This window comes from Lolium rigidum, chromosome 5 (assembly GCF_022539505.1).
Source record: "Lolium rigidum isolate FL_2022 chromosome 5, APGP_CSIRO_Lrig_0.1, whole genome shotgun sequence".
Classification (NCBI taxonomy): domain Eukaryota; kingdom Viridiplantae; phylum Streptophyta; class Magnoliopsida; order Poales; family Poaceae; genus Lolium; species Lolium rigidum.
Window position 1 is genome coordinate 261,265,492 of NC_061512.1, and position 66,440 is coordinate 261,331,931.

General features: G+C 47.1%; 2 protein-coding genes and 1 pseudogene across 3 annotated transcripts; all 3 read right to left on the bottom strand.

Moving 5' to 3' along the window:
* Positions 1-9,530: 9,530 nt before the first annotated feature.
* LOC124654906 (receptor-like serine/threonine-protein kinase SD1-8) lies at positions 9,531-13,118 on the bottom strand. Its single transcript, XM_047193881.1, has 7 exons — positions 11,807-13,118; positions 11,615-11,716; positions 10,751-10,941; positions 10,436-10,643; positions 10,111-10,348; positions 9,870-10,020; positions 9,531-9,746 (listed from the first exon to the last, which is right to left on the bottom strand). Exons 1-7 carry the CDS (start codon positions 13,116-13,118, stop codon positions 9,531-9,533), a joined length of 2,418 nt encoding a protein of 805 aa, XP_047049837.1.
* A 14,086-nt stretch (positions 13,119-27,204) lies between these two features.
* Positions 27,205-32,638, bottom strand: LOC124654905 (G-type lectin S-receptor-like serine/threonine-protein kinase At1g11330). 2 transcript variants are annotated; one of them, XM_047193880.1, is made up of 7 exons: positions 31,327-32,638; positions 31,101-31,202; positions 28,482-28,675; positions 28,172-28,379; positions 27,862-28,099; positions 27,622-27,772; positions 27,205-27,507 (listed from the first exon to the last, which is right to left on the bottom strand). In XM_047193880.1, the coding sequence occupies exons 1-7, from the start codon at positions 32,636-32,638 to the stop codon at positions 27,205-27,207; spliced, it is 2,508 nt and encodes an 835-aa protein (XP_047049836.1). The 2 variants fall into 2 exon arrangements, with proteins under 2 accessions (XP_047049836.1, XP_047049835.1); XM_047193879.1 differs by having other exon boundaries at positions 31,309-32,638.
* Positions 32,639-36,133: 3,495 nt separating this feature from the next.
* Positions 36,134-50,291, bottom strand: LOC124657548 (annotated as a pseudogene).
* Positions 50,292-66,440: the final 16,149 nt, after the last annotated feature.

The following is a 66,440-nucleotide window of genomic DNA, read 5'->3' on the forward strand; positions in this document are numbered from 1 at the left end:
TTCATGGCGAAGTTTCTCCTTCGTTAAATTGTTATATGGTTGGAATTGGAAAATGATACATGTAGTAATTGCTATAAATGTCTTGGTTAATGTGATACTTGGCAATTGTTGTGCTCATGTTTAAGCTCTTGCATCATATGCTTTGCACCCATTAATGAAGAAATACATAGAGCATGTTAAAATTTGGTTTGCATAATTGGTTTCTCTAAGGTCTAGATAATTTCTAGTATTGAGTTTGAATAACAAGGAAGACGGTGTAGAGTCTTATAATGCTTTCAATATGTCTTTTATGTGAGTTTTGCTGTACCGTTCATCCTTGTGTTTGTTTCAAATAAGCCTTGCTAGCCTAAACCTTGTATCGAGAGGGAATACTTCTCATGCATCCAAAATACTTGAGCCAACCACTATGCCATTTGTGTCCACCATACCTACCTATACTACATGGTATTTTCCCGCCATTCCAAAGTAAATTGCTTGAGTGCTACCTTTAAAATTCCATCATTCACCTTTGCAATATATAGCTCATGGGACAAATAGCTTAAAAACTATTGTGGTATTGAATATGTAATTATGCACTTTATCTCTTATTAAGTTGCTTGTTGTGCGATAACCATGTTTACTGGGGAACGCCATCAACTCATTGTTGAATTTCATGTGAGTTGCTATGCATGTTCGTCTTGTCTGAAGTAAGGGCGATCTACACTGAGTTGAATGGTTTGAGCATGCATATTGTGAGAGAAGAACATTGGGCCGCTAACTAAAGCCATGTTCCATGGTGGAAGTTTCAGTTTTGGACAAACATCCTCAAATCTCTAATGAGAAAAGAATTAATTGTTGTTGAATGCTTAAAGCATTAAAAGAGGAGTCCATTATCTGTTGTCTATGTTGTCCCGGTATGGATGTCTAAGTTGAGAATAATCAAAAGCGAGAAATCCAAATGCGAGCTTTCTCCTTAGACCTTTGTACAGAGCGGCATAGAGGTACCCTTTGTGAAACTTGGTTAAAGCATATGTATTGCGGTGATAATCCAGGTAGTCCAAGCTAATTAGGACAAGGTGCGAGCACTATTAGTACACTATGCATGAGGCTTGCAACTTATAAGATATAATTTACATGATGCATATGCTTTATTACTACCGTTGACAAAATTGTTTCATGTTTTCAAAATCAAAGCTCTAGCACAAATATAGCAATCGATGCTTTTCCTCTATGAGGACCATTCTTTTACTTTCAATGTTGAGTCAGTTCACCTATTTCTCTCCACCTCAAGAAGCAAACACTTGTGTGAACTGTGCATTGATTCCTACATATTCGCTTATTGCACTTATTATATTACTCTATGTTGACAATATCCATGAGATATACATGTTACAAGTTGAAAGCAACCGCTGAAACTTAATCTTCTTTTGTGTTGCTTCAATACCTTTACTTTGAATTATTGCTTTATGAGTTAACTCTTATGCAAGACTTATTGATGCTTGTCTTGAAGTGCTATTCATGAAAAGTCTTTGCTTTATGATTCACTTGTTTACTCATGTCATCACCATTGTTTTGATCGCTGCATTCTCTACATATGCTTTACAAATAGTATGATCAAGTTTATGATGGCATGTCACTCCAGAAATTACCTTGGCCGCGCGGCCCTGTGGTGTGGGCCCCCCGTGCCGCCTCTCGACTTGCCCTTCCGCCTACAAATAGCCTCCGTGACGAAACCCCCAGTACCGAGAGCCACGATACGGAAAACCTTACTGAGACGCCGTCGCCGCCGATCCCATCTCGGGGGATCCTGGAGATCGCCTCCGGCACCCTGCCGGAGAGGGGATTCATCTCCCGGAGGACTCTACGCCGCCATGGTCGCCTCCGGTGTGATGTGTGAGTAGTCTACCCCTGGACTATGGGTCCATAGCAGTAGCTAGATGGTTGTCTTCTCCCCATTGTGCTATCATTGTCGGATCTTGTGAGCTGCCTATCATGATCAAGATCATCTATCTGTAATTCTATATGTTGCGTTTGTTGGGATCCGATGAATAGAGAATACTTGTTATGTTGATTATCAAAGTTATGCTTATGTGTTGTTTATGATCTTGCATGCTCTCCGTTACTAGTAGATGTTCTGGCCAAGTAGATGCTTGTAACTCCAAGAGGGAGTACTTATGCTCGATAGTGGGTTCATGCCTGCATTGACACCTGGACGAGTGACGAAAGTTCTAAGGTTGTGTTGTGCTGTTGCCACTAGGGATAAAACATTGATGCTATGTCTAAGGATGTAGTTGTTGATTACATTACGCACCATACTTAATGCAATTGTCCGTTGCTTTGCAACTTAATACCGGAGGGGGTTCGGATGATAACCTCGAAGGTGGACTTTTTAGGCATAGATGCGGTTGGATGGCGGTCTATGTACTTTGTCGTAATGCCCAATTAAATCTCACTATACTCATCATGATATGTATGTGCATGGTCATGCTCTCTTTATTTGTCAATTGCCCAACTGTAATTTGTTCACCCAACATGCTCGTTCGTCTTATGGGAGAGACACCTCTAGTGAACTGTGGACCCCGGTCCAATTCTCTTTACCGAAATACAATCTACCGCAATACTTGTTCTACTCGTTTTCTGCAAACAATCATCTTCCACACAATACGGTTAATCCTTTGTTACAGACAAGCCGGTGAGATTGACAACCTCACTGTTTCGTTGGGGCAAAGTAGTTTGGTTGTGTTGTGCAGGTTCCACGTTGGCGCCGGAATCCCGGGTGTTGCGCCGCACTACATCCCGCCGCCATCAACCTTCAACGTGCTTCTTGGCTCCTCCTGGTTCGATAAACCTTGGTTTCTTTTCGAGGGAAAACTTGCTGCTGTGCGCATCATACCTTCCTCTTGGGGTTGCCCAACGAACGTGTGAAATACACGCCATCGGGCGCCACACAATAGGGGCGCGCCTCCTTGGGCCGCGCCGCCCTATCATCTCGGTGGCCCCGTGGCCCCCTCCGGTGGCTCTCGGGTGTTCGGAAGCTTCGTGGAATTCTAAGATGCTGGGCGTTGATTTCGTCCGATTCCGAGAATATTTCCTTACTAGGATTTCTGAAACCAAAAACAGCATAAAACAGCAACTGGCCCTTCGGCATCTCATCAATAGGTTAGTTCCGTAAAACGCATAAATATGACATATAATGTGTATAAAACATGTGAGTATCATCATAAAAGTAGCATGGAACATAAGAAATTATAGATACGTTTGAGACGTATCACGCACCCATGCGTTTATTCCGACCGTTTGGTTCTGGAGGGAGCGGCGCGAAGCTATTTTTCTGTGTTGACATCAAGTGACTATGGATCCATGATGAAAGTCGGAAGAAGATAATTTCATGAAGGCCGGAGGGGAGGACTAGCTAAGGGAGGTTCAAGTCTCTGCGCTGTTGGGGGGCTTGCTTGGTGTTCCGGGCTTCACAGCAGCGGTATGAAAGTGGGGGGAGGGGCAATACAGGTGAAGTGCAGAGTCCTACCTTTCAGGGTGAAAACCCAAGGTCTGGCCTTAACTGGTTGTGCCTGGCAATGACCTTGGTGGAGGCATTGTTTTGAGAGCGGGGACTATCTTCATGGTGAAAACCTAAGATCCTTGATCGGGCGACGACGGTGTTTGAGCACTGTTCCCTTCTTGGAGGCGTCGTTTTTTTGGAGAGTCTGTAATTCAGGTGTTGTCATGGCGGTGGATGTATTGCTGTCGTTAGGCCCGAGATACTGTAGCGGGACTTTTGTTTTCTAGTTTTATTTTCCTTTTTTTGGCTGTGTGCATCCGTAGTGCCATTAGGGTGGTGCGTTGTTGCATAGGCTGGGTGTAATTGGTATCTCTTGATATTAATATATATATTCCCTTTATCGAAAATCAGCTGTTTGGAATTCCTTGTCGCATAAGCGCTTTTCTATTGTGGCTTTTATTGCATTAACCGCAGTCTTAGACTGCAAGATAAATCAGTTGTGGGTTTTGCAACTCTTTCGTTCCCCTTCCCTTCTCTACAGTAGAGAGGCGAATCCGTTGGCGACTTCTCTTCCCCCTGCTTACCGCCGGCGAGATCTTGGGTCCCTCTCTCCTCCGTCAGCTGCTTCGGCGACGGGAGGGTAGGGGAACCCAGGATCTTCGTCTCCGGCATGTAAATAGGTGTGGGATAGGTGTGCGTGCCGCCGGTGTGTCGGTGGCGGCGAATAAGGTTTCCATCGCTGGGATCCGAGATCCTGGCGTGCGGGCGGTTTTCCCTGGTGGTGGCGCCGAAGCAGCTATGGCGCCGCCGCAGTGGGATTTTGTTCTCCCCGATCTGCTGCTCCCGCGGCGGTTTGTCTCCGGTACCGCTCGGGAATCGGGGGAGAAGTGTATTGGAGATGGTCGGTGGCGTGCGCCGGCTTCATCCAGACGACTGCTTCACAGGAGCAGGAAGCGCGGTGAGATGGCTGCGGCGCCGGTGTTCTTCCTCGACGGTGTCGACGGGAGGCAGCGGGGCCTTGCTCTGTGGAGTGACGGCGGGGAATCCCCCGGCCGACGAGCCCCAAAGGTAACGGGTGCTACTGTTTGTAGCAGCCTTCTATTGAGGTCCACAAAGGAGCAGATCTCCGATGGTATCTCCTCAGAGCTTGGGTCGTGGTTTCTCCATCTTCCTTCTCTCCGGCAGCGACGGCGGAGGTTGAGGATGGACGTCGTGTGGCTGTGCTCAGGGAACCCGATGGCTCTTGTTATAATTTTCTTTTTGCTGGGGTTCTTTGTGCAAATTCCTGGGTTTGTTGTTGTCTGGAGTATTCCAGAGACGGACCACGTTTGCTGTAATCTCCAATTACTATGCTAATAATGGTAATGTGTGGTTCCTCAAAAAAAAAAAAAATTAAACAGTAGTAACCAAACAAATAACTGAAACAAGTGATCCATAGGTGGGGAGATGAAGCTTTCACCGTTTCCATGAGGAAAAATGGTTTTAACGAGCCTGGTTATCTCCTCGGGATGTCTCTCAGTGAACATAACACATCTCGAAGTGGGTTTATTGTTACCTACCTGTACTTGGAATCATCAGCAAATATTCTTCAGAGTAGAGGAAAGGCATCGCTGAGGACTTTGTAGGTCCGTGTTCTGACCAGGGTCTTGTTGCTTACTAATTGAACTTTTTCTGAAGAACAAGGTTGTTCCCAGGCTGCAATCGACAACGTCCTCATACTCCGCATCCATCAATAAGGTCAGATCCAGTGCTTGTGATGACTCTCGAACGGCGGCCGACACTTACTTTTGCTTGGGCAAAGGCAACGCCGATGAGCCCGGCGGTGTTTCCTGCGTGTCCCTTCCGTTAGCTTCATAGTAGCATCCAAGAACGGTTCCCACAGTACGGCCGCTCCACCATCGACATCGCTCGACCTCGTTCTTCCCAGGTGGTGGATAGGGGCCAGTGAAACGGTTGCACGCGGCGGCGTGCTCCTCGACGAACTTGTCGTCCCACCACGGGCTTTTGAGCATGTACCGGTTCCCGCCGCTCCTCTGGCGACATCGTCGACCAACGTCGGTACACCTAGATGTCGTGGTTGCAGCCGGTGGCGGGAATCGGCGGCACGGGCACGACTCCAAGGCTCGGCACTCAGCCAGTCCGTAGTTCGGCGGCGCGACGATCCTGAGGTCAGCGAGCGAGCGCGCCTCCCTAGTGCGGAGATTGTAGCGGGCGCCAACTCCTACGTCATGGCTAGATCCAACCTCGTGGTCCTTCCTCCGGCACTGCATGAAGGCAGTGGCATGAAGCAGTGGAAAGGGGGAGAGAAGCGATCTACCGAGGATAGAAGCGTTGTCACGGTATAAAATAAATGGAGGGGGCAAGGTACCTAGATGTAGGCATCTTTCTCGTTCGACGATACTAAACATCGTTGCTAACCGTCAGAACCAAAACAACGAAAATAACGAGAGCTCGTCAACGTTCTATATCAACCAGTGACAATCAAGCAAAGCAAATATGGTTCTAGGTTCTGACAAGCCACATTGTCACTGCTTTACCGTAGTGCACTGTCAGCGCTTTTTTCAGGCCCCCGGATCGGGTCCGGAAGGAAGAACCAGTGAAGGTTTTTTTTTGCCAGTCACCGATACATGTTGTTGAGACCAGTTCACGAGCTACCGCTGGCGATCTTTTTCCTGCGCGTCAGTGGTTCGGCCTATGACCGACGGACTTTCATTTTCCCGGTGTGCCATCAATCACAACTTTAATCCTTTTCACAGTAGTGAGTACGAGTTCCTACTTAACAAGATTTCCAAGACATATAAGCTTCATCAACCAGTCATCTGCGCTAGGTGAGATATGCAGGGGATTTAGTGGATGCAACGAATGTTAAAGGTAAAGGAACTCACACGGTTGACAAATTTTAATCGCTTATTATTAAATATGCGCTAACTTATTATGTAAGTTATTAGTAATGAAATATCAGGTGTAAGTTCTCTATGGTTGACTCATAAAAACCCAAGTCATCCATAACCGTGGACACGTCTCTTCGAAAAAAAATTACTCTGCAGGGACGCCCAAATGTGTCCACACGCATGCTCAACTCCAAAAGTAATGGCAAAAGGTGAACTAGCACGACTCACACTCTCCTTCATGACAACAATATCTAGGAAGCCGCTTAACTAAGTTTAACCCGTGTCGAAGTCCAGCAGAATCTCCGAGGCGGACCTAGCTGTTGCGCCAGCGTACTAGGTGATTTAGCACACACTAGGGCGATAAACCACTTCGCAGCTACTTCACATCATATATACGTGCATACCAGAAAACAGGGATACAAGGTACACTTGGGCTTCCCAAAGTAAATAAATAACAGGCTGACATTCATGCAATAACAAAAAGGAAAATATTGCGGGGCAGTGGTCGAGGGGAGTGACGGCTCCATCCAAATGGTGTGGTCGAGGTCACCGGAGAAGAACCAGGGCGGCTAGAAACGAAGAAGACGCCGCTGGTGGTCGGAGACGAAATCGACGAAGATGATGACGATTGGGAGAGATTTGAGTCGATTCCTTGCACGTGGATGTAGAGCTAGATGAGGCGGTTCTCCTAGTATTCTAAGGTTGCCGCGGGTGGCCGAAGTCGACGACACGGTCAAGAAAAAGGCATGACGGCCATGGAGCTCGGTGGCTTTCTCTGTTGCTTCTCTTTCATGGAGTGGAAGAAAAGAAGATGGGGGTGGGGGGGGGGGGTGGGGAATGTGGACCAGGTGGGATCCTCATGGAGGAGAGGCTTCCGCGTCTAGGGATAAAGCATAGAAAGGGCTCACTAGTGCGGCGTGGGTCTTACGGCATGCTTTCTTTCCGCCCGCTCGGTCGACGACCGGTATGACAAACAATAATGGAAAAGAAAAGCAAGACGTGGGCTGCCGAAGCGGTACAGCCCAAGCAGGTAGGGAAGATGGGCTGGAACGGAAAAGAGGCCAGAAGGGAAAATGGCTTGGGCTGCTGCAAGCTGTTGTTCTCTCACACACATACAAAACCTTTTTATTTATTTTGAATTTAAGGTAGAAGGAGAAAAGGGTTTTGCAATAATAATTTTGGTGTTTTATAAATGATTGTGCCCAATAGAAAAAGAACAATCAAATACTAACATGGGTATTTTTGTAGGCCGTTACAATAGACACCACTAATAAGGAATGGCGACCCGAGCTCAGGGGGAAGAGGGGTAACTATCGAATCTTCATGCGTCATGTTGATGTTCTTGACACCACTAACAAAAAGGTATCGCTCCATGCTTATCTGGTCGATACTACTAATAAGGATTGTTGCTCACATCGATGATGAGATGCTTCCGGCGGAATTCTTCAAAAATCGGTCATACGAGATTAACGGAAAAGATCAGCCAACCCTACATGGGCGTACGCCCACCTAGAATTTCTGGAAAAAATCAATACCCCTTACTTTTTGGGCCAGAAGAGTCAAGAGCCCAATTTGGCTGTTCGTTCGGTGCGTCAGACCCTCCCGAGTTCGTCCCGACGACACCGCCATGCCGCCGCCCCATGCCTGTATCTAGCAGTCTACGAGAGACTCGGCCCTCGCCAGCCGCAGCCCCTCTCCTCCTCTGCTCCAGCTCGGCCCTCGCCTCGCCATCCGCTCTGGCGCTGCCCGGCCGCCGTTGTCCCCTCTCCCTCTGCTAAGTACGTGTGCTCCCGCTCGGCGCTCAAGCAGAACTGCAGAAGCAGCCATTGCTCGTCTACTCGGGCTCGGCCGCCACGGCGCCGCCCGCGCCGGTGTCCGCCTTCGCCCGCTACTCCCGCCAGCCGCCGCTGCCTCCTCTGGACTCTGGTCCTCTACAGGTCTGCTCCTGGTCCGCTCAATTTCTCAGAAATCTGGCTGGATGTGAAGCCCTATTCTGTGTGTAACTGTGTTACTGTTAAAACTGCTCATGTGTTACTGCTAAAATTGCTCATGTTCTACCGTCAAAATGACATTTTCATTGATTCAATTGGTAGTTTGGCACTTGTAGAAAAGAATAGAAATATATGTCACTGTTTGAATGCTTATATGTTGTAGAAATGAAGAGATAGATAGCCAAACTGTGGCACCTTTTTTTTAAGTCAAGCTTCAATGTTGACAATGGATTAGCAATATATATTTTCCGTTTGGCAAATTTTTATCATAATTGAGAGAGCGCTAATTTTTTTTTTTGAGATGTGCCCACCCTCCAATTTAATTAAGTTAGAACAAAACCACAACATACAAATCTATCCGAGATTGCAACCGCTCGGAGCGACGAGACCAGAAAAAAAAAAGTCGATCCAGATATTGCAGCACAGAGCTAGCTATGACGTGCGGAAACTCTAGCCGGACTCTCGTACATTATAGACCAACAACAACATACTACCGGAGGGTCAAAGCTACAACAAACTACGGAGTAGTACATTTCAGATGCAAGAATAATAAATCTACCTAAATACGGACTCCTAAAACACTAGAACAATACTAATTGTATTCCTTAACTAGCTAGAACAACGTCCCTTAGGGTCTCTTTGTTTGGGCTTTTAGGTGCTTTCCATAGAAAAAAGTAGGGCAAACGAAACAAACGGTCCGGCTTCGCGTTAGGCTTCGGCCGAAGCATGTGCTATTTTAGAGAATTCATCAGTTTACAGCCAAATAGCCAGCCACATAGCCAAAGAGTAAAACTTAAAACAGTAGCTTTTTTTGCGCAGCAGCTTTTCCTGCACAGCTACACAGCCAGCCACAGCTAGCCACAGCCAGCCCAAACAAAGAGGCCCTTAGTCAACTCGTGGGGATTGTTGATGGTAAACTCTCGGTTAAATATACAGTAATAAATTGTACTTTTCTTATGCTGGCAACCTCAAAAAAAATAGATTAAAAATCAAAAAAATAACAACCTGCAACCAACCCATGCATGACGATATTTCTGTAACAAGCAGTGTTTTACTGCAGATAAGAATACATGATAACTATATTACCGCCCTTGTATCTTTGTGAGAGTAATATTGTTCACAGAATTTTCAGTATCAACTTTGGTTTGCTCTACTTCTGTATTCCGTCGCTCAAACTGGGACGGACGGATGGGGGGCTGGAAGTGTGGTGCTTCCGTTCTCCAAGACGAACACAACAGCTGACATGTGTGGCCTGTCATGTGGGTTATCTTGAACACAAAGGAGTCCTACCTGGATGCAAAGAAAAATTTCGTCTGGTGAAGATGAATCCATGATACACGAGTCTGCTAGTTCCTCTGGCTTCCCTTCCTTCCACATATTCCATGACTGAAATAACAAACAAAAATTATATTGTTTTCTCATTCTAGATGTTTTGAACGCAACTTTTTTTTTCTCGAAAATATGCATCCTCTTTCAAATTTAATAAACAACAAAACAGATTGTACTCACATAGCGTATTAGTCTAGAAAAACCCATGCTTTCAATACTGGAGCTTCTCTTTATACCTGTTACAACCTCTAATAGTAACACCCCGAAGCTGTAGACATCAGACTTAGTTGAGAAGACGCCTTCCATTGCGTACTCAGGGGCCATGTAACCACTGCTTAGACATTTTACTCAAATAAGTTACAATATGGTAGTTGAATTTGCTCACAATTTAGCATGACCACGTAGTATAAAAGGTACTAACTATGTTCCGACGACTCGCTGGGTATTTGCATTTTGTTGGTTATCGCCAACGATCCTAGCCATACCAAAATCTGCTATCTTGGGTTTCATATCTGCATCTAGCAAAACATTTCCGGCTTTCAAGTCCCTGTGAATTATGGTCAGCCTTGAGTCTTCATGGAGATAAAGAAGTCCTCTAGCAACCCCTTTGATTATACTAAACCGTTTCTCCCAATCCAACAACAATTTTCTTGAATCATCTACAAAAATAACCAATGTAAGCAACACATGTTTTTGAGTTTTTTTTTTGTTTTTTGGAAATGATTTAGTCTCATTAGAATATGTACCAAAAAAGGTAGCATCCAAGCTCTTGTTTGGCAGATACTCGTAGATAAGAATTTTTTCACTTCCCTCGTCACAATATCCAAGAAGTCGAACCAAGTTTCTATGTTGCAGTTTTGCAATTAGAATTACTTCATTTTTAAATTCTATAGTTCCTTGATGAGAATCTCTACTTAGCCTCTTGAGCGCCACTTCTTGACCACCTAACATTCCCTAAAAAAAATTATGATGAATCTTAGATTTGTATTCTATATGAACAACTGAATCTTGGTCATTTCATTGGAAACTATGACAAATTACTAATTAATTTTACCAGCTACCTTGTAAACTTTGCCAAATCCTCCTTGTCCAATCATGCATGTTTCGGAGAAGTTATGTGTTGCTTGGGCAATTTCCTCCAACCGTACAAATGGAAGTTCATAATCACGATTTGGATTTTCTTCCCCAAGTACATAAGATGCTCCAGTAACATTTGGTGTTATATTCCGTTGTTTCCAATTTATCTTATTGCCTGCACAAACAATGTTATGGTCATTGTTATGGTTATTCTTCGAGCTGTGCACTGGATACGGTTATGGGCTTTCCTGCTACCGGAGGATCAGCGGAAGGATATGGATACTGGATGCAACAGACTGCTGGTGCTTACTCAGGATTTCTACTACCGGGCTACTGGGTGGCGACACATTAATAGGATAGAGTATGGCTAGCCTATTTAGATGTTTCGTTGCTCCGATGGTTGATGTATGTGGCAACCAAGTCGGACACATATTTGTTTTTTACCTTATGCCTTTTGTACTTTTACTTGATATTTGATACTTTATAAGTTCAATAAAAGGCCGTGTGCATCGATTGATGCAGAGGCTGGGGCTGCTGCTCCTTTATCGAAAAAATTAGTTTTCCAATGAGTACACTACAGATTTATGAAGCAGAAAAGGGAGCATTTTAACCCTTTGACCATATATGCCCATCTACTTTTCAATCCTTGAACCCGCAAAACTACTGCATATACCACGGATAAACTTAGTGACAACTCGGATAGAGAGAGGTGTGGTTAATATATGTGGACTCCACATCTTATTTGTTATTGTAGATATGTTCATCGTGGAATGAATTAGAAGATTCTGCCTCCCGAATGTACTTATAGTAGTCATGCATCAAATTGTATAATTAGTAATTAAACATACCTTTTAACTTGAACCATACAAGGGAGATGCATATGAGTGCCACAGCGCTGCTTCCTAAAATTGGCAGTACCATCTTAAGTCTATTGCTCTTGGTCCCTTTACCTGTGCAATACATGCATATACCATCAAATATACTAGATGAAATAATATGTTTTAACGAAAAACTTGAGGGAGAAATTGAGGTTTTGGTACCAGATGGTGCATCCAAGCCTGCAAGCCGGAGATAGAGGGTGTCACTGCCGACAAGATTCTTGCCCGTGTCAACCAACTCCCCTGACCATACCAAGCACCTCGTCACGTTATCCCCGGAACTGCCGTTAACCAGGTTAGCGTAAGAATACGCTACACAAGAGCAGTTGCTTACGCATTCCGCCACGCACTCCTCCGGTGTCCTGTTCGCTAGAAACACGAACTTGTCCGGCGACTTCATCCCGGACAAGGCCAAGAAGCCATCACCACACCCTTGTAGTGCTTCCTTCCGCCGGCACCCCTCCGAAAACCTACCCTTGTCCCACTCTTCCATGTTAGTCGGCTCGAAACCATCGAGGCACTTGCATGTTTGGAGAGGCGTTGATGTCTCGTCGCAATACCCAAAGGGGCCGCAGTAGCCGTAGCGGCTGCATTCGAGGGACGGCCACTTGGAGAGGACAACCCATGCAGATATCTTGCTGCTCCATATCTGGAGTTGGTACTCGCCGAGGCAGGTCACCACGTACCTTGTGTGGGCTGCCCCGCAAGAGACGGTGTAGGTGGTGTAGATCTCCTCGGGACCGGCGACGACAGCTAGGTAGATGATGACGGACGACTCCTGCTGGTATTGCTGCTCGGCCTTCACCAGGTACCCTGTCCACGGGCCTGTGCGTGCCACCGGGCGTGCCCCGTCCCAAAGGAATACCTGGAGGATCGTCTCCGGGTCGCCGCCGTAGGAGAAGCGCCCTACTGAGGGGTCATCGGGGCCCTTCCATGACACAAGGCGATCTGCGCCCGTGTGCATGCCATACCTGACCCGTAACTTCATCTCCGGGAGGAACGTGTCAGTCAGGTGATCGAAGCTCTGCCACAGCGTCGTACCGTTCGCTGACCGGATGACGAGGTTGCCGGTGTTCAGAAGGACCGCCGTGGTTTGCGAAGAGCTCGTTGCAGTGGCCACGCCTGTCGTCCAAAGGACGGGATCACCATCACTGTCGGACAGAACAAGATTGGAGGAGTTGGTGAGGGAGAGCACCGGTGTGGTGCTGTTCGTGGCCGCCGGATTTTCCCTGTTGGCGACCCACACCACGGTGAGCTCCGGTATGTTGCTGTACCAAATGCCAAGGTACAATCTGGCCGGAATACTGGCGTTGGTGGGGTCAAAGAAGCCCAACGTGAAGGAACCGCCATCGGAGACGATGGTTGCACCGGGGGAGAGCAGCTTGCCGGGGACAAGCCGGTCGTTGCACGCGCTCAACTGCACGAGCACAAGGACCAGGGCCGCAGTGCAGCATGCGAGAGACAACCAGTCCATGGGTCCTTCATTCCACTGGTGGAAAAAGGGGCTTTGGTCGCGGTTGGCAACTGCCATTAGTCGCGGTGGCCCAACCGCGACCAAAGTAGCGCGACTAAAGGCCCCCTCTAGTCGCGGTTCCTCACGAACCGCGACTAAAGGCCCATCCACGTGGGCCGCAGGCGAGCGCTGGGCGGAGGACCTTTCGTCGCGGTTCTTCCGGCCAACCGCGACTAAAGGCCTCCGCAGGGTTTAGGGTTTAGCCCCCCTCCCCCTAAATCTGGTTTCTTTTTAATTTGTATTATTTTATTTCTTTTGGGTTTTAATTTTGAAGGAGTTTCACATATTCTACGGTACTGTATACATACATGCATATGAATGTACAATTTCAAACAAATTTGAAATTAGAACCAAAAAGAATTCAAGAGTAATATACAATATATATTCAATATCGGATGACCATATACAATATATATTCAATATCGGATGACCATATACAATTTTGAACAAGTTAGTTACAAATTCCGGTGCGTATAAAGATCTACGTCATCGTAATAGTGTTCTCCTCTAGGATCGATGACTTCCCTCGCCAACCATCCAGCTAGTTCCTCTTGAAGTGGTCGGAAGCGAGCTTCCGGACTAAGCGTCTTCCGGAGGTTATTCCTCGTGATGTTGTTCTCACACGTCCGGTCCCGCTCATTGCAGTATCTCCGGATCCTCTCACAAACATAGTATCCACATAGATTGGTCCCCGGTGGCTGAGTATCCCTGCATCGCCGGCACCGCCATTTTAAAATGTAGCTCTTTTTTGAATTCACCGACCTTGGTATCTACGAACCGTCTCCAAACCCTACGAGGCAAAGAAAATTAAATAAACAAGAGAGTTATTAATTAGTTACTTGATATAAGGAAATGATGAACGAAATAGGCCGATCGATATAGAGCGCAAATGAATGAAAATAATTACTTTTGCATCATTTTTCTCATGTCGCCCCAAAGCGCCGGATCCATATTCAGAGAGTCGTGGACGAGAACCGAGGAGGTCTGAACTTTAATTACCATAAGAATCCAAGTGGAACCTGCGGACACGATACATGCACAATCATGCATAACTCATCGATTAGCCACATACCATGCATGGAGTAAACAAAAGAGAATGTGCTCAAGACAGAAACACTCACCCAAAATGGTAAGGAAATAGAATATCACTTTTCTCTTGCTGTTTTCTAATAAACCGCCACAGGTCTTCCTCCACGTCGGCGGGGTGGTATTCTAACACATATGAATTAACGATGTGTGGGTCAATGAACCCAACATCATGGATGTTCCTTATTCGCATTTCCCGCTTCTTCATTCTCGCATAATATATAGCGTACACAACAAGATAGTTAGGACAATATATATATATATATATAGTGCAGGCAATGAACGAGATGGGGTAGAAATTAATAAATCACTTACGTAACGTAGCAACCGATGATAGATTTGTCGAGCTCGCGCAGATTGAACAACTGGAACAATTCACTCGGAGGAATTTGTACCCAGTGAACGTTTGAAGTGATGCACATATTTAACTTCCGCATAGATATAGTCTTTGGCGTTTTCATGTTTTATGTAAGCCTTGTACCAATTTAGCAGACCTTTCATTTGTCGAGGTAGATCCTCTTCCTGCGCAGGCTCGATGAGAGGGCCATTCTTCACATATGAAAATACTACGTCCTTCATTGGCGCCTCATCAAGGCCTAACACCGCACGAAGAGTGATACCTAAGTCGGCCGCTTGTTTTCCGGCACTTTCTACAGTCAATCCATAGCTGCCGCAGCTGCTATGATATCGGGGGCATCCGGACCGGCGGCTTGCACTATGAGCGGGGCGATCGATTGTTTACTTTGTTCCCCGAGCTGGGCAACTTCTTTCCCCTTTCTAATTTTGACTCGGCCTCGTCCTTCAAGGCTTTCTTCTCCGCCAACTCTTTCCTGTTCTTGAACGCGAGTGCTTGCCTACGAAGTTCACGTAAATAGTCGTCGTGCGATTCTTCGCGGCTTGGGACGGTGTGTTCAAAAATGACTTAGCCCACCGCTTTTCCTTGTCGAATATACCGGCTTGGGCTCGCCCTCTATTTTCTTCCCGGACGCTTGCCTTCCATTTCTCTAAATCAGCAGCCGCGCCCGCCTCGACTTCCTCGGCACTACTTTCCCAAGACCTCCCGGGGAGAGGCTTCGGTGATACCTCCGGTACCTTTGTTTTCTTAGGTACGTAAGGGTCCGGTTAATAACCCAGGACTGCTTCGCTTCTTCGCCGGAGGTGGATTGGGGGCGGTACCGGTGTCCGATCACCCGCCGGACGAGGATCGGGGGGCGGCGTCTCGCCGACGTGAATGAGGTGTATTAGGTGAAGCACCACCGCCACCGTCACCGCCACCGCCACCGTCACCGCCACCGCCACCGCCACCGTCACCGCCACCGCCACCACCACCACCGTACGGGGTGGACTTGTTGGCGCCTCGCCCGGAAACTTGATAAATTTCTTCTGCCATAGAATGAACTCGGCGCTTGACATCTCCAAGTCTTTTCACCCCTTCAGGTGTAGCAATGTCAATGTCCAGGTCCTCAAACCCTTGGACTATCTCCTCCACCGTCACACGAGCATAGCCATCTTGAATGGGGTTGTTGTGGTGGAGTGCTCCGTGTGGTAAAGCACTCGCCGATGGCTACCTTCATGGACATGTTCCCGATAGGATAATACAGATGACATGCTTTCATCTCCTTTATATCGTCCACGGGGTAGCGAGGAGGCTCCGGTGCAGAACTTCGACCACCAGCCGAGGCTCCGGTGCAGGTAATTTCGATCGTCGGTGCACCAGCCCGTGAGAGGCCTCCGTGGAAGCCACGCCGCTTCTTCTCCGCTGCCGGCTTCCGAGATCCATTGGATGATCTTCATGCTGCGCCCGAGCTGCATCTCTTTCGGCGACTAGTACACTCACGGTTTTCTTCATCACATCCATTTCCGTTACCAACTTCGCCACAACATCTCGCATCCCGATCCATCTTTCTCTTACGGCTTCAGTAACCGTACGGGTCATCTTTCCGGGGGAACCCTAGTTTCCACGAAATGTCCCCGGCATGCCTCGTACACGTCCTCCGTGTTCAGGATTCCCGAGGGCTTTTGTCGTGGCGTCGTTCTCTCCGTTGAACCCGATCCTCCCTCTTGAGCATCCCTCATTGCCTCAATAAGGTTTTGGGTGGGTGTAATTATTTTGCCCCGGTAAACACACTCCCCCGTCTCCGGGTTCAGCGATCCCCCATGCCCGTACCACCAGCTTTTGGCCCTTGGGTCCCATCCCTCCGTACCTGGACGGATTCCTCGCGCCTCGCCTCGTTCTCCATCTTCTCCCACTTAGGCTGCCAAAAGCGATACCCTCCTGGCCCCATTTTATGATTGTACTCCTTCTTGGCCGCATTTTCCTTATTTTTTTCGATAGTTCAAGGAACTGCTCCGATTTCTTTTGCTTCACAAATTCTGGCCAATCATGTTGCAGCTTCTCATATTGTCCTTTGAAATCCGGAGTCTTGCCCTGGTTGACAAAGTCATGGGCTAGATTTTGCTTGTATTTCCGGAATGCGTTGGCCATCCTAGAAAGAGCGAACTCGTTTGACTAGCTTGCGCCTCTTCTTGTTTTCCGCAATCTTGTTACCCTCCTCATCGTATTTGCGGTATTCCGGAGGTAGAACGAAATGTTCCATAAGCTTGTTGAAGCAATCTTTTTTCTCTCTCGTTCGACAAAAGTGAAACCAACACGTGCCTTCTTTGGCTCATTCCACTCCTGGCGGGTGATCGAGACGTTGTCTCTAACAACGGCTCCGCATTGGCCGACAAACTTGGTGGCGTTCTTGCTCGGGCTCCGCCGGCCTGCCGGTTTCTTCGTCGACAACATCGATGGTGCATGTTTCTCCCGGTTTCATCGTCTTGGTTGCGCCACGCTTTGACGACGACGTACTCGATTTTTTCGACGATCCGGCCGAGGGCTAAAATAAGAAAGAGAGTCGCGCGCGTTAGTACACACACATTTATTCAAATCAGCTTAGTTGTATCACCGGACGCTCAATATGTATATATATATATATACCTCGGCGCCGGAGGTGGTTGCTACTTCCAATTGAAGATCGTCGTTTATCGACGTTTCTTCGGCATCATCTCGCTTGTCGACGGCGCCCTTCATCTTCACACTCAAGGTTCGGATAAGAAGCGATATCATCTTCTTCTTCTCCGGTCGGCACAAAAGGAATATCGCCTTTTATGATGCCGAACATATGGTCTTCGGCGTCCGGATCATAGTTGTCCGGAATCGGGTCAGCTCTATCGCCCGCCATATGTCAGTCCCGAAAACATGTAGTCAAAACAAATTAATTGTGTATATGCCAAGCATTATCACATCTCTTCTACATATAAAGAGAGAGGGCGACGAGGGAGGCGAGAGGGGGGTCGACGCAGTGATCGCGTGACCGAGAGAACGGTGGTGGTGGCGAAAGGGGGGACGCAGTGACCGCGTGACCGAGAGACCGGTGGCGGTGGCGAAAGGGGGACGCAGTGACCGCGTGACCGAGAGACCGGTGTGGCGGTGACCGAGAGGGCTGTGGCGGTGCCGAGGACACATAACCCTCGCCGCAGTGACCGCGTGACCGAGATCATTAAGTTTTCTTAAGTTACGTGAATTTTGATCATTAAGTTATCTTAAGTTAAAATTTTGATCATTAAGTTATCTTAAGTTAAAGTTTTGTTAAATTTTGTTACATATTACATATTTGTTAAATTTTGTTAAGTCAAACTTTTGTTAGTGTACAAAATTTTTAGTTAAGTTAAAAAAACAAATTTTAGTAAAAATTTTAGTGATCAAAATTCCGTAACTAGCTTAAGAAAACTTAATTAGTCAAATTTTAGTTAGTTTACAATTTTAATTAACAACACGTTAATTAATTCGTTTAAGTCAAATTATTGTAGTTCTTTTTAAGTCAAATTTTAGTTTTTTAATTTTACACAAACTTTTAACTCAAATTTTAGTTATTTTTTGTTTTAAAATTCACAAGAACAAAAACTAAAAAAAAAAGAAAAAAATGCCGGGCGCTAGCTCTCCTCTCCCTCTCTCTCGTCTCTCTCACACCGCGCGCGCGGCGGGCGGCGCCGCGCCGGCCGGCCTCTCTCTCTCTCTCTCATCTCGGCGGCGGCGAGCAGCGGCGCGCGCGGCCACGGCGCCGCGCTCTCTCTCCCTCTCCTCGATCTCTCTCAGTACTGCGCGCGAGCGGCGGCGGCGACGTACGAGCGGCGGCGGAGACACGGACACGACGGCGCGCGCGCGCGCGACAGGTGTGGGCGGGGCGGCGACGTACGAGACGGCGTCGGCGACGGCGAGTGCGGCGACGGCGAGGCGAGGCGACGGAGACGGACGGCGAGTGAGCGACGACGAGCGCGGCAGGACGGCGGATCGAGCGACGAGCGCGAGGGAGGAAGAGAGAACCGATGCGCCCGCGGGGCGGCGCGATATTTATAGGGAGGCGGCTTTAGTCGCGGTTGCGGGTCCCCAACCGCGACTAAAGGTAACTTCACTTTAGTCGCGGTTGGGGACCCCAACCGCGACTAAAGGCTATTCTTCAGCGAGATTTGAGCTGGTATACCATCGCGGAAAGACACTTTAGTCGCGAGTTGAGGTCCCTAACCGCGATCTAAAGGTCTTTTTTCAAATTTCTTTTCAATTTTCTTTTCAATTCAAAATGTTGAAAATACAAATAATATACCAAAAAAATCAGAAAAATAAAACTAATTCAATTCAAAATGTTAATAATACAAATAATATATCAAAAAATTCAGAAAAATAAAACTAATTCATTTCAAAATGTTAAAAATACAAATAATATACCAAAAAATTCATAAAAATAAAACTAATTCAATTCAAAATGTTAATAATACAAATAATATATCAAAAAATTCAGAAAAATAAAACTAATTCATTTCAAAATGTTAATAATACAAATAATATACCAAAAAATTCATAAAAATAAAACTAATTCCCGCCTCTTTCCGCCGACCCCCTCTTCCCTCCTCGTCTTCCCGCCATTTCTTCCCGCCATTTCTTCCCGCCAATTGTTTCCCGCCAATTTCTTCCGGCCTCTTTCTTCCCGCCAAATTTTTTCCCGCCAATTTCTTCCCGCCACTTTCTCCCCGCCTCTTTCTTCCCGCCTCCCGTCTTCCCGCTCCCATTTTTCCCGCCATTTGTCACTACATATAGGTAGCCCGGCTTGGCCAGCATCACATCTCTACAATCTCTCATCACTCTCTCATGGCTTCCACCGCACCCACTCTAACCTACCGCCAGTGGAGGAGCTTTGCGCCTCGAACTACCCTTGCCCTCCGGGCTACCGCGTCCCCGCCGGCCGGAGCCTAAGCGCCGGCGGCGTGCCGGTCCCTCCCGTCCCTCGGGTACCGCGCGCCGGGCGGCCATCACGAATCACTACTACCTCGACCTCACGCCGGAGCAGCCGGATGAATCCCCGCCGGCATCCCGATAACCAGCATACTTGGGACGCCTTCTTCATCAATCGGCGTGAGAGGGCGCTCGCCGTGTATGAGGAGGACGGTCTCGCCTCCCGGAAACTTCCACGAGGCCGGCCGTCGGCTATGGTGGTACGGCCGGACTCGCGCAGCGTCATGGACTACATCACGGCCGGCGATATCCCCCGCCCGCGCTACCCTCGGTTCGAGCCACGAGCGCCGCCCGACGACAGCGACGACAAGAACGACGACGACGCCGGCAACTTAGAAGGCGACGACTACCAAGTACAACGGCGGCGGCTATGAAGACTACGAGTATGCATATTATACGCCTAGGCAGGAGTATGACTAAATCACTCCAAATTTCATGTATGCAGGAGTATGACTTAGTCACTCCAAATTTCCTATATGCAGGAGTATGACTTAGTCACTCCAAATTTCCTATATGCAGGAGTATGACTTAGTCACTCCAAATTTCATGTATGCAGGAGTATGACTTAGTCACTCCAAATTTCATGTATCATCCGTGCTATCTCGAGTCAATTGAATCATTCGAAAATGGACACCAAACACATCACGGGTAATATAATTCACATGATTCATTCAACAAAGTTTGGTACAATAATAAATTATTACACATCATTTCTTCCCTTGTGTCCCCGCTTGCTTACGATTGTGCCGTATCCATGGAGCATCCTCATCATTTAACTTAATGCTTGGGTCGGTGTTCACTTTGAAGGGCGGAATTTCAAGCAAACATATTATAATCTTCTCGACATGTCCGTCTTGTCCTCCACTCCCACGATGTTTCTTTTCCCCGAAAGAACAATGTGGCGCTTTGGATCATCGCATGATGTACCGATCGTTTTCTTATCTTTCCGTTTCCTCGGCTTGCTACTCATGTCCTTCACATAGAAAACCCGAGCGACATCTTTCGCTAGGACGAATGGTTCGTCAAGGTAACCAAGATTGTTGAAATCCACCATTGTCATTCCGTATTGCTGGTCCACCTTTACCCCACCTCCCGTTAGCTTGAACCATTTGCACCGGAACAAAGGGACCCTAAAGGAGGGTCCATAGTCAAGTTCCCATATCTCCTCTATGTAACCATAATATGTGACCTTTTGCCCATTCTCGGTTGCTGCATCAAAGCGGACACCACTGTTTTGGTTGGTGCTCTTTTTATCTTGGGCGATCGTGTAAAATGTATTCCCATTTATCTCGTACCCTTGGAAAGTCGTTATAGTCGAAGATGGTGTCTTGGCCAACATGTACAGACTGATCTACAACCTTATTGTCACTCATTAAATGTTTTCTCAACCAACTGCCGAAAGTCTCCATGTGGGCCTTCCTAATCCAGGATTCAGGCTTCCTGTGGTTGTCCGAGCGTAAAATATTCTTGTGTTTCTCAAAGTACGGAGCCACCAAGCTGGAATTGGTCGAACCGTGTGGTGTGCTTCAGCCGAGAATGGCCGTCCATACATATCATTGATTTCCTTCCGATCGTGCCTTTTCCACTTAGTCTCCCCTCGTGCCGCGATTGAGGAAGACCAATCGGCTTAAGGTCGGAACAAAGTCAACACAAAACTCAATTACCTCCTCATTTCCATAGCCCTTGGCGATGCTTCCTTCCGGCCTAGCACGGTTACGAACATATTTCTTTAATACTCCCATGAACCTCTCGAAGGGGAACATATTGTGTAGAAATACAGGACCGAGAATGGAAATCTCATCGACTAGGTGAACCAGGAGGTGCGTCATAATATTGAAGAAGGATGGCGGGAACACCAACTCGAAACCGACAAGACATTGGATCACATCGTTCAGTAACCGTGGTAGAACTTCCGGATTGATTACCTTCCGAGAGATTGCATTGAGGAATGCACATAGCTTCACAATGGCTACTCGAACATTTTCCGGCAGGAGCCCCTCAAAGCAATCGGAAGCAATTGCGTCATAATCACGTGGCAGCCGTGAGACTTCAGTGTTTTGGAACTTTTTCTCCGCCATGTTTATTATTCCCTTTATATTGGACGAGAATCCCGACGGGACCTTCATACCGCTCGGGCATTCAAAAAAGATGACCTTCTCTTCTTTGGTCGAGCGTAGCTGGCACGACCTTGAAACCGTTCCGGATGCAGGTCATCGTGGTCTTTCAAACTTTGCTGGGTCCCGCCGTGCTTCCTTTGTATCATTTGACTTCCCATACACGCCCAAGAAGCTTAGGATGTTCACGCAAATATTCTTCGTAACGTGCATCACGTCGATTGCAGAGCGGACTTCTAGGACTTTCCAATATTCTAGCTCCCGAATATAGATTTCTTCTTCCACATGGCTACGTGCCCGCCGCCTCCTTCGGAACCGATTGTCCGCCAGGACCCTTTCCAAAGATGACTTTCAAACCCTTGACCATATCAAATACCTCAAGCACCAAGTAGTGTTCCGCAGGCTTCGGCCGGTGATCCGCCTTGCCGTTGTAATGCTTGCCTTTCTTTCTTACTCGGATGACCTTTCGGAAGAAATCGACGATGCCCAAGGTACACGTTCTTCTTACAATTTGGCAAATGTACACTTTCAGCCTCATGTAAGCAAGTGCGTGCATGCATTGTATCCCTTATTTGACAGTCCCGAAAGGTTACTAAGAGCAGGCCAATCGTTGATGGTTACGAAAAGCAACGCTCGTAGGTCAAATTCCTCTTCTTTGTGCTCATCCCACACACGGACACCAGGTCTGCCCCACAGCTGTAAAAGCTCATCAAGTAATGGCCTTAGGTACACATCGATGTCGTTGCCGGGTTGCTTCGGACCTTGGATGAGCACCGGCATCATAATGAACTTCCGCTTCATGCACAACCAAGGAGGAAGGTTGTAGATGCATAGAGTCACGGGCCGTGTACTATGGCTGGAGCTCGCTCGCCAAAAGGATTCATGCCATCCGTACTTAGACCAAATCTTATGTTCCTTGCGTCGCCTGCAAAATCTTTGAACTCTCTCGTCGATCTTTCTCCATTGCGTCTCCATCCGCGGGGTGTCTCAACTCCCCGTCCGACTTACGGTCCTCTTTGTGCCATCGCAACAACTTGGCATGCTCTTTGTTCCCGAACGGACGTTTCAACCGTGGTATTATAGGAGCATACCACATCACCTTGGCGGGAACCCTCTTCCTGGGTTTCGGCCCTCAACATCGTCACCAGTGGTCATCGCCTCGATCTTATAACGCAATGCAGTGCATACCGGGCATTCATTCAAATTCTCGTATTCACCGCGGTAGAGGATGCAGTCGTTGATGCATGCATGTATCTTCAGAACCTCTAAACCTAGAGGGCAGACAACCTTCTTTGCTTCGTACGTAGTGGCGGGCAGCTCGTTATTCTTTGGAAACATATTCTTCAACATTTTCAGCAAGTTTTCAAATGCCGAGTCAGCTACACCTGCCCGTGCCTTCCATCTCAAGCAAATCCAGCAGTGCAGCCCAGCTTTTTCGGACCATCATCGCATCCGGGGTACAGCGCCTTCCCGTGATCCTCTAACATGCGATCCAAATTCTCCCTCTCTTTTTCAGGTGTCGCAGCGTCTCCGTGCATCAGCAATGGTCCGACCAAGATCATCAACGGGATCATCACGTGCCTCTTCTTCACCTTCCCCTTCACCTTCAGCATCCTCCATGAAAGTATCACCGAAATGAGAAAGATAGCTTTCATCATTGAAATCATCCCCTTCTTCATCTTCTTCCATTATAACCCCTCTTTCTCCATGCTTGGTCCAACAATTATAGCTTGGCATGAAACCGTGCCGAAGCAGGTGCATGTGAACATCTCTTGAGGAAGAGTAACCCTTCCGATTCTTACACTTAACACATGGACAGATAACAAAACCCCCGCTTGTTCGCATTAGCCACTACGAGGAAATCTTTCAAACCCGTACCGAACTCGCCGGAGAGTCGGTTACCGTACATCCATTGCCGATTCATCTGCATTATTATAATATAAAATATATAATTAACCATCATGCATTTGTTAAACTAACTAGCTACAAACAATATAAATTAAACAATTAATGAACTACACACACATGCATATTTTATCAATGACACATATCAAAGGTTCAAGTTGCTAACCGCGATCGAGGAGGAAAAAATAAATGAGAAAGCTCAAGTGTGACTCCAACACTTCATATCATGTTTGTTTCATGCTCTTGGGGCATTTCATCAAACACCTTATGTGCATAAGAGGAACCAAAAGCAAACCTAACACTCACTTGTGAAGAGAATGGCTCCAAATGGCTAAGTGTTGGCTGCTGGATGGGTATATATAGGGGAGGGGCTTTAGTCCCGGTTGGCCTGGCCAACCGCGACTAAAGGCCTTCGGGCACCTTTAGTCGCGGTTGGCCTGGCCAACCGCGACTAAAGCCCCTCACGTGCACCAGCTGGCCACCGTGCGCCCTGGGCCCAGGCCTTTGGTCGCGGTTCGCCACACGAACCGCGACTAAAGACCCCATTAGTCGCGGTTCCTTTACCTTCGCGACTTATGGGGCTTCCCGGAAGCCTGTTTTTCCACCAGTGTTCGGCATTACGTACGAGCCCCTGTTCAGGTAGGATCGATTGTAATGGACTGCTGGTCCGGTCAGCTGTGCTTCGCTAGCTGCTGTACTTCGTTATTGTTGATGCTGACATGACGTGGAAAAATCAATGTTTGACTGTTTGCTATATCTAGACAAAATCAGTGAACCATTCCAGCATTCACGTACGAGAGATAGGGAAAGTAATGATTGAAGAATGTAAAGCTTTGAATTCAGCTGGTATGAACTGAGAGTGCTTTCTAGCAGACATTTCAGCTGTCCACGTCCGAGAATTGTCGACCGTATGAACTCGGCTGGTCAAACGCCGCAACGGTTGAATCCAAACCAAAAACAAATATATAAAATAAAAACATACGTAGTAGTAATAAGAACTACCGCCTAGAGACTTCTTCCTGGGTAGCGCCATTGTCGTGCACAACGACCTCTTCTCCTTCTCCGATCCCCTCCGCGCGCATATCCTGGCCCGGCCCCCTCTCCTGCAACACCTTCGTTTGGGGCGCTAAATATCTTTCATCTAGAATTGCCTTTCCTCTAGGGGGTAGGGTGTCTTGGGTCTGCTTCTCTCATAGTAGTCGGAACGTATTTTCTCTGTAAGTGATGGTACGTAGTTGACTAGTTTGGAAAATGGGCCATCGTTTGTTTGTGTTTGTGCGGTTGGCGTCATATTGCTGGCCATTTTCCACTCCGTTGCCATGGTTATGTTAACTAGCGGAACTCCAACCAGATTGTTGGGCTGACCTAAGGCTGGGCACGAGCTGGCTCGGTCCAGGGCTGGGTTCGAGCCACACTTTAGCTCGCTCAAATTGAGCTCGGATCAATCTGGCTCGTTTGGCCAATGACTTGGAAAATTGGGCTCGGCCTGACCTTGTGCCAAGCTCGGTCTAGCTTGGTGCAGCTAGCGAGCCAAGCACGCACATGTCGCTGCCATGTGGGTCCATCTTCCCTGGCAGCGGCGTGGAGCGACCTGAGCGTCGTAGATGGCAGGGTCACGGGGGCGAGCTGCGTGCCGGAGCAGGGAGGTCGCAGCCGGAGCGAGCAGCGTGGCAGAGGACGGTCGAGCAGGAGCATGGAGGGTGTCCGCGGTGCGATGGCCGTGTTTTTGTGGGCGTTCTAGAGCAGGGGCAGTTGTTGCGCACCACCCCGAGCCGAGCAATAGACGAGACACATTTCTTTTTAGTCTATGGAGCCAAGGCAGCCCTGTGCCTACAGAATGCACATATGGATCACCACGGATGTGGCAGCTACGACGAAGATTCACAAAGGGATCAGAGAATTGATGACATCGGCTTCCTCGAAGATATGAGATGCCAAGTTGCTATATGGTCGGCTTGGTACCAGCAAAGGCAATGTTGCTAACATAGTTATCACTTTCGACCATGGGAGCTGGAAGTAGGAGATCCTTTGCTACGGAGGCTTCAGTCCGCCAAAGGAGCGAACAAGCTCTCACCAAGATGGAGGGGCGCATGTACGGCTCCCAACGAAAAGAGAGGAAGTTCAGAGATCTATCTAAGGAAGTGCGTCTTCACAGCCAAGCTAACTCTATCAAGAGAGAAAGTTCGATGAGCTTATCCTGGCAACTCGTGATCGCCATTCTACTATTCGTACTCTCCACTATAATTCAGACAAGCGGGACATAGTGTCGTTAGCTCGCAAGACTGGTCTGGATCTGGGTAAAATTGTTTGTGTGTTTTCCATGCATTAGGGGATTGTAAGGAACATCTTGATGCCCCATACCGAACCAAAAAATTGGGGTGGTCTCAATCCCGGTGTCCGCGAGCGCACCCGCGACACCGCTAGCGTGCAGGCTAGACCATGCTGCCATTAACACTTTGTTTTGCACGCCGAAGTCACGGATAGTACTAGCGTGCCGAGCCAGAAGTTACGGTACTATTAATATTAATAGTAATGTTGCATACTTTTCCAGGCTACTAATATTACCAGTAGTATGGTATAGTATTAAGAAGCTACTAATAGTCGATCCCCAATAACCATATTTCTACTAGTTATCAATGGAACTGATGAAGTTTTCAGTTTGTCCTACTAGATGTATAAGCAGTACTCCCTTTGTCAACATATAATTGTACTTTTACCTTTTGTCCGAAGTTAAAATTTTTGAAGTTCTACTATGTTTGTCAGAAAAAACAGGAACATTTATTGCAATAAATTAGAATCATTAGAATCCTCTTAAAATATAGTCTTATAATATACAAATTTGATATATAACTTTAAAATATAAAGTGAGGCCAAAGTTTAGAAGTGAGTGAAGGGAGGGAACTGAAGCAAAACACCGATAAAGTTAGTACCAGAAAAGTTAGAACTACACTTATTTTTAGATGAAAGGAGTATATAGTAATATCGGTAGAGTTTGCCCCATGGAACATTTTCGTGCAGGAATGAATTCTGGCTAAATAGGTACGATCCAAGGATTATCAGTTCTTGAGCCAGAAACTGAGAAACGGCAACTCAGTTTATGTGACAATTTCTACTTTTGTCATGATTGTTCCACATTAATATTTTCTCATCCCTTTTTAGGTAAAATCATGACCACATGTTACATATAATATTGGATCCAACGCTGTTCTTTTTTATTGCAACATTTGAGCTTCATAAATAGAGCAATTCGAGATCACTAGCATGTGTCACGAAGTGTGACTGTATTGATACTCATCCTAAAAGTATGATGTTTGGAAAAAAATCAACATGGATTGTTGATTAAGAGGATTGGATGATATAGGATTTTGTCTAATTCGTATATGCAACATATTCATAGGAACCTTTCATCCACTCAAACCACTCGGATACAATCATTTATCTTCGGTGATGTGCAATACAACAAACTTGGTGCAAGCTCGTATTTAAGGGGACATGACGTTACAATTTTGCATCTTTCATGTTCCTATGTTTCCCAAATCTTGCAGCAGAGGCCCTCGTGCATGACAATTGTGTTTCTTTGTCACAAAATGTTTCTCATTGTATTAGAAGTATTTTATCGCCCTTGTATCTCCGTAAGGGTAATATTGTTGACAGAGTTTTGAATATCATCTCTAACTATCTCCATCTCTATATTATGTCGAGAAAAATAGGCAGGGCGACTGGGGGCTGCAAGTGTGGTGCTTCCGTTTTCTAGAACGAACACAACAGCAGACATCAGTGGCCTATCATCAGGGTTTTCTTGGACACATAGGAGTCCCACATGTATGCAAAGCAAGACTTCTTCTGGTGAACAAGTATCCATTATATATGAGTCTACCAATTCCTCGGCTTTCCCTTCCTTCCACATACTCCATGACTAGAATAACCCAAAAAAAATCATAAAGTTTTTTTATTTAGGTTGTTGAGAAAAAGATAAATATCTGATATACTTATAAATTTGAAACTTGAGAGAAATTTTGTGTGTACTCACATAAACAATTAGGCTAAGAAAACCCTTGGTCTCACTGCTGGAGCTTCTCCGTATACCAGTTACGATCTCTAGTAGTAGCACACCAAAGCTGTACACGTCGGACTTGGTAGAGAAGACACCTTCCATTGCATACTCAGGGGCCATGTAACCACTGCTTCACCATTTCACTCACAAGAGTTACCAGATGGGATTCAATTTTCATCAAGGGTAAAAGAGATATTTTTTCACAAGGTTACTCACTATGTTCCAACAACACGTTGGGTATTTGCGTTTTGTTGGTTATCACCAAAGATCCTTGCCATGCCAAAATCTGCTATCTTGGCTTTCATATTTCCATCTAGCAGAATATTTCCAGCTTTGAGATCCCTATGAATTATGGTCAACCTTGAGTCTTCATGAAGATACATAAGTCCCCTTGCAACCCCTTTTATTATACTAATCCGTGTGGTCCAATCCAACAATACTCTTCTTGAATCATCTATACAAATAACAAGTGTTAGAAGAATTTTTTTTAGTTGTCTTTGGAAAGTACAATCTGTTATTTGAATACCAAAAAGGGTAGCATCTAAGCTCTTGTTAGGCAGATACTCATATATTAGGAGCTTTTCATCTCTCTCGCCACAGCATCCAAGAAGTCGAACCAAGTTTCTATGTTGTAATTTGGCAATTAGAATTACTTCATTCATGAACTCTTTTGTTCCTTGCTGAGAATCTCTACTTAGCCTCTTGATTGCAACTTCTTGACCAGCTAACTTTCCCTGGAGATATTTAATGAAAATATTAGATTGGTTTTACGTATAAACAAGGAAATCATGTTGATTTAGAATGAATAATAGAAAATATCATATTGAATGTCTTACCTTGTAAACTTTACCAAAGCCACCCTGTCCAATCATGCATGTTTCCGAGAAATTTTGGGTTGCAAGAGCAATTTCCTCAAATCTCACAAATGGAAATTCATGGTCATAGGGAAGGCTTTCTTCCCCAGACTCATTGATAGTGCTCACACGATCCACTCTTATCTTCCTATCCAGTCTCCATTTTCTATCCTTGCCTGCTTCCATAATGTTTTACTCATTTATTACTTAATGAGCATATAGTAGGCATAAGAAAGAAAAGGTTATCTATAACCTATATTAATTTTTATATACATCTAGTATACCCGCTACAAACTAACAAAACTAGAGGAAGTAACCTAAGAAGGCACTTGAGCCACCATGTAAATCCACAAGGCTACATATTAGATACGTGTGTGGTGATGTGCTACCCCATATATTTGCTGATGTTCATAAAATATTGCCTTGGGGTGAGGAAATAAAGTTTAGCAATCATGTTATTATTTTTGATGCTACAGTTGTTGGTGTGCCAAATTACTTTGCAATTGGAATATGGTGGCATGGAAGAGATAGACCACCGAACCAGGGAAATAAGTAACCAAGAACCTTGCACTAGCACAATATCAGATTGGTTTGATTAATGCTACTTTTGTTCGCCATGTACACCAGTTGTTGATGGATTTCATAGCGGAGATCGACCGTGATGTTTGTCCTTGAAGGGCATGGGCTAGGTTAATCAGACAAGGTGTACAAAATAGTAGTATTGCTTGTTTGGTTTGCTTTCTGCCAAGATATTAGATAATATTTTAGATTTTTTTCCATTTTATTTTATTATTACCTGATATTAAGTTGTTTAGAGACAATTAATATTTTTAAAGGACTGCTAATAAATGCATGTATCCAAAATTAGCTGTTCATGGGCACGGCAAAAAGTCATGCATATAGGCAGCCACGTGATTGCTTTCATGTTTTCAATCTTTAAAATATTTTCTCTCTTAAATCATAAGTTAAAATTAAGATCCATTTTCTTGGTTTTATCGCGTCGAGATCTTTGAAGTTAGATCTCTTGGGTATAAATTTTGGAAAAAAAATGATCCTAGTTGACATATTATATCACTTGGTCACCAGGTAAACTCAAGTTGCTTACACGATCAAAATTAAATGGTTAAAAAAATTTCCGAACTTCTCTTCTTGTCAATGTGAGCCGTGCATGATGGTAATGTCATACGCTTTTGGAGTGCATCAAATATTGAATCTCTAGACATGTCCACTATGACAAATAACATGTAAAATTATTTGGAAATTGTGTGTTATTTGGGTGGTTAATGTCTATTAATAACTTGATAGCTACACTACAATAACATGACAATATAATGTATTAGGATGGGATCTTGTTTTGAAATAATCGTCAAGACAAACCCAACGGTGAAGATGGGTAATCAAATGGATCAACCATTTGAAAGATAACTTATTTTCAATTTTTGTTTGTGAAAAGATTCTTTGCATGAAGGCCTTCTGCCCTTACAGTGTTGGATGCTATATGTAGATGGATGAAGTGGTTCCATGGGGCGTATGCCCATAGTATATTAATTTTACTACAAATTCGTGAGGTGTGCGTTGAGAAAATGGAGTTAAATTTTCGAGTTCAAAATATACAGGAAAAAGGTCTCGTCTCAGTGGACACTAATATCTCTCCTTTTTCTTGTTGATTCTGAAAAATCTGTTTGTGTTGTTTGTGAATAAGTTCTAGTCTGCTCAACGATCTCGAATATATCTACCATCAATGTTTTAATAAAGCAAGTCGTGTGCATCTATTGATGCAGAGGCTGGGCTGTGCTCCTTTATCGAAAAAAAAATCTACCATCAATCTCGAACACCATACGACATTGGGCCTAAAACCCCATGAGATCATATTGATCCTTCTCACGTGGTCTTTGTTGCACCCTTTGGAAGTTTGATGATCTCTAGACTCTTGTCCAACCATTTGGAGACGATACCTCAAAATGTGCTCAACCAATAAGTTTGGTTATCTAGCAAACAGATCTGTGTTACATAAGTGCAGCATGTATATCTTGATACGTTCGTTGAGTTGTGTCTCCTTAATAAATATGGTTGTGTGCAGCAACTAATGCAAAGAGGACTTCCCCGGCCCCCTTCTGAAAAAAAAAAGAATATGTGTGTGCGGGCAAATACACTTCATATCCATAACAGCGCCGCCACTCGAGGTTAGTTTTCCTAGGTTTCCTAAAATATAAGGCACACTTTTTCCACTGTCTCTTTGATATACAATTTTGACCTCTAACATATATAAAAGTATATACTTTCAGAATATATAAATGGTATGTTTAATTCTTCTTGCAAATCTCTTTCATTTTTTATAATAGTTAAAGTTATAAATTGTTGACCAGCAAAATTTAAAGATGTCTTATATTTTAAGACGAATGGAGTATTTCTAGAGTGGCACTAGCTTATGCATGGATGGGAAACGAAACCACTATGTTAACTTATCACTACCAAAAGAGTTATTTTCTCTAGTTTTACATATCTAGGGTGTTTGTAGATTTCCTAGTCGGGGGTACATTGTTCTAGTAGACGAACTACAAGTTCAGTGGTCAAGTAGAGAGTCAGCCAAACTGAACATACCTTTGAATTTTAACCATGCCAGTGAAATGCATATGAGTACTAGAACACCACCTCCTAGAATTAGCAGAGCAATCTTCACTATGTTGATCTTTGTTGTGTTACCTGTGCAATACATACATATACCACGAAAGGTAAATGAATAATGGGTTACCCATGAATAATAGATGTCATATAAGACAAAAGAAGTAGCAGGAGAGAACTTCTGTACCAGCTGCCGCATCCAAGCCTGCAAGCCGGAGATAGAGTGTGTCGCTGCCGGTATCTGCGCCTACCTTTGCCGTATCAATCAACTCCCCGGTCCACACCAAGCACCTTGTCACGTCTCCCCCAGACTTGTCGCCACCCAGGTTGGCATACGCGTACGCCACGCAGGAGCAGTTGCGGCCGCACTCTGACGCACACTCCTCCGATGTAGTACTCTTGTTCTCGCCGACGAGCGCAAACCCGTCCGGCGTCTTCATACCCTGCAAGGCCAAGAAGCCATCGCCGCACCCACGCAGCGGCTCCTTCCGGCGGCACCCCGCTGAGAACCTACCACTGTTCCACTCCTCCGTGCTCGCCGGCTCAAAGCCGTCGAGGCACTTGCACGTCGGCACCGCCACATCACAGTAGCCGTATGGACCACAGTAGCCGTACCGGTTGCATTCCGTGGATGGCCACTTCGTCAGGACTAACCAGACCTTTGAGATATTGCTCCAGCTCTGGAGCTGGTAGTCGCCGGAGTATGTCACCACGTACCTTGTGAGGGGGGCGTCCGTGGAGACGTTGTAGGTGACGTAGATCTCCTCGTCGTTGTTGACGACGGCCAGGGAGACTGTGATGGTCGCACCGGTGCTATCCTGCTGGTACTTGCGATCATTCTTCACCATGTACCCAGTCCACGTAGCGGTGCGAGCCACCGGGCGTGCCCCATCCCAAAGGAATATCTGGACGAGCGTGTTTGGGTCGCCGCCATATGAGAAGCGCCCCGGCGAGGGGTCGACCGGGCTATTCCATGACACGAGGCGATCACCGTTGGTGCGCTTGTCATGCCTGATCCGGATCTTCATGCCGGGAAGGAAGGTGTCAGTCAAGTTGTCGAAGCTCTGCCATAGCATGGTGCCGTTCGGTGCCCGGATGACGAGGTTGCCAGTGTTCTCAAGCACGGCCGCCGTTGGGGTAGAGCTCGTTGCAGCAGGCACGCCTGTTGTTGTCCAAAGGACAGGACCACCATCACCGTCCGACAGAACCAGATTGGAGCTGTTGGTGAGGGAGAGCACCGGTGTGGTGATGTTCGTGGTCGGAGTTTCCCGGTTGGCGACCCACACCACGGTAAGCTCGGGGATGTTGTTGTACCATATGCCTAGGTACAGCCTTGCCGGTGTACCGGTGGAGTTGGAGGGGTTGAAGAAGCCCAACGCGAAGGAACCGTCGTCGGAGACAATGGTGGAGCCGGGGGAGAGCGGCTTGCCGGGGACAAGCCGGTCTTGTGACGCGCACAACGGCAGGAACAGAAGGATCATAGCCGCGGTGCAGCAGGTGACAGCCAGCCAATCCATGATCGATTAGCTAGGCCGATGTCTTTTGCAGTTCCTACCAGATATGTACCAGTTGCGGTAAGGATCGACTTCATGCAGTCGTACCAGCCGCGCGTACTATACTTCGTTGTTGTTGTGCTTTGCCGTTGATGCTGACATGCCGTTGATTACAGTTAAGTACAATTCTGGACTATCGATCCGGTCTTACAAGCAACAACCGCATTGGTGTTTGACTGTTTGCTAGTTTTCTAACTAATCAACCATCCATTCCAGCACTTACGTAGGATAGATAGTGAATTTGGTGATTGAAAAATGTAAAGCTTTTGACTTCTGGCACGAGCAACGTGTGTTTTCGAGCTGACATTTCAGCTATCCCCGTCATCGTGGGAAATACGCTGGTCAAACGGCGGAACGGTTTAATCGAAACAAAAAATAAATATATGAAATAAAAATAATTCTTTTATGAAAATAATACATAAGCATTTAGAAATACCGCGTAGGGACTTCTTGGTAGCGCCATTTCCACACACAACCTCTTCTCCTCCACGGGATCCGCATGTTTTCTATCATGGCTGCCCTCTTGTGCAGCGCCGTCGTTTGCAGTCCTTTAGTAGTTGCAGTGTGACCCCTTCGTTGGGTAGCTTGAACCCCTATCGATGTCGAGCTCGTCCACACCATGCATGTTTGCTCACATGTACTCCCTCACCACCTTGAGATCCATTGATTATGCCATCACATTTCAGTCCGCCTGTACCCTACCCTTCTTCGTTCTCACAAAGGTGACCAGAGTAGCACCTTCTCATATGCAAGATGATAGCACACCTTGAAATTAGTACTTGTATTTACGGTCTTTTTGGTCAAGGTTCTAGATGGCGTTTTTTTTTTTGTTCAAAACAGAATTAGACACCCATCTAAGAATTGACTACTTGTGAAAATTACCCCTTGACCCTTAGTTTGAGGAGTGGGTTAAGTCGATGCACATGGTTCAAGAACTATGGTAATTTGCAGTTTGTTGGACTAGTTGGGTAATGGAAGTACTTGTCCTGGATTATAGCAGATGCAACACACTTAGTCCTAGAAACATATATAACAACTGCTTGATTACGCTTGAGCTTGACTACCAGTTAGGAAACCTGCTTGTGTGTATATCTGCCTTTGGCCATTGCTAAATCTTTGGGCGAGCATATTGGTTGTTGCATGTTGTCATGCTACTGTCAAAGTATATAAAAAGCCCACAAGTGAGTCCAACAGCATAAGATCAAGAGCTTATGAATAGGAGACAGAACACACTATAGCTGGCAGTACACTCAATTACGGATGATTGAGTATGCACTCTCGAACACTAATACAAAGAGACACACCTAGGCCATAGCCTCGGCTAGACATCCGACGCTCGGCGTTTCTTGCCTATACCTGCCCAAGGTCCAGCGGCAAAAAAAAATGGTGATGTTGAAGATTAACACTCACTATCTACTCTCTCCGGAGGGACAGCGGGATGCCATGGCTTCTGGCTGCACACGGCTCCTGATGGTCGCTCAGGATATCTTGTGCCAGGCTGGTTGGCGGCATACTAGAAGGCTATGTTGATTCGTAGTCTCAATAGTTTATTTTTTCGATGGTTGATTCTTGTATCAATCCTCGATGATGCGTGATTTGTAAACAATAATAATATTTTCGTACTTTAATAAAAGGCCGTGTGCATCATCATGATGCAGAAGCCGGGGAATTACCCCATTTCGAAAAAAAAAAAACTATCTACTATACATCTAATGTGTGGAGATGCTCGTTTTTTTGTAATCTGGTGTATACTTTATCTTCTGCGAGTCTGAAAAATCGCACTGACTATATATACTGTACATGCCTTGTGAGTGGATGAAGATGCACGTTATTTTGGAAAATAGTTCATGTATATCTATATTTTTTATTTCAATTTGTGGTGTTGTTATTCATTTAGATGTACGAATACAAGCAAATAAGTAGGTGAGCAGCCATCGACTAGCCAACAGCAAATGAGCAGGCGGGCATGAGCAGCCATCAGCTGAATAGCCAGCGCCAGGGGTGCACAAACCATAGGTTGAACCACATTTCCCATGCGGTGTGTTGCGGGTGTGGCCGAAATTTTGAAGTGGTGTGGTGGGGTGCAGATTGACAAAGTATATTTTTAGGATTGGGCTGGATAGGGTTATTAATAAGGCAATATTATTCCGTGGGGCAGGGTTGAGCAGGACGATAACTTAGCACTGTAACTAATTAGCATGCTGGTGCTGCAAAACTCCTCTCTCAGCTTCAGAGAAATCGATTTGTCGACATTACGAAAAAACATTGTAACATCTGACAGTTTTCCTCATCGCACCCCCATGTACATAGGTCAAGAAAGTGTCCCTTGTCCGCATGGTGCACCTGTCCCCGAGGCTATGCGTGCCTGGCAGCTGAAATCAGGATAAAATGCAGAACAAATTGAGTTTACACACAAGAACCTCAGCAAGCCTGCCATGCGCGCAAATTCAGGGTAGGATAACCAAAATGTGCTCACAGACAGTCAAAGAATACATACGCAGGGATATCGTCATTAGCTTCATGCTCGTTCACCGCAACACCGTCAGTGCATCAGAAGTTTCGGAAGTGAGACCAATCAAAGCACACAAACTGGTTGGATTGGACTCACCTCATCTTTAAGGAGACGATCATGTCCCCATGGTTCTTAGCGGAAAAGGTGAAGGAGCAGTGTAGGGAGAGCATTTGTCTATTCGTGTTGTTGACAACCCACACCACGGTGAGCTCTGGAATGTCATTGTACCGGATACTGCGTTACAGCCTAACCTCAGATAAGGCGGTCGTTTGGACACGCAGAAAAACCAGAGATAAGAATTACCGTGCTGATGTAGCGTGGGGTCTTTGAGGGAAAATCGTTGTGCTATTACTAACTAGCTAGGATACTGATGGTGGGTGCCTTTCATCGATCCTTGGTTACAAGCAGAAAATGTTGTGACGAACGAGAACGACTGAAACATTAAGAGTAGCTCCGGTAGTGGAAGCAGATGATTGAAAAAAATGCAAAACATGTTATGAAGTTTTGGTAGTTCGGCTTCGGAGTACTGTTTTTCATATGACTTGCAGCTTAGACTTCTAATCTGCATATGAATGTAATATTCTGGAGGTATGTCTGTTGCACCCTATTGTCTGGCCCTCCTATCAATTGTTTAGGAACTAGGAGTAATCAAACCCCACTGCAAGAACGGCAGAAAAGGATACACCATCACCTAATCAGTTGTAAATACTGTAAAATTCACTTTCATTGAGGTTGTTTTTTATTTGAATCCTGCAATTTCTTGAAAGTACCTCATATTATAATTATTTTAACTGAGACTGCTATCAAGGCCAAAAATCGAGAGACATTTTCGAAGATAGTAACTTCTAAAACACAGGATTCATCGCCGTTTTGTTGACATAGGCAACCTTTTGATAGTTACTGTACATCAAAATTTTCTTTTAAAAAACATTTTGGTACATTTAAAGCTAAAGAATTATAATTTCATCGCCCACTATCTCAGTAAGTGTAAAACTGTTCGCGGATATTTGAATATCATTTCTGATTTGGTCCATTTCAGCACTTCGTCGTGCGAAGTAGGCAGGGCGCTTGGGTGCTGGAAGTGTGGTGCTTCCATTCTCTAGGACGAACACAACTGATGACATGGGCGGCCTATCATCTGGATTCTCCTGGACACACAAGAGTCCTACATGGACACAAAGTAGAACTTCGTCAGGTGAACAAGTATCCATGATACACAAGTCTAGCAGTTCCTTGGTCTTATCTTCCTTCCACATAGTCCATGCCTGAAGAAAAACGACATATGGGTATTAATTTTGTTTATCAATCTATAAAAGGCTGCAGGAATTTGATCCATTTATGTACTTACATAGACTGTAAGACTAGGGAAGCCCATTCTTTGAATATCTGTGTTTCTCCTTATACTAGTTACAACCTCCAGTATTAACACGCCAAAGCTATAGACGTCTGACTTGGTAGAGAAGATGCCTTCCATTGCATACTCAGGAGCCATGTAGCCACTGAATTATCATTTCAACTATAAGATTTAAAGGGAACTGGGTTTACAAAATAAATCAGTATTTTACAATGCATACTTACTATGTTCCGACAACTCGTTGGGTATTTGCATTTTGTTGGTTATCATTAAAGATCCTTGCCATACCAAAATCCGCTATCTTGGGTTTCATATCAACATCAAGCAAAACATTTCCAGCTTTTAGATCCCTATGAATTATGGTCAACCTTGAGTCTTCATGGAGATACAGAAGCCCCCTTGCAACCCCCTTTATTATACTAAACCGTGTAGTCCAATCCAATAACAATTTATTTGATTCATCTGTAAAATGAAAACATGAAAGGTAAGATACTTTGAGTTGTCTTTGGATATCATGTTCTGTTATTAGCATATGTACCGAAAAGGTTAGCATCTAAGCTCTTATTAGGAAGATACTCATATATCAGAAGCTTTTCATCTCCTTCGCCACAACATCCAAGAAGTCGAACCAAGTTTCTATGTTGCAATTTGGCTATCAAAATTACTTCATTATTGAATTCTGGTGTTCCTTGTTGAGAATCTCTACTTAGCCTCTTGACTGCAACTCCTTGACCTCCTAATATTCCCTAGAATAATATAATACAAAGATTAGAGATTTGAAATTAAGAGAGTGAATCAACTCTCCATATTTAGGATAAATAATGAGAAACTGCATAGTGAATGTGTTACCTTGTAAACTTTTCCAAAGCCCCCATGTCCAATTACGCATGTCTCGGAGAAGTTTTGGGTTGCCAACACAATTTCTTCTAATCTTACAAATGGTAATTCTTGATCATGGGAAGTTTTTTCTTCCCCAAGTTCATCTGAGGTACTCATACCTTCCAGTCTTATATTATTGTGATTTCTCCATATTTTGTTCTTTCCTGCTCCTTAAATGTTATAGTCATTAGAATCTTTTATCCATTTCACATATAATAGACATGTCATCAACATAACAAATAAAATAATTATAATGTCCCCTAAGAAGTGGCGATGTTCATACTTTCCCTTTAATTTACAAACTCACGAAACAAGAGGAAATAAACCACGAGACATGTGTGGTGTGCTAGCATGCCAGATTACAAGGCAGATGATATGGCTATCAGATAAAATAATTGGTGTGCACATTCTAGAAATCCCACATCTATTCTCCCATGTGAGAGAAATACACACAACACCAAAGTCCATTTCACCATCCGGGCATGCGCTCTAGTTTTCCATACCCTCACTATCCATAAACCAGATTGCTCGAGAATCCGGACATCCACTATGGTTGACGTGTAGAGTGTAACACCCCTCTTTTTGCTAAACCCTAATTAGGATTGTTTGTGCATCATGAGCATCATGATTTTGTTTCTAAGAAAATTGCATCAATGAATTGTTTTGGAAAAACCCTAATGTTGTTTTGAATCTTTCTCTCTCTGAGTTCAAATACTCCAATGTTTACCAAATAAAACTAGTGGAACCTCTATTCTATTCTATGATGTTCCCTGGCTATTTTTGAAAGTTTAGAAAGTTTAAATCTTCAAAGCAATTTCAAATAGCAAAAGGAATTTGAAAACAAAATAGAAAACAAATTTTGGAAAAAAAAGAGAAGAGCTCTCTCTCTCTTCCCCCGGCCAGCAGCCCATCTCCCCTTCCCCTTTCTCCACTTGGGCTCAGCCCAACACAACCCAACACAGCCCAGCAGGAAACCCAGGGGGTTTTGTGCAAAGTTCGCTTCCTTCCCCGCAGCTCCAAGCTGCTCGGTGTCGTGGTCGCCGTCGTCCGATCCTCCTCGTCGCCAAGATGCACGCCGCCGCCCGCCGGCGCCTATAAATACTTCTCCGCCGCCGAGGCAAACCCTAGCTTCCCCCAGACCCCCCCTCTACTCCTCTCCCCCGCTCGCTGCGCGCACAGGCAAACCCTAGCTCGCCGGCCACCGTCGTCCCTCGCCGCTACGGCCACCCCCGAGCTACGTCGTGATGCTCGGGAGTTGCGCCTCGCCGCCGGGACCCTCCTCGCCGAAGGAATCGGCCGGGAAGGCCCCAATCGACCCCGCTGCGGCCTTCTTCTCCGCGTCCGGTCGCCGGGAATCGGCTCAACGCCGGCGCCACGGGCCTCCCCTTGCCTCGCCGACGAGCTCATTAGCTCCACGGTGAGCTTCTGGTTCTCCGGCGCCTCTCGGCCGCCCCTCTCCCCCTCTGGTTCACCCTGCCGCCATGCGCCTGCTCCGGCCGCCGCTTGGCCTCGTCGCCGGCCATGCTCCGGCGACCAAATGGTCACGGCGCCGCCACCGTCTGGCTCCCCGCGTCGCCGCGCGTCAAACGCGCCATCCCGCGCGTCCAGGGCCGCACTCTAGCTCCGCCTCTGCGTGGTCACCGGCGCCGGCTACCGGAGTTGACCACCGGCGGTTGACCGCCGTGGGGCCCTCCCCTTTTTTTCCTTTTTAGTTTCTTTTATTTTCTGTAAATGAAAATATATTGACAAGTGGGGCCCCTTGTCAGGATTTTATTATTTTCGTAAATATTTAGGAAATGATTAAAACCCTGACATGTGGGTCCAGTCTGTCAGGCTTTTATTATTTTTCCAGGAATTTTTCAGAAATGATTTAAAATGAATAAAACTTGTAAAATTCATAACTTATTCATTTTAAATCAGAAAATTATGTATAATATATCAAAATTTACAGAAAAATGAGATCTACATTTTGGGATCAAAATCATGCATTGTTAAACAACTTTAAACCCTAGTTGTTTTAGAAGAACTTATTCAACCCATCTGAGGTTCCGGAACTACTAACCCTAGTCCCGTCGAACCCAGTTAATTTGGTGATGTCTTAGGGTTATTTCAGTACCTAATTAACATGTCATATCATCATTCTTGTATGCGCATTGCATCAATGCCATGTGTTGATTGTTCTTTTACCTTTCCGGTGTTTGCTTCTTCGCGATCGATAGAGCAAGTGCCGAGACGATGAAGATCGCCAACGACGCAGATCAATAATTGTCCACCGACGAACAAGTCAAGCATGGGATCTCCGAAGATCCATATTGGTTTGTCAGGGACAAAGGCAAGCCCTAGCCTGGTTCATATTATGGTTTCAAAATGCTTTTACTTCTGGTTCCTACATATTGCATTCGATTCCAATATGTTTTATCGGCAGTTATAGTTATCCTATGTGGGTTGCATTTACCATCCTTGTAGCCTAAATACCCTGATCCACTGCTCCCAGCAAGACTAGGTTTGAGCTATGTGTGCATCGCTAGAGCTGTTATATCGGATATGCTTAGCCATGCTTAGTTGACGAATCCTGATCCATCCGGTTGATGAATCAGAGCTGCGAATGAACCTAGTATGGCAAGATGACGTGGTAAGATCAGTGATGATAATTAAACATGCTTAAAGGCTTGGATGGGCCGCCACATGGGGATGTGGTGATTTGACTCGTTCTCGCCGATACTAGGACTCGAGGTTCTCGCCTTCGGAACCAAGGCCGAGCGTACAACCACACGGGGCCCATGGGAACCCCTTGGCCCGAACTTGCCTAGCTTACCCATGAGTCAATTAGTTTGCGAGTTCCATTTGGCATTCTGCATGGCGAAGGCGTGGAAAAGGTTTTCAAAGGTGCATCATACAGGGATGTGGCTAGGGTGAAGGATGCTGGAGGCATTGAACTGGATCCCCTGCGCACAATGACCGGGACCGCCTCGGAGAATGGCTACCTACGATGACGGAGTTCCCAGTTAGATTGACTCATGGAATAGGCGAAGCAAGGGAAAGGTTTTGGTCGACCACCCTCTGCCGGCACACCAAGGAAGTGTGCTAATGTGCGGCGTTAAGAGTCGGTCGGCGCGTGTGGGTAAAGTTGTACACCCCTGCAGGGTTAAATCTTTTCGAAAAGCCGTGTCCACGGTTACGGACGACTTGGGGAACTACGTGTTGATCATAGAGAACTTTAACCTAATCGTAAAACTTGGAATCAATGTGTGATAAGGATCCCTCCTCAGGGTATCGAGGGGTGCTCCTAGTTGATAGGTTCAAGCATATGATGAAGATTCGGTGGATTCAATATGATATGATCGGTAGAGCTAGAGATATCGCTCTCTTATCCCCTTTTAAAATGATGCGAATAAACGAGCTTCCGCTCCCTCTTCTTTACAAAGGAAAAACTGGCTTTCCGCAAAATAAGCTCCACATAAAGCCTCGCATACCAGCTTTGCTAAAAGGTTGTACTAAGTCTTGCTGAGTCCCTGTACTCAGCTTTGCATGCTTTGTTTCAGAAGAAGTCGCTCCAACAAATGGTGGTTTCTAGGTCGACATCGACGAGTAGCTTGGGATTCCCAGGTGGCAGCCTGGAATCTATGGGCTGGGACGTCGCCGTTATGCTCCTGGCCTCTTAGGCCTTTTGCTATCTTGCTATTTAGAATAGCATAACTTCGCTTCCGTTGATTGATGAAATGTCAGGTCAGTGACCTCTGCTTGTAATACTTTGGTTTTTCGCTCAGCTATGAGCTTGTATTACTCTTTGAGTCGTAGAGTCACTATTGTGTTACCGATTCTCACCCTGTAGGCCCTAGAGATCTAGGTTAGGCTTATGCCAGATGAGGATCTGGGTTTGTCTAGCCTACGGCCTCCCGGGGTTCCCGACAGGTTTTGGTATCAGAGCAGGACTGCCTGTAGGAAACCCTTTCTATTGGTCGATGTTGAGTCTAGTGATTGTGAAAACTATTTGAAAGCTAAAAGGTACTTGCGAAAATCTGATTAGGATTCTTTTTACTCCTTATCTGGTATCGCTCTAATTCAGTGTCACACCTTACCTTGTGTTGATTTGAAAAAGTTTTAATATCTCTTCTGGTCTTTCAAAACTTAGGTGCTCCAAGAGTAGGTCGTTCCTTAACGAGTTGACCTAGTGTTGAGTTCTCTAAACTCTTGTGTGTTCTTTGTTATCTCTTTGTTTCGTTTCAACAGTGAGATCTCCTTCCATCATGATCTCTCTATTTTGTGGGTTCCACATCATTCTGTTCTAGGCTTCGAGGTTTCCTTTCACCTTGGACGCCTCCTTTCCTTTTTGCTTGCGTACTTCGGAAGCTAGGTATGGCTTCTTGAAAGTTACCTTGTGATTACTACCGCGTAGTGTCCTTTGTGTCACTCAGATAGTAGTTACTCTTTTGTCCATGTTTTGACCCTTGGACTTGAACTGAAGGTCCCGGATTGTGCTGGGTTCTCTTAGTGTGAATCTCAATACATGATGCTGACCTTTAACCCAAGATCCATTCCATTGACCCCTGTTGTCCATGGTCAAACCATACATCAGGATGTCTAAATTTAAATCCACCTATACCTCAAGTCTTTGGTTGTAGTCGTGATTGAATTGCTGCAACAAAAGTGCTCTTTGTGAGTCTCACATCTATGTCTATGACTCTACCACACTTCTCTTTTCAGCATGAGTTTCACAAAAGTGCTATCTTGTGCATCTATATCTCATGATTTCTAATTCTGATCATGTTCCTCCTCTTAGTTACTTTCCGACCTTTGTCTGCTAGTTAGCAGCCAAGTTGTAATTGTGCATTGAAATCTTCTAGTGCATGTTACCCTTGTGGTCCGTCAAGACATTTCACTCCGAGATGTCAGGAGAAACAAACTCCAGTACCTCGTTCATTTCTAGGACACGGTCGAAGCGTTGTAATCCGCAGATTAAAAGGCTTATGTAGCTTCTAGTCTGTTCTACCTTAGAGTATCACACTCTTTTATATCTATAGGTCGTGCTAAAGTCTCATGGCCTTACTGATGAAGTGATACGCTCACATATCTTTACTCGCCCTTCCTCCGAGCTAGCTGTGCTTGGAATTGTTGGGGTGTATGTGTTGATGTGGACATCCGAGATTCTTAGCAATTCTCATTGCTTTGAAATCCAAGGACGTTTGTGTCATTCTTAGCATGATTGTTAACCAATCAGCAAGCAAAGTTTGACTGTGCTGCCAATTCCGTGTTCAGGCGCACATTTTCGGTCAAAGAGTTAGGTTCGTACCAAAGCTCGTAAGACCACATCAGCTGCTTTGAAAAGCAAGCTTCCCTTGCGAACTAAGTGATATATCGGTGGTACGTGATATTCTGGATGGCTTTCTAGAAGTATCGCCATGTTTTCACATGACCGTGTTGTCAGGTTCGTGGGTACATCGGTTCCCTGAATCACTACTTCTCCAAGAAACCGTACTGGATATCCTGGACTAGTTGGTTGAGCTTAAGCAACAACTTGGAGAGTTGTGAGACAAGAGCTCTACTAGACTTGGTTCTACTTAAAGGGATGTCTAGTTTTGTTCGTGTTGAAGTCAGGAAGTATCTCCTTTATGGATATGCTATCTTCCCAAATCCTCTATTTGAGTTTGGGTTATCGTCAAATCAAATTCAGTTCCGAGGACTATCTTGATGGTGTTTATACTCATGGTGTTTCGCTTGAGTACATCTTCATGTCCTTTGGTCTGACCAATACTTTTGCCTCGTTCATGCAACATATGAGACCATCTTATTGGAGTATCTTGATAATTTGTTGTTGAGCCCGTCGATGACATTCTTATTCTCTCCATGTTCAAAGAGGTTCATATTGAATAGTTTGCACTAATGTTGGAAACTTTTAAGAACCATCTTTGTGTTACCACGAAGTACGTGTTCTGGATGCTGGAAGTGACCTTCTCTGGTCCATGTGCATTTGCTGAAAGATGTCGCCGTGGATCCGAGTAGAGTCTCCTTTCCTTTCCTCGGGAATCATCGCAAGTCAGTTATGCATGTGCGGAATATTCTTGAGATGGGAGGTTGTTACCTCCATTTGCTTGAAAAGTTCATATATGCACACTAAGTCACTAACTGGTTTGTTCAAGAAAGAGAAGAATCTTAAGAACTTCAATATCTTCTAAGATGTCCCCACCAGGACTCAACTGAGTTACATTGCAAGTTCATATGCACGCAATTGTCTTTGACAATCGCAACCATATGTATTACACAATCTGGCTCAATCTTTTTGAGCTTGACATTGTAGTCCATAACTTGAGAATCTAGCAACTTTACCTTGGTGGTAACTGTTGCAAATTTCCATTTGGACATGCTGTGTCTCAAATATCTTTACACCTAACCTAAGCTGAATCTCAAGCAGTAATGATGGTTAGCGTTTCTCAAGGATTCATGGCATAGGTCTCTTTGTAAGTCCGACAAGATTGATGTCGTGGTTAACGGAATTAGTCGGAAGATCTAAGGCCATAATCTCTTGAAATAACAAGAATAACCACTCTCCATAAGGATCATGAGAGACTTATTCTAGAAGTTGCCCTTATGATGTCTTTTCAATCCCGAAGTCCGACCTTCACTTGATGACCTATTGAAGGCTAGTCAGAAGCCTAATATTAGTGTCTAGAACATCAATGAGAACATTAGAAGCAGTGTTGCTAAATGTCTCTCGGTCAATCCTTCGAAACCATTTCTTCCGTGACAACAACTCCATCAGGAGAAAATTCACGTCCCGATGATCCTTGCTACGTCATTCGACAATGTTTTTCCCCTTCCTTTGGATTTTTACTTGAAAGCTCTCTTAAATTCACACGTTGTGTGAATTCGTCAGCCATATGTGACTCCAGTACTTTTGAGAAAGCTTTAACCGAATGACAATCCTTTTGTTCTACTCAAAGTTCAAAGCCCAGAGAAGTATCTTTCCTTAGGGTGCCAAATCTCCGTTGTCTATTCGTTCAAGTACCATGAAGTAATATCATAAAGCTTGGCCCTTTAGTAGCCAGTGTTCTTCCCCTTCCTTTGGTTTGTACCCGAAGTTCTAATCAATTCACACGTTGTGTGAATTCGTCAGTCATCTAGGCCCCAGTCTTTTGGGTACGCTTCAATCGTTTAGTGTATCCTTTCCCGAAGAGTGACTATGATTTTGGAAAAAATCCAAAGTTGCTCTGCTTGCATAAACATTTGTGCTTCTACGAGTCACCCTCTCAAAGAGTGCCTCGTCATGGTATCAAAGGTAGTTTAACTCCTCGCTACCTTGTCCCTTCGTAATCTTGTCAAGCGTGGAGCAATTGCCTACCAAAATTTGAAACTTCTTTCGTCTCCTCTGTTACCTTGACGTGTTTCATGTTTGTCATTTCAAGAGATGTTTCTCAACACTCCTTCCATGAGTTGACCATGAGATACTCGATCTTTGTGAAGATCCACCGTCCAGTGTCATTCCCTCTTTCCTTTAGGGTGAAGAAAGCAAAATGAAGAGCTCTTCATGGTGTTGTGGATCAATTTCTTCATGACGTCGTGGATCAACCTCTTCAAGAAGGAATATTGTCGTGGTATCGACAATATCGTTGAAGACCGGTGTAGTCCTTGTTACCTTCTCTATTCCTACCTTGGAATCTCGGGACGAGATTCTTTTAAGGGGGATAGATCTGTAACACCCCTCTTTTTGCTAAACCCTAATTAGGATTGTTTGTGCATCATGAGCATCATGATATTGTTTCTAAGAAAATTGCATCAATGAATTGTTTTGGAAAAACCCTAATGTTGGTTTGAATCTTTCTCTCTCTGAGTTCAAATACTCCAATGTTTACCAAATAAAACTAGTGGAACCTCTATTCTATTCTATTCTATTCTATGATGTTCCCTGGCTATTTTTGAAAGTTTAGAAAGTTTAAATCTTCAAAGCAATTTCAAATAGCAAAAGGAATTTGAAAACAAAATAGAAAACAAATTTTGGAAAAAAAGAGAAGAGCTCTCTCTCTCTTCCCCGACGACAGCCCATCTCCCTTGCCCTTTCTCCACTTGGGCTCAGCCCAACACAACCCAACACGACCCGACGAGAAACCCAGGGGGTTTTGTGCAAAGTTCGCTTCCTTCCCCGCAGCTCCAAGCTGCTCGGTGTCGTGGTCGCCGTCGTCCGATCCTCCTCGTCGCCAAGATGCACGCCGCCGCCCGCCGGCGCCTATAAAGAATTCTCCGCCGCCGAGGCAAACCCTAGCTTCCCCCAGACCCCCCCTCTACTCCTCTCCCCCGCTCGCTGCGCGCACAGGCAAACCCTAGCTCGCCGGCCACCGTCGTCCCTCGCCGCTACGGCCACCCCCGAGCTCTGTCGTGATTCCTGGGAGTTGCGCCTCGCCGCCAGGACCCTCCTCGCCGAAGGAATCGGCCCGGGAAGGCCCCAATCGACCCCGCTGTGGCCTTCTTCTCCGCGTCCGGTCGCCGGGAATCGGCTCAACGCCGGCGCCACGGGCCTCCCCTTGCCTCGCCGACGAGCTCATTAGCTCCACGGTGAGCTTCTGGTTCTCCGGCGCCTCTCGGCCGCCCCTCTCCCCCTCTGGTTCACCCTGCCGCCATGCGCCTGCTCCGGCCGCCGCTTGGCCTCGTCGCCGGCCATGCTCCGGCGACCAAATGGTCACGGCGCCGCCACCGTCTGGCTCCCCGCGTCGCCGCGCGTCAAACGCGCCATCCCGCGCGTCCAGGGGCGCACTCTAGCTCCGCCTCTGCGTGGTCACCGGCGCCGGCCGCCGGAGTTGACCACCGGCGGTTGACCGCCGTGGGGCCCTCCCCTTTTTTTCCTTTTTAGTTTCTTTTATTTTCTGTAAATGAAAATATATTGACAGGTGGGGCCCCTTGTCAGGATTTTATTATTTTCGTAAATATTTAGGAAATGATTAAAACCCTGACATGTGGGTCCAGTCTGTCAGGCTTTTATTATTTTTCCAGGAATTTTTCAGAAATGATTTAAAATGAATAAAACTTGTAAAATTCATAACTTATTCATTTTAAATCAGAAAATTATGTATAATATATCAAAATTTTCAGAAAAATGAGATCTACATTTTGGGATCAAAATCATGCATTGTTAAACAACTTTAAACCCTAGTTGTTTTAGAAGAACTTATTCAACCCATCTGAGGTTCCGGAACTACTAACCCTAGTCCCGTCGAACCCAGTTAATTTGGTGATGTCTTAGGGTTATTTCAGTACCTAATTAACATGTCATATCATAATTCTTGTATGCGCATTGCATCAATGCCATGTGTTGATTGTTCTTTTACCTTTCCGGTGTTTGCTTCTTCGCGATCGATAGAGCAAGTGCCGAGACGATGAAGATCGCCAACGACGCAGATCAATAATTGTCCACCGACGAACAAGTCAAGCATGGGATCTCCGAAGATCCATATTGGTTTGTCGGGGACAAAGGCAAGCCCTAGCACTGGTTCATAATATGGTTTCAAAATGCTTTTACTTCGGTTCCTACATATTGCATTCGATTCCAATATGTTTTATCGGCGGTTATAGTTATCCTATGTGGGTTGCATTTACCATCCTTGTAGCCTAAATACCCCGATCCACTTGCTCCCAAGCAAGACTAGGTTTGAGCTATGTGTGCATCGCTAGAGCTGTTATATCGGATATGCTTAGCCATGCTTAGTTGACGAATCCTGATCCATCCGGTTGATGAATCGGAGGCTGCGAATGAACCTAGTATGGCAAGATGACGTGGTAAGATCGGTGATGATAATTAAACATGCTTAAAGGCTTGGATGGGCCTCCACATGGGGATGTGGTGATTTGACTCGTTCTCGCCGATACTAGGACCCGAGGTTCTCGCCTTCGGAACCAAGGCCGAGCGTACAACCACACGGGGCCCATGGGAACCCCTTGGCCCGAACTTGCCTAGCTTACCCATGAGTCAATTAGTTTGCGAGTTCCATTTGGCATTCCGCATGGCGAAGGCGTGGAAAAGGTTTTCAAAGGTGCATCATACGGGGATGTGGCTAGGGTGAAGGATGCTTGGAGGCATTGAGCTGGATCCCCTGCGCACAATGACCGGGACCGCCTCGGAGAATGGCTACCTACGATGACGGAGTTCCCCAGTTAGATTGACTCATGGAATAGGCGAAGCAAGGGAAAGGTTTTGGTCGACCACCCTCTGCCGGCACACCAAGGAAGTGTGCTAATGTACTGGCGTTAAGAGTCGGTCGGCGCGTGTGGGTAAAGTTGTACACCCCTGCAGGGTTAAATCTTTTCGAAAAGCCGTGTCCACGGTTACGGACGACTTGGGGAACTACGTGTTGATCATAGAGAACTTTAACCTAATCGTAAAACTTGGAATCAATGTGTGATAAGGATCCCTCCTCAGGGTATCGAGGGGGTGCTCCTAGTTGATAGGTTCAGCATATGATGAAGATTCGGTGGATTCAATATGATATGATCAGTAGAGCTAGAGATATCGCTCTCTTATCCCCTTTTAAAATGATCTGAATAGACGAGCTTCTGCTCCCTCTTCTTTACAAAGGAAAACTGGCTTTCCGCAAAATAAGCTCCACATAAAGCCTCGCATACCAGCTTTGCTAAAAGGTTGTACTAAGTCTTGCTGAGTCCCTGTACTCAGCTTTGCATGCTTTGTTTTAGAAGAAGTCGCTCCAACAAATGGTGGTTTCTAGGTCGACATCGACGAGTAGCTTGGGATTCCCAGGTGGCAGCCTGGAATCTATGGGCTGGGACGTCGCCGTTATGCTCCTGGCCTCTTAGGCCTTTTGCTATCTTGCTATTTAGAATAGCATAACTTCGCTTCCGTTGATTGATGAAATGTCAGGTCAGTGACCTCTGCTTGTAATACTTTGGTTTTTCGCTCAGCTATGAGCTTGTATTACTCTTTGAGTCGTAGAGTCACTGTTGTGTTACCGATTCTCACCCTGTAGGCCCTAGAGATCTAGGTTAGGCTTATGCCAGATGAGGATCTGGGTTTGTCTAGCCTACGGCCTCCCGGGGTTCCCGACATAGAGACTCTAAAGTGTAGACTCCAACCTATTTGTAAGTAGAATATCGTGTATTGTTACAGTGCAAAACATATCTCATGTTGTGGCTAAACCACTAAACCACCTAAGAAGTTAACTTCATCTAACTTAAAATATTTCAGTTGTTTAGAATAATTTTGGACCTGGGATATATCATGGTACTTGAACTCTGTGTTTAGGTTATTGAATTGGTAATATTGTTAGGTGGGAAAATCTAACATTTTCCTAGGGAGAGTCAAGTAAACGTACCTTTGAATATTAACCGTGCAAGGGAGATGCATATGAGTACCAGAACACTACCTCCTAGTATTGGAAGTGCAATCCTCAGTGGGTTGTTCTTTGTCTTTTTTCCTGCGCAGTACATATATATAACATCAGAGAGAGAACCAGAGGGATGTTAGCAAAAACAAAACTAGTAGGAGAAAGAGGGGGAAATGACAAAACAAGTGGGGAAAGGATGTAAAAACTGAGGTTTGGTACCTGTTATTGCATCTATGTCCGCAATCCGGAGATAGAGTGTGTCGCTGCCAAGCACTTCGCCTACCTTTCCCGTATCAACCAACTCCCCGAACCAAACTAAGCATCTCGTCATGTTGCCACTGGACCTGCCGCTGCTCAGGTTGGCATAAGCATACCCAATGCAGGAACAGTTGCGGGTGCACTCTGTTGCACATTCCTCAAAGGTGCTTCTATCACCTCCGACCAGCACAAAATTGTCTGGTGGCTTCAATCCTGGCAAAGCTAAAAACCCGTCGCTGCACCCCCGAAGTGGAACTTTCCGTTGGCACCCAGTAGAGAATCTACCACGAGACCACTCCTCCATGCTCCTCGGCTCGAATCCATCAAGGCATTTGCATGTTGGTTTGGGAACCTCAGTGTCGTCACAGTATCCGTTCAGGCCGCAGTATCCGTAGCGGCTGCACCCTGGAGACGGCCACTTCCAAAGTATAGCCCAAGCTGATGTCCTGCTGCTCCAACTTTGGAGTTCATAGTCTCCGGAGTAAGTCAGCACGTACCTGGTTCTCGGTGCACCATCGGAGAGGCTATAGGTTACATAGATCTCCCCATCGATGTCGACGACGGCTAGGTAGACGATAACATCTGTGCTGGCATTCCCCTGCTGGTATGTGCGGAAACTAGTAACCAGGTACCCCGTCCAAGGGGCACTACGGCCCACTGGACGCACCCCATCCAAAAGGTAGATCTGAAGGGAAGTGTTTATGTCAATGCCGTAGGAGAAGCTCCCTCGTGATGGGTCGTTGGGGCCCTTCCAAGAGACCAGGTGCTCCTCGTTGGCGTCCGTGAACCCAAGCTTCATGGAAGGAAGGAACGTGTCGGTCAGGTGGTTGAAGCTCTGCCACAATGTGGTGCCATTTGGTGAACGGATGATGAGGTTGCCATTGTTCAGAAGCACCGCTGTTGGGGGAGACGATCCTTGTATAGCAGCAATGGTGCTTGTCACCCAAAGGACACGTGTCCACCTTCGCCACCGTCAGAGAGAACAAGATTGGAGTTGTTGTTGAGGGAGAGCATCGGTGTAGATGAAGTGATTTTGGTGGACGGAGTTTCTCGGTTCGCAACCCACACAACGGTAAGCTCAGGAATATCGTTGTACCATATGCCAAGGTACAACTTGGCTGGAGTGGAATTTGAGAGGTTGAAGAAGCCCAAAGCAAAAGCTCCACCATCCGAGACAATGGTCTTGCCGGGGAACAGCGGCTTGCCAGGGACAAGCCGGTCATCAGAAACGCTCAACGGTAGGAATAGAATGATCAGAGCCGCAGTGCAGCAGACTAGAACAGGCGAATCCATCGATGGACCAGCCTAAAATCTTAATACTAGGTTCTATATATCTAGCAAGATGCTAGCTATATATTGATGCTGCTTTATGGGAGCAGGTACTTGTATCGAACCTGCTTGGTCTACAAGACAACAAGTAAAACAAGTCTCCACAGACGCAGCATCCACGAATGTTCCATCACGGGAGATGATTGGATAAGGCATATATAGTTCTGAGATTCTAGATGGGTTGGTTTCGGAGTCAACTCACTTCGAGTTTACATTTCACCTGTCCACGTCGGAACTTGGGATGCCACGGTCACTTCTGACTAGACATATAAAGTACAGTACGTATACATACAAGTACACCAGCTAATGTAGGTGCGCACTCACACAATAACTACTGAGTCGTGCAGATTTAGGACTGCTAAATCACTATCTATTAGTTGTGATCAACCGTAAACTGTAGGACCCTTCTAATTAAAAAAAGATAAGTGATAATATACATATGTTTATAAAAGTAATAATCCACATAATTGAATTGCAACCAAAATGTCAATATATTTTAAGCTGGGTGTACCAAAGCAAATTTCTCGAATAGATATAGCTAAACTAGTGAATGAAGAATCAGCACCGGGCGTGGTTGGATCCCAGTATACCAGGTTGTTGGTCAAACCTACATCCAGATCTTCTACAGAATTAATCTAATCTTCCTGGTCATGTCACATATGACAAGATTAGCATCATGAAGCTAGAAATGGTATTTATCTTTGATAGCTAAACGTTCTTTCACTAAACGAGATATTTTTTGTTCGAATATTTTTAACATTTCAAAATGTTTCTTCCGGTGGCAGAAGCATATCACTACAGGAATCGGCGGGTACGCCGACGGCCGGCTGCCCTCGGCGTAGCCATGCCTTGCCCTCGGCGTAGGCTACGCCGACGGCAGCCCTCGGCGTACGTCGTCGGCGTCTGGGTCCCTCGGCACAGACGTGTCCACCGTCGGCGTAGGCATGGCCGTCGGCGTACACCACCTACGCCGAGGACCATGCTCGCCGTCGGCGTACGCACCGTCGGCGTACGCTCGCCGGCGTGCCGTCGCCGTTAACGGCGCGATGCCATACGCCGAGGGCATCCCCTCGGCATAGAGAGCCACCGGAGGCGACGTGGCGCAGCGTGGCGGGCCGTAGCCGGGAGCTACGCCGAGGGCAACCCCTCGGCATATGCATGGCCCATGCAGGCCACGTGGAGCGACGAGGTGCGGCCAGGTGAGGTGGCCTATGCCGACGGCAATGCCCTCGGCATAGGCTCGACCATATGGTCATGCCAGGGCCCTATGCCGACGGCATTGCCCTCGGCGTATGCCCTACCATTTGGTTTTTTCGATTTAAATTGGGTTCCAATTCATCTAAATTCAGTTCAGCGGGTCCAATACATCCAAATACATCGAAATTCATCCAAATTCACCATAATTCACATAAATAGCATGAAATCCACATAGTAGCATACAAATACATCCAAAATCACCATAATTCACATAAATAGCATGAAATCCACATAGTAGCATACATGGTGCATGTAGTAGCATACAAGAGGAGAGTGCCATGTCATCCAATACATAGTAGTAGGTAGCAAATGATGGCAAGCAAGAAGCCCGGTGCCGACTAGCGGAGGAAGGACCCGGGCGGGGTGTGTCCGCCCACATCGTTGGCGAAACGAGGAGCCCGGGGTTTCGCTCCGGTAGAAGCTGCGAGAAGAACCACACTGGAGAAGGACCGGTAGCACGCCCGGGAGAAGTCGACGGAGAGGCACCGGGAGTAGTCCCGGGAGTAGTCGACGGAGAGGCACCAGCGAACGCCCGGGAGACCGACCACCTTCATGAACCGGTGTGACCTCGCGCCCACCCGGCGATGCCCGGTTCCCGGACCATCCCGTTCCCTACGTGTTCCCTACATGTTAGCAACTTGCGAGGCAAAGGAAAGTGGTAACTACCGGTTTGGCAAAGAACTTACCTCCGGTGTGGATCCGTAGTAAGTCGCAGCGAAAGCTGCCCTCGATGGCATGATAGGCATGTCCCCCGCCACGGTAACTCGAGCCGGTGGCGGTGTACCAGTAGACATAGAGATCATCATTTCCTGCAAGATAGGTTACAAGTTAGGCTTTGCAGAAATAAAGCATCAAACTGAGACTTGTCATCTACTTGCGCGAGAAGGAAGATTCGGTCTTACTCGATATATACGTCATATAGGCCGTATTCCGCCTATTCCACCGGGCGGCGGCCTGCTGATACGCTTCATTGCAGGCTTCGAAGGCCGCCTCGAAGTCGGGCTACAATTTCAGAAACAATGAATCTCGTAAACACTTAGCCATGTAGGAAGGAAAACCGGAAAGAGGATGAAAATGAGGAAACTTACATCGTAGGCGGGTGGACGAGCAGGCCGTGGACGAGGCCGGGGGCTGTCGGCGGTGAGGGTATGCTTGAGGCGCGTGTAGCTCGTGGAGTGGGTAGGCTTGACCGCCTTATTCATCCAAGGGAAACGGCCATGCGGACGCCCGTGCCCCGACAGGACCAACGACTCCTCGTCAACCGGAATGCTCAAGGGGTCATCCACCTCGGGGTGACGAGACTTGACCATGTCGCAGTAGTCCTCCTTGGCGGCCTTGGCATTGCCGTAGTACTGTGGCTGAGGCAATGCGGGATTGGGCTTCTGCTTCGTCCGCATCATGTCATATATCTGGGCATCATGAAGCACCACCCCGGGTGGTGCCTCGGCCACCTGCATCGCGAAAAGAAAAGTTAAGCGTACCACAAATGAGACATGGCGGGAAATGAATGAAGGTCGTTCCATGTATATACATACCTTTTTCCCCTTGAAGCGGGTGTAGTCGCGGTTTCCCGCGCGGTGTGTGCCACCGGTGCCTCGGTTCTCCATGTTACGCCTCGACACGGCTGCAAACTCCTCGTCCTGCTCGAGCCACCTCGCCCTAATCAGCTCCTCCCATGCCTCCCTATGCTGCTCGGCCCACTCCGGACAAACCTGAAAACGCAATACTGAGCTCAAGATAATTCAATGAAAACTTAGCAGCAATGTAGAATCTCATTGACATTTTACTCACCGACATGTACTCCTCAATGGTCATTGCCCATTCGTCCGTAGGCTCGTTACCAACATAGTACTCCTTCTTGACCCTCTTACCCTTGTTAGCCCAGAAGGCACTAGCGCTGGTGAACTTTTGGTTGTACCACTCGCTGCGGTGTCAACCTCTCGCAAGCGCCACGCAAAGTGAGACGCGCCTGCGTGTCATGCTCCGGGTCCACACGATAGAAGCACTTCAATCATGCATAAATCAGTTGTGAAAGTCATGAGTTAGCACATTAGGGTCATCAACTATGAACGGTGCTCGAGAAATATATGCCTTACCCGAACTTGGTGGTCACAGCCTCAGCGAGTCGTCGCGAAGCCTACGGCGAGGGCATCCTCATAGTCCGCCCAAGTAGTGGCTAGCTTCGTCGGGCCACCGGGGACCGTGCTAAGGGAGTGTATCTGCCGGGCCAGAACTTCTTAATCGAGCCCCAAGCAAGCTGTTAGGCATGCGGGGGGGCTTGGCATCCCATGTCCGATTGCTTGCAAATAAATCACACATTAGTACACATGCCAAATTGTTTATTATGCCCAAGATGAAAATACATGTTCGAAATTTCTGAAGTAGTACACTTACTCATCGCTCGAAGGAATGATAAGGGCCTTGTCATCATGGGTCTTCGGCTCCTTCCTCGCATCGGGGACTCTAGCTTCTCCACGAAGCTTCAAGGGCTTCGGCGCACCCCCATCCTCCATCACCTCCAACTCAGCCCTAGAGTCCGACTCGTGTGTAGACTCCGTCTCCATCTCCACCTCCCCACTAGACGGACCCTCTAGGTACAACTCGAGGAGCCACGTCGCCGGAAGCGGAGGGTGGCTCGTCAAAGTCCATGTGTACCCCGCCGCCACCTCGTCCTCCACCTCGTCCTCCTCGTCCTCGTCCTCGACCTCCACCTCGTCCTCCTCGACCTCGTCCTCCATCGGTACCATCGGCGTAACGCGGATTTTGCACCGGGGCTCGATCACTCCGTCTAGTGGGTCTAGGAATATTCCTCTTCACCGCGCCGGCGTCTTAAGCAAGCTCTCGGAGTCCGCCTTGCCGCTGCTCATATTGTCCAGTCACCTGCATTGAGAAGAATAAAACGGTTAAGCACAAAGACATATTATATGAAGATACTAAGAATAAAAGGCACAATGCAATTAAGAAGCATGTTGACATAATAAAATGAAGATACTAAGAATAAAAGGCACAATGCAATTAAGAAGCATGTTGACATAATAAAATGAAGATACTAAGAATAAAAGGCACAATGCAATTAAGAAGCATGTTGACATAATAAATACTAAGAATAAAAGACCCTCACCGGCCATCATCGCTCTCATGCTCACTCTCATACTCCATCTCTTTCTCTTTCTCTTTCTCTTTCTCCGGCCCACTATCACTATCACTATCTTGTGAGTACAAAGTTGAAGGGTCGACGGGTGGAGGCTCATCATAATTGTCATTCGCCTCAAGTAACTTCTCGAGCATAGATATGTCATTTAGATCCACCATTGACTCACCACGAGTTTCTGCATCGTTCCCGAGGTCCTCTTGAACAAACGGTTCTAAAATATATTCCCCGAAGTCCTGTTCCTCTTGATAGAAAATCCCCTCGTATGTCACGGGGTCAATGTTGTTGTAATCATCCTCAGAGGGAATCGGTAGGTTACCATGTGGCGATACCCGGAAGACGACTTCCCAACCCTTGAGTTCCGCTTTACGGCATGGGTAGGGCAAATAATAAACTTGCTTGGCTTGGTGAGCCACAATAAAGACATCGGCTCCGCTATAGGTGGTTGAAGGCTTAACTTCAACTAACCCAATGGACTTATCACTTCTCTGTCCACCTATTGGGTCGAACCAATGACACTTGAACACGACGATATTGAGTTGCACGTTCGTACGATTGAATGTCAACTCGTATACACTTTGTAACCTTCCGTAGTAATCAAAGTTGTTGGCTCCTTTGGTGAAGACCCCGGTATTTATCGTTTTGGGATTCGCCCGGCCCTTGCAGTGCGTCTACGTGTGGAAGCGAAACCCATTCACATCATACTTCTCATACTTGGTCACCTCACGGCTACAACCTTGGGAAACACATTTCAACTCATCTATCATATCAACGTTTCTCTCACGGCCCTACAAGAACATTTCAAATTTGTTGTGTGCATTAGTTACGTGTAATAAGAGGGACAAGTCACGTGTTGCAATGTAAGAGGAAAGGTTAGAAATTACTTTTTCCATGAACCATGTCAAAAAGTTTTTATTAATTCCGGGAGCACCGTCTTTCGGTAGAGTGTCCATCTCCGAGGTTTCGGGCAATTCATCATACGGCCACATTTCATCCGTGAATTCGCCGAAAGGAGAAAATAAGCATTAGACCGAGACGAGGTTACTAGCCGCAAAGTAATTTGTTCACCATTTTACCTTACGAATGGGATCACTTCCTCCATGTTCATAAGCACATATAGCATTATACAATCCTTCTCTTCGTTCTCCAATTTATATTTTGTTCCTTTACCAGACCTTGCCACCGGGGAATTGGAATAGTTTTAGCTTGGGGTCATTCTCGGGCACGTCGACATTGTAACGAGTGACCGGGTTATGCTCGAGTGGGAACATCATCGGGATAGTACGTTGTCGCGGCATCTGCCATCTCCCGAAGGCATATTGCCTCAGCTATGCATGCTTCAATCTTGGCCTTGTTTCCGAGTTATCTTTCGAATATACTTAAACTCTCTCTCAATACGAACCGCCAACGAAACTGCACCGGACCACCCAAGAGTGCCTCGTTGGCGAGGTGCACAATGAGATGTGCCATCGGAGTAAAGAAGCTCGGCGGAAATATCATCTCCAAATTGCATAGCAACTCCGGCACTCGTATGTTGTAGCTTTGCAATAACCTCGGGACATATACGCCAGCACGGAGCGTGCGGAAGAAATGGCTCAAGCTGCGCAAGCACTCGCCGGACTTTCTCGGGGATATACCCTCGAAGCATCACCGGCATGAGCCGCTGAATCCATATATGATAGTCGTGACTCTTGAGCCCGGTGACTTTTCCCGTCGAAAGATTAACTCCCTTACTCATATTCGAGCAATAACCATCCGGGAACATCACGACGTATTTGAGCCACGCGAATGCCTCCTTCTTTTGGATGGAATCAAGGCAGAAGTTGGCATGCGGCTTGAACCAATTCTTTTGACGGCCAATAGGACGCTTCATGTGTAATTTTTCCCTATCACGAGAGGATCTCAATATCGACTCTAGCCTTGACATTATCCTTTGACTTCCCGGGAATGTTCGGGCATGTGTGAAAGACGGACTCCGCGACATTCTTTACGGTGTGCATCACATCGATGTTATGCGGAAGTTCGAGGTCCTTGTAATACTCGAGCTTCGTTAAAGCCGCCTCGTGAGTCCAGTTGTGCGTTACACCATATCCCTCAAATTGATGGCCAGTTGGCGTCGCTGCCGGCACGAGAGCACGTAGCTCGGCTTCAACAAGTGTACCATCAAACTTCGGCACATCTTTTTTTCATGCACAACTTTGCCCTTCTTGAAGTTCTTTTTGTCTTCTCTAAACGGATGCCTCCTTTTGAGGAACTGTCGATTCGTGTCAAACGCAACATACTTGCGACCCTTCCGTAGCCAAAGGAACTCAAGCCGATGCCCGCACACTCTGGGCATGGCCACTTACCAGCTGTACACCATCCACATGTTAGGGCGTACCCGGGCATGTCATGCATGGTATACTGCAACCAAACTCTCATGCGAAGTTTGTCTTCGATGCTCGGTCGTACGTCAATGTCCCGTGGTGCCAAGAGTGGTTCAAATCTTCCACAATCGGCTGCATGTAGACACTCAAATTCTTCCCCGGGTAATGAGGGCACTGGAATGATCGGCGACGAAACATGGTCTTCCTCGTCATTAGGACTCCGGGAGGGAGATTGAGCGGAATAACAAACACGGGCCAGCAACTCGTAATTGGCGGTGGACATACCATATGGATTGAAGCCATCTGTTGCTATCGCAATTCTGACATTCCGAGCCTCGGCTGCCTTAAGGCGGTGTTTTGTATCGAAGTTCTTCCATGCCGTACCATCGGATGGATGTCCCATCTTCAACTTGTTGTTTTCGTCCACGAATCTCTTCCCATACTTGTGCCACGTCATCTGTTTGGCTGTCTCCTCGTGCATGTAAAGCCGCTGGATTCTTTTTATGAATGGGAGATATCGAAGAATCGACTTTGCGGTGCTTGATCGCCTCACACGACCATCCTTTCCCGTTACCTCTTCATACCTAGGCCGCTTACGAGATGGGACGAGTACTTGTCCTCCGCATACTGTCTCCAAAATAGAACGCAGCCTTTCGGACAACGAGTCTATCCTTTGATAATCCATGTTGAGGTCCTTCATAATTCTCCTCGTCGCGTGCGAGCTTTGAGGCGGACAATGATCTTTGGGCAACATGTTACCGGTTGTTTTCGGACTTGCTTCAAAGCCCTCACGGGTGGTGTTGTACCGGGTCTTGTCGGCTAGACATTGGGAGATGGCATCGAGGCGAGAAATCGCGGCGCCCTCATACGGAGGCCTCTTAGCCGCGGCAATCATATCATAGAAGGCCTTCGCGGTTGGCTCTGGTTCCTCCGGTTACGGCGGCGCCTCCGGTTACGGCGGCGCCTCCGGTTCCGGCGGCGAATCCGGGACATCGGCATGGACGAGATCATCTAGAAAGTCTCTAACTCCATCGTACGCATTGCCATTGAGCCGCTGCCGCATCACCTCACCTCCGTCACGTTCGCGCTCATCAAAGTCGATTTCCGTGACGTACCCATGCATATACCCATATTGCGAGAAGGTGTCTATACATTTCATCCTTCCCACGACGTTGACGCTTCACGCAGCGAACACGGGGGCAAAGTGCCCGAACCAGCCCCTTTGTACCACGCGCTAACTCATTCACTAGAAAATGGGTCTTCCTTGTCCACTCATCTGTTTTTTCGGTCGCACTAACACGCTCATTGTACATCCATCCATTATCAGCCATCCTCTCGCTTTATTGGGAGCCAAACCACAGACATAGCATTTATATCAAATAGGAAATTAAATGCATCATATTTTTATTTATTTTACCGGGCGAACCGCATGCATCAACCTACATCTCTACTAGGTGGGCTCCTAGCAGCCGCCGGATCCGTAGTTGGCTACGTTCTCCATGCTCTACCCGGTCCAAGTCAGAATTTCGGCAGCACCTCCCCGCTGCTCTCCCGATACACGTCTCGGCAAAAAGCCGAGAGGATGTGCATCCGGAGAACAACGGGGAGGCGCCGCCGAAATCCTGACTCGGACCGGAGTAGAACATGGAAAACGTAGACAACTACGCATCCGCCGACTGTCCCGTAAATGCCGCAAGCGTTACGGTTCAAAATATGCGGACCACTAATGCATATTTATCCGCGTAACGCTCGCGGACGGGAAGTGACACCTAGGTTACGCAAGCTGGACTTGGAAAATGAATCTAGTGACATAAGAAAATGCGGAGAAGGGGAGGCGATGTTTTAGCTCACCCTCGGCGGACGGAGAGAATCGCGTGGCGATGTCGAACGTGGAGGTGGCGATGTCGGTGGCCGGAGCGAATCGCGTCAAGATCCCGGGTCGTCACGTCGGGGTGCTCACGCCGGTGCCTATTTAAAACAATAAACAAAATAGTCAATAAATCCGCAACTAACAATTTACCCTAAGTAACATTTTTATTTATAAGTACCAATTTATCCTAACTAACTAACTAACTACCAATTGGTTACCTAACTAACAACACTAACTAACTAACAACTAACAAATTAACAAAAAAAAATGCATACCTTTGAGCTCTCCATGGAGCCGGCCAGTGAGGGGAGTCGCTGCGGAAGGAGGGGGCCGGGGCGGTGTGCTGCGGGAGGAGGGGGCCGCTGCGGCGTGCTGCGGGAGGGGAGGAGGGGCGGCGCGGCGCGGTGTGCTGCGGGGCAGGGGGCCGTGGCGGGGCGGCCGGGGAAGGGGAGGGGCAGGGGAGGAGGGCGGCCGGGGAAGGGGAGGGTCGGGGAAGAGGGCGGCCGGGGAAGGGCGGGGCGGGGGAGGAGGGCGGCCGGGGAAGGGGAGGTGCGGGGCGGCCGGCGGCGGGGAGGTGCGGGCGCGGGCGGCCGACGGCCAGCTGCGGGGCGGCCGGCGACGGGGAGGTGCGGGGCGGCCGGCGACGGGGAGGTGCGGGCGCGGGGCGGGGAGGAGGGTGGCGGCGCGGGGCAGGAGGAGGGTGGCGGCGCGGGGCAGGAGGGTGGCGCGGGGCAGGATAGGGTTGGGAGCTGGTCGAGCCAGACCAGCTCCCTTGTAACACGGGTCGGAGCGGCCCCCCTATGCCGAGGGCCGGCTATACGCCGAGGGTGGCCCTCGGCATAGACCCTTTTTTCAATTTTTTTTATTTTTTTTATTTTTTCTCTTATTTATTTTTCTGACTACATTATACTAATATATATATATAATAATTAGTTCATATAAAAAATTGACCGCGTCGACGTTAAATCGATCGCGCGGTCCACCCTTTGCTTGTGCGGTCTACCTCTTTGACCGTGCGGTCTACCCCTTTGTCTGGCCTCCAACGGCGCTGCCCCTATGAACTTTAATGTACCTTTGCGTTTATTTATGTCATAGGAACAAGTAAATGGGAGTGGGTCGGGCTCGGACGCGTGTTATAGGAATAAGTTACCATCTTATTCCATGTGGACGATTGAACTATGGACTTTTCTCTTACCCCCGGTAGACGAAACCCTAATCCGGGAGCCCCGCAGATCTACCCCTTTGACCGGCCTCCGATAACAGCTTGAACTATGGACTTTTCTCTTACTTTGTGTTGTGTTAGTTCATCGGAACATGTAGTACCAATAATTCCCCCCTATACATGCAGAATCTGCCCAAGTGTAGGAACCCCCTGTCCGAGAAGCCGGACACACACGGGGGTAGCCTTGGATATAGAACCATCTCAAATCACTTTTGTGCATTCCATGTGGACACACACAAGTTTTGGGGCCATTCTCTACATCCGATGCTCGATTTCCGACGAAACCCTACTTCGTTGACCGCGCGGTCTACCCCTTTGATCGCATCCCATCGGGGGTCCCCGGTGGGCATATGCCTCAATTTGAGCTTGGTTAGGTCATAGGTACATTTGGAAACAAGGATCATCACATATGATCTCAAGTTTCTCTCCGGTTCACCTCCGAGGGAGTTCCCCCTATACATGCATAATCCGCCTAAGTGTAGGAACCCCCGTCCGAGAAGCCGGACACACCGGGGGGTAGCCATGGATATAGAACCATCTCAAATCACTTTTGTGCATTCCATGTGGACACACACAAGTTTTGGGGCCATTCCCTAGATCCGATGCTCGATTTCCGACGAAACCCTAGTTACGTTGACCGCGCGGTCTACCCCTTTGATCGCATCCCATCGGGGTCCCCCGGTGGGCATATGCCTCAATTTGAGCTTGGTTAGGTCATAGGTACATGTGGAAACAAGGATCATCACATATGATCTCAAGTTTCTCTCCGGTTCACCTCCGAGAGAGTTCCCCCCTATACATGCATAATCTGCCTAAGTGTAGGAACCCCCTGTCCGAGAAGCCGGACACACCTGAGGGGGGTAGCCTTGGATATAAAACCATCTCAAATCACTTTTGTGCATTCCATGTGGACACACACAAGTTTTGGGGCCATTCTCTACATCTGATGCTCGATTTCCGACGAAACCCTAGTTCTGTTGACCGCGCGGTCTACCCCTTTGACTGCATCCCATCGGGGGTCCCTCGGTGGGCATATGCCTCAATTTGAGCTTGGTTAGGTCATAGGTACATTTGGAAACAAGGATCATCACATATGATCTCAAGTTTCTCTCCGGTTCACCTCCGAGGGAGTTCCCCCCTATACATGCATAATCTGCCTAAGTGTAGGAACCCCCTGTCCGAGAAGCCGGACACACCTGGGGGTAGCCTTGGATATAGAACCATCTCAAATCACTTTTGTGCATTCCATGTGGACACACACAAGTTTTGGGGCCATTCTCTACATCTGATGCTCGATTTCCGACGAAACCCTAGTTCTGTTGACCGCGCGGTCTACCCCTTTGACTGCATCCCATCGGGGGTCCCCCGGTGGGCATATGCCTCAATTTGAGCTTGGTTAGGTCATAGGTACATTTGGAAACAAGGATCATCACATATGATCTCAAGTTTCTCTCCGGTTCACCTCCGAGGGAGTTCCCCCCTATACATGCATAATCTGCCTAAGTGTAGGAACCCCCGTCCGAGAAGCCGGACACACCGGGGGGTAGCCTTGGATATAGAACCATCTCAAATCACTTCTGTGCATTCCATGTGGACACACACAAGTTTTGGGGCCATTCCCTAGATCCGATGCTCGATTTCCGACGAAACCCTAGTTATGTTGACCGCGCGGTCTACCCCTTTGACTGCATCCCATCGGGGGTCCCCCGGTGGGCATATGCCTCAATTTGAGCTTGGTTAGGTCATAGGTACATGTGGAAACAAGGATCATCACATATGATCTCAAGTTTCTCTCCGGTTCACCTCCGAGGGAGTTCCCCCCTATACATGCATAATCTGCCTAAGTGTAGGAACCCCCTGTCCGAGAAGCCGGACACACCTGGGGGGTAGCCTTGGATATAGAACCATCTCAAATCACTTTTGTGCATTCCATGTGGACACACACAAGTTTTGGGGCCATTCCCTAGATCCAGATGCTCGATTTCAGACGAAACCCTAGTTCCGTTGACCGCGCGGTCTACCCCTTTGATCGCATCCCATCGGGGTCCCCGGTGGGCATATGCCTCCATTTGAGCTTGGTTAGGTCATAGGTACATGTGGAAACAAGGATCATCACATATGATCTCAAGTTTCTCTCCGGTTCACCTCCGAGGGAGTTCCCCCTATACATGCATAATCCGCCTAAGTGTAGGAACCCCCTGTCCAGAAGCCGGACACGCACGGGGGGGTAGCCTTGGATATAAAACCATCTCAAATCACTTTTGTGCATTCCATGTGGACACACACAAGTTTTGGGGCCATTCTCTACATCTGATGCTCGATTTCCGACGAAACCCTAGTTACGTTGACCGCGCGGTCTACCCCTTTGATCGCATCCCATCGGGGTCCCCGGTGGGCATATGCCTCCATTTGAGCTTGGTTAGGTCATAGGTACATTTGGAAACAAGGATCATCACATATGATCTCAAGTTTCTCTCCGGTTCACCTCCGAGGGAGTTCCACCTATACATCCGGAATGCGCCTAAGTGTAGGAACCCCTGTCCAGAAGCCGGACACACCGGGGGGTAGCCTTGGATATAGAACCATCTCAAATCACTTTTGTGCATTCCATGTGGACACACACAAGTTTTGGGGCCATTCCCTAGATCCGATGCTCGATTTCCGACGAAACCCTAGTTACGTTGACCGCGCGGTCTACCCCTTTGATCGCATCCCATCGGGGGTCCCCGTGGGCATATGCCTCCATTTGAGCTTGGTTAGGTCATAGGTACATGTGGAAACAAGGATCATCACATATGATCTCAAGTTTCTCTCCGGTTCACCTCCGAGGGAGTTCCCCCTATACATGCATAATCCGCCTAAGTGTAGGAACCCCCTGTCCAGAAGCCGGACACACACAGGGGGGTAGCCTTGGATATAGAACCATCTCATATCACTTTTGTGCATTCCATGTGGACACACACAAGTTTTGGGGCCATTCCCTAGATCCGATGCTCGATTTCCGACGAAACCCTAGTTACGTTGACCGCGCGGTCTACCCCTTTGACCGCATCCCATCGGGGGTCCCCCGGTGGGCATATGCCTCCATTTGAGCTTGGTTAGGTCATAGGTACATGTGGAAACAAGGATCATCACATATGATCTCAAGTTTCTCTCCGGTTCACCTCCGAGGGAGTTCCCCCCTATACATGCATAATCTGCCTAAGTGTAGGAACCCCCTGTCCGAGAAGCCGGACACACCGGGGGGTAGCCTTGGATATAGAACCATCTCAAATCACTTTTGTGCATTCCATGTGGACACACACAAGTTTTGGGGCCATTCCCTAGATCCGATGCTCGATTTCGACGAAACCCTAGTTACGTTGACCGCGCGGTCTACCCCTTTGATTGCATCCCATCGGGGTCCCCGGTGGGCATATGCCTCCATTTGAGCTTGGTTAGGTCATAGGTACATGTGGAAACAAGGATCATCACATATGATCTCAAGTTTCTCTCCGGTTCACCTCCGAGGGAGTTCCCCCCTATACATGCATAATCTGCCTAAGTGTAGGAACCCCCTGTCCGAGAAGCCGGACACACCTGGGGGGTAGCCTTGGATATAGAACCATCTCAAATCACTTTTGTGCATTCCATGTGGACACACACAAGTTTTGGGGCCATTCCCTAGATCCGATGCTCGATTTCAGACGAAACCCGAGTTCCGGTGACCGCGCGGTCTACCCCTTTGACTCGCATCCCATCGGGGGTCCCCGGTGGGCATATGCCTCCATTTGAGCTTGGTTAGGTCATAGGTACATGTGGAAACAAGGATCATCACATATGATCTCAAGTTTCTCTCCGGTTCACCTCCGAGGAGTTCCCCTATACATGCATAATCCGCCTAAGTGTAGGAACCCCCGTCCGAGAAGCCGGACACACACGGGGGGTAGCCTTGGATATAAAACCATCTCAAATCACTTTTGTGCATTCCATGTGGACACACACAAGTTTTGGGGCCATTCTCTACATCCGATGCTCGATTTCCGACGAAACCCTAGTTACGTTGACCGCGCGGTCTACCCCTTTGATCGCATCCCATCGGGGGTCCCCGGTGGGCATATGCCTCCATTTGAGCTTGGTTAGGTCATAGGTACATTTGGAAACAAGGATCATCACATATGATCTCAAGTTTCTCTCCGGTTCACCTCCGAGGGAGTTCCCCTATACATCCAGAATCCGCCTAAGTGTAGGAACCCCCTGTCCGAGAAGCCGGACACACACAGGGGGTAGCCTTGGATATAGAACCATCTCAAATCACTTTTGTGCATTCCATGTGGACACACACAAGTTTTGGGGCCATTCCCTAGATCCGATGCTCGATTTCAGACGAAACCCTAGTTACGTTGACCGCGCGGTCTACCCCTTTGACTCGCATCCCATCGGGGGTCCCGGTGGGCATATGCCTCCATTTGAGCTTGGTTAGGTCATAGGTACATGTGGAAACAAGGATCATCCCATATGATCTCAAGTTTCTCTCCGGTTCACCTCCGAGGGAGTTCCCCCTATACATGCATAATCTGCCTAAGTGTAGGAACCCCCTGTCCGAGAAGCCGGACACACATAGGGGGTAGCCTTGGATATAGAACCATCTCAAATCACTTTTGTGCATTCCATGTGGACACACACAAGTTTTGGGGCCATTCCCTAGATCCGATGCTCGATTTCCGACGAAACCCTAGTTCCGTTGACCGCGCGGTCTACCCCTTTGATCGCATCCCATCGGGGTCCCCGGTGGGCATATGCCTACATTTGAGCTTGGTTAGGTCATAGGTACATGTGGAAACAAGGATCATCACATATGATCTCAAGTTTCTCTCCGGTTCACCTCCAGGGAGTTCCCCTATACATGCATAATCCGCCTAAGTGTAGGAACCCCCTGTCCGAGAAGCCGGACACACACAGGGGGTAGCCTTGGATATAGAACCATCTCAAATCACTTTTGTGCATTCCATGTGGACACACACAAGTTTTGGGGCCATTCCCTAGATCCGATGCTCGATTTCCGACGAAACCCTAGTTCACGTTGACCGCGCGGTCTACCCCTTTGACTCGCATCCCATCGGGGGTCCCCGGTGGGCATATGCCTCCATTTGAGCTTGGTTAGGTCATAGGTACATGTGGAAACAAGGATCATCACATATGATCTCAAGTTTCTCTCCGGTTCACCTCCGAGGGAGTTCCACCTATACATGCATAATCCGCCTAAGTGTAGTAATCCCCTGTCCGAGAAGCCGGACACACCTTGGGGAGTAGCCTTGGATATAGAACCATCTCAAATCACTTTTGTGCATTCCATGTGGACACACACAAGTTTTGGGGCCATTCCCTACATCCGATGCTCGATTTCCGACGAAACCCTAGTTACGTTGACCGCGCGGTCTACCCCTTTGATCGCATCCCATCGGGGTCCCCCGGTGGGCATATGCCTCAATTTGAGCTTGGTTAGGTCATAGGTACATTTGGAAACAAGGATCATCACATATGATCTCAAGTTTCTCTCCGGTTCACCTCCGAGGGAGTTCCCCCCTATACATCCAGAATCTGCCTAAGTGTAGGAACCCCCTGTCCGAGAAGCCGGACACACCTTGGGGGTATCCTTGGATATAAAACCATCTCAAATCACTTTTGTGCATTCCATGTGGACACACACAAGTTTTCCAGCGATTCCGACGCTCCGGTGGTCTGTAACTTGGAAAACCCTAGGGCGGGGACCCCACACATCTACCCCTATAGCTTTCTCCGTGCGAGGGTTTACCGGTGGACTTTTTTATTTAGTTTGCTTTGTTTAGGACATATGTACATGGAAACAATAGGTTGGGCATACTTTACCATAAAATAGGCTCCGTTCGAGCCATGGCGGGGGTTTCCACATACAGATCCTGGATTTTACCAACTGGTAGCCCATTATGCGGAAATCGTCAACGTCGGGTACATCCAAGGTTAGCCAAACCTTACATCACACTTGTACATGTATGTTAGGGGCAGAAGCAAGTTTTCCAACAATTCTGACGCTCCGGTGATCTGTTTCTTGGAAAACCCTAGGGCGGGACCCCTAGGGTTAGGGTTTTACCAAGTGATTTGTTAGGGTTATAGTTAGGGTTAGCAATGTATGTGGAAACCCTAGGGTTAGGGTTAGAGTTAGGGTTAGGTTAGGGTTAGAGTTAGCAATGTATGTGGAAACCCTAGGGTTAGGGTTAGGGCTAGAGTT

What these genes read in the sequence shown, in the direction of transcription:
- LOC124654905 (XM_047193879.1), bottom strand. Translation starts at nt 32,638, where the DNA reads ATGGATTGGCTGGCTGTCACCTGCTGCACCGCGGCTATGATCCTTCTG. An exon ending in GCTTTGGTAAAGTTTACAAG is followed by an intron (nt 28,380 to 28,481) that starts GTAAGACATTCA and finishes AAATATCTCCAG; the next exon opens with GGAAAGTTAGCTGGTCAAGA. An exon ending in CTTAGATGCTACCCTTTTTG is followed by an intron (nt 28,100 to 28,171) that starts GTATTCAAATAA and finishes TTATTTGTATAG; the next exon opens with ATGATTCAAGAAGAGTATTG.
- LOC124654906 (XM_047193881.1), bottom strand. Translation starts at nt 13,118, where the DNA reads ATGGACTGGTTGTCTCTCGCATGCTGCACTGCGGCCCTGGTCCTTGTG. An exon ending in CTTGGATGCTACCTTTTTTG is followed by an intron (nt 10,349 to 10,435) that starts GTACATATTCTA and finishes TTATTTTTGTAG; the next exon opens with ATGATTCAAGAAAATTGTTG. An exon ending in CAGCGAGTCGTCGGAACATA is followed by an intron (nt 10,021 to 10,110) that starts GTTAGTACCTTT and finishes ATGTCTAAGCAG; the next exon opens with TGGTTACATGGCCCCTGAGT.